At 36.3% G+C, this 72,089-nt stretch overlaps 3 protein-coding genes and 1 long non-coding RNA gene across 4 annotated transcripts; 3 read left to right on the top strand and 1 right to left on the bottom strand.

Moving 5' to 3' along the window:
* The first annotated feature begins 18,927 nt into the window (after positions 1 to 18,927).
* On the top strand, positions 18,928 to 22,689 carry LOC141591043 (GTP cyclohydrolase 1-like). Its single transcript, XM_074411507.1, has 2 exons — positions 18,928 to 19,280; positions 21,323 to 22,689. The coding sequence occupies exons 1-2, from the start codon at positions 19,088 to 19,090 to the stop codon at positions 22,474 to 22,476; spliced, it is 1,347 nt and encodes a 448-aa protein (XP_074267608.1). The 5' UTR covers positions 18,928 to 19,087; the 3' UTR covers positions 22,477 to 22,689.
* A 1,183-nt stretch (positions 22,690 to 23,872) lies between these two features.
* LOC141591044 (kihadalactone A synthase LFS-like) lies at positions 23,873 to 27,277 on the bottom strand. Its single transcript, XM_074411508.1, has 7 exons — positions 27,011 to 27,277; positions 26,780 to 26,883; positions 26,559 to 26,617; positions 26,164 to 26,220; positions 25,861 to 25,906; positions 25,669 to 25,748; positions 23,873 to 24,014 (listed from the first exon to the last, which is right to left on the bottom strand). Exons 1-7 carry the CDS (start codon positions 27,153 to 27,155, stop codon positions 23,939 to 23,941), a joined length of 567 nt encoding a protein of 188 aa, XP_074267609.1. The 5' UTR covers positions 27,156 to 27,277; the 3' UTR covers positions 23,873 to 23,938.
* A 16,726-nt stretch (positions 27,278 to 44,003) lies between these two features.
* On the top strand, positions 44,004 to 47,580 carry LOC141591046 (uncharacterized). The gene is made up of 3 exons (XR_012520613.1): positions 44,004 to 44,134; positions 47,332 to 47,402; positions 47,513 to 47,580. It is a non-coding gene; the product is annotated as an uncharacterized LOC141591046 (long non-coding RNA).
* LOC141593135 (putative methyltransferase At2g41040, chloroplastic) lies at positions 44,395 to 46,326 on the top strand. Its single transcript, XM_074414089.1, is given in 7 exon segments — positions 44,395 to 44,568; positions 44,895 to 44,975; positions 45,201 to 45,305; positions 45,399 to 45,592; positions 45,688 to 45,745; positions 45,747 to 45,803; positions 46,134 to 46,326. Coding segments are annotated over 7 exon segments (813 nt in total). The 3' UTR covers positions 46,278 to 46,326.
* Positions 47,581 to 72,089: the final 24,509 nt, after the last annotated feature.

Here is a 72,089-nt window from a genome sequence, read left to right on the forward strand (position 1 = left end):
ACCAAATCCTTTATCAGCTACCTGCAAAACTAAACACAAAAATATATCCAAATACCCAAAAAAAATGTTTCACGCAAAACATTGTCTTAGAAATGCCAAACAAAAACAGAAATGGTTTTAAGTATATAATTTATTACAAATTGCACGGGGTTGCAAACCCGGCTTAACGAATAACGAAATAAATCGCCTCTCCTCGAGGCTTTTGACTGAAAGCAGTTATTTCAGCCATCGACAGCTTCACTACCGTCCTCCATAGTATAGCAGCAGCAAGGCAGCGGCCTATCATAGCATCCATCACGACTCTATCAGCTCTTTGTCGTGCTTTCTTCCTAGGCGGGATAGAATCTTTCGATCTCTTTCCCGGGTCACAACTCGTTAGACCTGCATAAGAAGAAATATAGCGATTTTCCTCCAAATTGCTCCCGAGTCGGGGCGGAGGCGTCAATTCAAAGGCAGTATATGAATTGACGGAAGGATGAAAAGTAGTCGTACTAATGTCAACAAAAGGAGTGATACTACCTTTCATTGAAGCGGTATGGTCTTCGTTCACCTTCTCATCGCCAATCTGGACAGAGTCGGATGCTAACTCAATGCTGCCCGCAGCTATTGTGCTCGATCGAGCAACTAAATCACTCGATCAAGACTCTTCTTCACCAAATCCACTCGATCAAGCAATGGTAACAGCTCGATCGACCAAATTTTTCCCACCAGCAGTCGATCGAGAGCTTTGAGGAGCTCGATCGACCAGTTGTTCATCAAAATCAGTCGATCGAGAGCTTTGAGGAACTCGATCGACCAATTTTTCTGCTGGGATTTCCTTGTCAAATGTCGCAATAAAGTAATCGTCCTCGAAGTCCGAGTTGTACACATCAAAATCCGTCTCGACTGTTACCTGAGCGACCTGGTGCGTAAGACTTTCAATTGAGGCATTCCTCGATTGTTCTAGTTGTTGCGATTGAAGAGTGAGTGACGCTAATAGCGATTTCAACTCGTCAAACTCTTCATTGTTGACAGCGGGAGGGGTTGGTTGTTGCGGTGGTGAAAAAGAATAGGAGGGCTCTCGGAAGCCTCGTTGATTGTACGGATGCGGTGGTGCATAACTGCGAGGTGGGGACGAAACATAGTGACTTTGTTTATACTGTCGATAAGCATAAACTTGGTCACGATCTGCAAGGCAGTGAACTGCATCGTCTCCCACAGTACCGCATCTCTCACAAAATACCTCCTGAAGCATCGCCATAGGACCTATCAAACAACACTAGCAATGAAGATAAGAAATCTCAGAAATAAAATTCCCGAGACGGAGGAAATAAACGAAACAAAAAAAACAAATAGGACAATTGCCTCCCAAGAACGGCGCCAAAATTTGATACCGTCGTTTTAGTATCAAAAATAATATTTATAAAACCAAATTACTAAAAGGTAGTAATAAGGGTCGATCCGCAGGAAGGCAAGATATCTGTTTAACAGATTCGTTTATTAATGTCACAAATTGGGTTGATTCGATTTTAAAGTCTAAACTACAACAAGGTAAGGGATGAGAGAAAAGCAAGGGAAAGGGATAGCTAGGACAATCGGTTCACCGCGATTAATTAGTCTAGTAATCTAAGTTTAAGGTCAAGCAAATAGATCTAAGGGGTAACGAACGTCACCTTTCGGTCCTTAATTCGCCCTAAAGCACAAATAGCTTAGCTTTCGCCCTCACTACCACGCCATAATGTATCGCTACGAGTCTCACCCTTTCCAATCTTTCGATCTAGGTCGAGGTTTACTACGATTTATAATCTAATTGCGTCGACTCAAAAAGACTATAACAATTAATTGTAACGAAAACAACATGGATCATATGACTATATGAGCATTATCATAATAGATCGATTACTAATCTAACATAATTACGGATCCCCTAATATCCTAGCAAGAGAATTAGCAATGCATAATTAAAGAACAAAGCATAAAAGAAGGGGAAGAAAATACCGAAATGAATTAAGAATAGAATAGAGTTTCAAGATCCGGAACAAAATAAGGAAGAGGTGCCGAAACTGGAGAAGAGCTCCAGTCCCGTCTGATGTATCTCATGTGTTTGGCGTGCAAGCCTATTTATAACAAAATAATGACTTGCTAAACCTAAATAACAAAACAGACCAAGCCCGTCAAAGATTGTTGCTCGATCGAGCACTTAAGGCTCTCGATCGAGTGATATTCCTTAGCATTCCTCTCGATCGAGAACAATTCCTCTCGATCGGGGACTTCTTTTCCTTTAATCACTCGATCGAGAAGAAGTAGCTCTCGATCGAGCAAATGGGCTCTCGATCGAATAGAAATAGTTCTCGATCGAGCACTTCTCAGCGCGTAATTCCTGCTTTGCGCACCGAACTTCAAACAGCTGCTATTTCTTCGTTACTTGTCGGAAACAAGCGATTTTTGCGGCGTTGGAAAGCTAAGAGGATAAGATTTCATCTCCAACTGGAATCACCTGATTATCTTTTGTAGAACTCGAGATATGGCTCCTCAAAGTAGGCACTAGTAATTTGGAGTTCTTGTTTTGCTCGCCTAGCTTCTTTACTTCCGCGCGCATCTCAAATCAATAGTTCCCAAGCTCCAATTCAACTCATCTCCTAAATACATGCCTAGGGACATGTTTTAGGCTTGATTTACTCCTTTCTGGCTCATACCTGCAAATATGACAAGAGAACCCAAAGTAGACTATGGGGCATATTCGTAGCAAATTACTACTAAAATAGCATAGAAATGTGTGCTTAAATGGCCTATAAAGACTATGTAAAATGCACACATCATCAGACATACTTCCATCAGAGTTTTGCTAGCAATAGTTGCACATCAGGATTTAGAACTCGAACAGCTAGATGTGAAGACAGCTTTCCTACATAGAGAGTTGGAAGAAGAGATATACATGACTCAGCCAGACGGTTTCCAGATTCCGGGTAAAGAAGACTATGTTTGCAAGGTGAAGAAATCCTTATATGGGCTAAAACAGTCTCCGAGGCAGTGGTATAAAAGGTTTGACAGCTACATGTTGGAGATTGGCTACAATAGGAGTCCGTATGATTGTTGTGTTTATTACAACAAGCTGAAGAATGAGTCGTTCATTTATCTGATCCTATATGTAGACGATATGTTGATAGCTGTAGAGAGCAAGTCTGATGTTCAGAAATTGAAGGGTCTTCTCGGTCTTTGAATTTAAGATGAAAGATTTGGGTGCAAAGCAAGAAAAATTGGGAATGGAGATCTACGTGGGATAGGAGCAAGAAGAAGCTTTTCTTATCTCAGAAAGGCTATATTCAGAAGGTGCTAGCAAGGTTTGACATGTCTACTGCTAAATCCATAGATACTCCTAGTGCATCGAATGCACATCTGTCTGTTGCTTTCTCACCCAAGTCAGCTGAAGAAAGGGAGTACATGTCCCGAGTTCCATACTCTAGTGCACTGGGTAGTTTGATGTATGTTATGGTCCGCACTAGACCGATTTAGCTGATCGATCGTGTGGTGAGCCGGTTTATGGGTGATCCGGTAAAAGAGCATCGACAAGTTGTGAAGAGAATTTTTCGGTACCTTAAGGGTACATCTGATGTTAGTCTCATTTATGGAGGTGATAGAGAGTGCCTTGTGTCAGGGTACTCGGATTCTGATTATGCAGGAGATGTTGACAGCAGACGGTCAATGATCGGTTATGTTTTCACTCTTGGTGGTTGATCGTCAGTTGGAAGGCTACATTGCGACCTACAATTACTTTGTCTACTCGGCTGAAGCGAGTATATGGCGTTGACCGCATCCGCTAAAGAGGGAATCTGGTTAAAAGGATTGGTCGTCGTGATTTGGGTCTACATCAGAGCAAGCTATTGTATTCTCGTGATGTCTTAGTGCAATATCTTTGGCTAAAGATCAAGTCCATCATGAGAGAACTAAGCATATAGATGTGAGATATCACTTTACGAGAAATGAGAAGAGGATTAAGGTGAACAAAGTGGGTACCGCGATAACCCGGTGACATGTTCACTAAGCCAGTTCCGCATAGCAAGTACCAACATTGTTTGGACTTGCTAAATATCCGCAATCTGTAATTGCCCTCTTGGGGGCAATATCTGAGGGGGAAGAGCTTTCTAGTACATCTGACATTTATGGGAATGCATCTGGTACATCTGTCTGTTTGTGAGAGAATTCAAGTCAAGGTGGAGATTTGTTGGGTTTGTGCCTTGATTCTGTTATACGGTATCCGTATCTGTTATTGGGTTAGGTCTGTCTTGGGCCTTTATTAGGTCATTCTGTATTAGGTTTAGAGAGTATTATATAAACTCTCTAAGCCTCTACCTATGATTATACCGTCCGAATCAGTAATCGAAAACTCCTCACATATCAATAAAACTCTCTCCTTCCGCCCGTGGACGTAGCTAACACACCGTTAGTGAACCACGTAAATCTGTGCGTTTGTCTCTTTATTGTTCTTTTATCAGTTCTTTCTTGCTTCTGTTATAACATCCGATTATAAAAAGTTACTCCCTCCGTTTCATATTATATGACGTTTTTGTTTTTAGATGTTAGGCTTTGACTTTCATTTTTACAAAAATATATTAGTCTAAAAATTATAAAAATTATATCATAAAATTCCTTATGACAATACCTTTTCAAATGATTATACATTTCATTATGTTTACTCTTATATTTTGAATTTGTAGTTAAATGAAAAAATTACTTTCCTAAAAAATTACTCGTATTCAATTGACGTGTATTGTTTTTACTTGTAGTATTCTTATCACGACTATTATAGGTTACAATAAGTCTTGCTGAAGACGGGTCGGAGCAAGTGACGGATAATGCCACTCACAAAACGAATAGGGGGGACAAGGTGGGGGCACTCCCATGTGCTTCCCTCTCTCCTCTATATGGGTCATTTGTGAGGGAAAATGGTATCCGTCACTCCAAAGTGACGAATACGTGCCGTCACAAATGAGATTTTGTGTATAGGTTATTCATACAACTCACTCAATCACTCATACACCTATACCATTATTAAACTCCAACATTATTGGCATTCACGTGAATAACGTGTTATGTGTAGGTGTTGTTCAGTAAGCCAAATCAAGCATAGCCGATTTGCTGCAATCATACACTAATCTTTCGAATAAATAATTGAAAGAAGATAATGACGCTGTTTGGTAAACGGCATATTGACTAATTTTTAGCATATTTAAGGATTTTAGTATGTTTGACCAATCAATATGCTAATTTTAGTGTTTGGTATAACATATTTAAGGTCAATATGTTGTTTTACAATATGCTGCTTACCCTAGCATATTGGTTAACATATTGTAAAATAGGAAATTTTTCTCCATTTTACAAAGAAAACTAACAATCTACTAATCGTAATCTGCCAATTACCAAACACTCAAATTAATTTTGCTAGTTATAATATGCTAGTCAAACCTTCTGATAGAATCTATCATTTATAATCTGCTTTTGCAATCTGCTTATGCTGAAATTAATCCGATGTTTACCAAACAGAACCAATATTTTCTATATGCGTTTTGCATGGAAAGATCAAAGATGGAGTGGTTTCACGTGAATACGTGATCGACATGATCCGGGGTTAGTGGATTTTTGGGAAGAGAAAAATTGAAATCTTTGACTAAGTGATATTTTCGGGTTACTAACTTTGACTAAAATTGAATTTGTAGTTAAATGAAAGTTTTTTTTTTTTTTCTTGGTAGGTGGAGAAGAAACAAACTCTTTAATACGGACTAGTTTTGCGGGAATTAATTATGACTAAACCTGCTGAGGTGGTGTTTAGTTACCCCAAAAAGTCAAACTTGGGAAGGTCAAATCCATTAAATTGCTTTCAATACTCCAAAACAGATTGCTCCAACTGTTGGTAGGGGATACTCCTTGTCAATACCCAAACACAGATTGCTCCAATTATGACTAAACCTGCTAAGGTGGTGTTTAGCTTGCTTGACAAAAGTAAGATTTGCATACATCAATCCGTCTTACTTCAGACCGCCTTACTTCAAACCGTAAAAAGACCTCTCACAAGTGAGAAGCACATGGGTGGTGGGACACCCCCATGTGCTTTCCCACTCACACCCTAAATGAGTTTTTTGTGAGAGAAAATGATATCCGTCTGACAATTTCAGACGGATATGACGGTCTGAAATAAGAATTTGTGTTCATACATATACCTCATACGCTTAAGGTATGTGTTTTTCATACTCAAGAAGGAACACAAATTCTCATTGAAGACATGACATATCCGTCACAAGCTGAAGACGGATACCATTTTACCTCACAATGTACCCACTTTTTCTCTCTCTGCAACACTATTCATGTGGTCCCCTTTCTCCACTAACCCATTTTGTTACCATTTTATCTCACAAAATATCCGTCACAAATGGTAACCCGTCACAAGGGAGACCAATTGAAGAAGGAATTAGATATGAGATTGATACCATAGGTATCTAATTAAAGAAAAAAAGTGAAAAAACAAACATGGCATATAGAAATGCACAAATTCTTATTATAGACGGGAGATATCCGTCTATAGTTATAGATGGGCCAAATATCCATCAACTTTAAGCATAAGACAAGCAACAAGTTGCATGGTTGGGCCAAAAAATATCACCACTTTATACATATTTGACCCGTTTTTCACTTTAGACAGATATATCCGTCTATAGTGAGACTAAAACTTAATAATTTTCCTAAAGTACCCTTATATTTATACAGTTTTTCCACTAAATTCCTGATCACTTGAGTAATACTGTAGTATGACTAAGTTCTTGTATGCAAAATTGTCCCATTAATCAATCCTCATTCCCTAACTGCATCACGCGGCCACTGATAATTTGTCACAGAAATTATTATTGCGATCGTTCACACTAATATGAAACTCCACAACTTTGGCCTAATTGATAAACAATTACACATATTAATTTTATTAATTGATAAACCCTAATAATTTCAACATAATAACATATTAATACTCCTAATTACTTTACTAATTGGAAAATTATAATCCATTTTACAAGTTTTAGTAGCGATTAGATTCGATTTTAGGGAAAACGCACATGTAAAACATAATTTGTTTAGGTTAGTAAAAGGGTATGATATGAAAAGTTAATGAAAAAATGTAGTATGTGAAAGAGTAAAGTCCGTATGTAAAAAAGTAATTTCATATAAAATTTAGAGGGTAAATGTAGGTTGTCCGGGCGGGATCGGATAACAAAACTAGTATTATAAAGAAAGGGGAATTCTACATGTTACCTAAAGCTAGCCAGCTGGTAAAAATTGACCCGACCGAGGAACTACCGCCGCCCCCAAAACCCGACCCCATAGAACCCGAAATTTTGGTGAACCGAAATCGAACCCGACCTGAACGATAACGGCATTATTTTTTCTAACCCGACCCCGACCTGAATCAATCCGTAGTGTCCCGATATTGACTCAACTCTATTGATGACCCGTTAATGAACTAGCTTAATATTGATGTAAGTAAGACCAAAGTGAAATTTATCTTAATTGTTTTCACTTAAAACTACAATTAACAAAGGTAGACATTGTTAAAACATAAAATTACCCATCAAAAACTGAATAAATAAGATAAAATATATGCTGATAACTTGGCTCGGAGATGACCCGCTGATGACCCGAACCGACTTGCCACCCGCTGATGACCTGACCCGGAGATAAACCTTTCACTAACCTGACATAACCCGAACCCGATATGACACGACCCGCCCGATCCGTAACCCGATTGCCACATCTAATGTTACCCTTGTGGTTTTCCATATTGTATGGTGTATCTCTTTTTTTGAGCTAAAAATCTTTGACTGTCTATAATTCTAGGCTACGAATTCCAAAAAAGGTAATTTTTTTTAAACTAAAAATCTCATAAAAACGATCCATTTGAAAAAAACAAATTCGTTACTTTATGAACTTGTAGCCATAAGATATAGACGATCAAAGTTTATTTGGTTAAAAATATTTGACCGATCATAACTCTTGCAATAAAGTGGCAACAAGAATATCCCCCAAAAAAGGAGTAAGGATCCTCTCCATTTCTCAAAAAGAAATGGAAGTCCATTACTTTTCAACGGTCCGAATTAAAACTAGGCTCGATCGGATGGTTGTAGATTTATTTGGAAATAAAAAGGTAAATAAATAGTATTTGAAATATATAATCACAAATTCTCATTTGTGACGGGCATATCCGTCGCAAGCTTGCGACGGATCAAGTATTACCCATGTGGGGTAGATAAGACAAAAGCAAAATGCCTAGGGAATAACAATAAATTTTTCTTATCTATCCACATGAGTATTATTGACCCGTCGCAAGCTTGTGATGGATATATTCATCACAAGAGAGACTTGCTGATATATAATATAGTAATGTTTTACTAGAGAAAATAAAGAGAAATAAATGGAGAGGATCCATCTTCTGGAAAAAAAAAAAGTTAATAATGATTATCCTATGATTTTTCATTTTATGTACCAAAAAAATGATTGTTCATTTTGCATCATGTCACCCACCAGGACACCATTCATTGCGCTTCAACAATTTTGGGTACATTTTTTTCTCTCTATCATCTCCATTCTTTTTATTCATTTTCTTTTTAATACACTTAGGGGTCGTTTGATTGACACTTAGAAAACATAGGCATTGGAAAATCTCAAAACATGGGTTGTTTGATTGGCATAAATTTTGGAAAATGTAGGAATTAGAACTTCCCAGAAACTACCAATGCCTACATGATGTAAGAAGTTGCTTACCTACTCCCCCTTGGTCATTGAAAGTTCCTGTAGAATTTAATTCCTATATGAGCAACCAAACACTTTTCCGAAATTCACCCGAATTGGATGAGGGAACTTAATTCCCGTGAATTGTATTTTCCTAGGAAAATTAAGTTGCTTGATCAACCAAACAATGCAACCCCTTATATTTTACTCCCTCCGTCCCGATCAATTGTTAACCTTTGATTTTGTCACAAATACCAAGAAAAGAGGAGGGGGCCAATTACTAAATGACAAGTGGAACAAATTGAGGGTGAATGATCAAATTGTTTATCAAGCTCGTTCCTAAAATAGAAAAGACGACAATTGACTGAAACACCCAAAAATGAAAAAGGACAACAAATGACCAGGACAGAGGGAGTAATATATATTTCTCTTTCTATCTATTAAAACATTATTTTAAAAAACAATTACAACCATTAGAGCATCACCAGATTTAATCCGATAATTCATAAGAAATGTAAGTCCATTTTCTTTCTTCAGCTAATACAAACATTATTTTTTTGGACATGTATTACAATGTCCATAAAAAATTGTTTCATCTCTCAATCAATAGTTTTCATTTATTCGTGGGTTTAGTTTAATCGGTATATTAGGATATTAGGCCCATTAAAACCGGCTACCATTAGGGTTGGCCAAATTAGGGTTAAAGTTTCATTAAGATGAGAGGTATTATAAATACCCTCACCATAATCATGTAACTCATACCCTCACCATAACATGGACCTCACATGTGAGGGGGAGTGTCAAGATACAGTTCACCCATTATAAAGGCACATGTAAGTATCTCACATTGGAAAAAGAGGAGAGAGTTGTCTATAATATAAACCAAGGAGTTACTCCACCCATTGCCAATTGGTTTTGGGTGAAGGGAAATATCCGTAAAATTCCCTTAATTTTAAGGATTATAACGTAAATATAACATGTGATTTATGGTCATAAACAAAATACAATAGAAAACGATAAAGATTAAGAATCAACCTCGGGTCCTTTGATGCGGCGTAAAGAAAGTAAATCAACAGAGATTTCCTCCTAATCGTTGCACCCCCCAAGACCGTCCGAGACTATGCCCTTGTGCTAGAAATGCTCTCTAATTGACTTGCAATATCGAGAGAGCTATTGTGAGGTTATTCGATGTGAGATCTAGAGATTTCAGAGAAGAATGCTCCGAAACCCTAATTTCTGAGACAAATGAATTGCTTAGGTCAAAAGGAGAGAGGCTCTCTCCTTTTGTCTTGTTCGGCCAAACCGAGAGCCCAAGGGGAGGGAGTGGGCTTTCACTTCCTCCTTATTCTAACTCGTAGTTCAGCTCGAAATTACTAAAATGTATATGACGGGTTTTCAATTATAAATCGTCATCGGTTATCGGTTATTAACGTATCAACTAGTGACATGACTCAGTCGATATATTAATACATGTCCGGCAAAGACAATATTGTATAATTAAATAAATTCAATATACATTAATTAAATATAAATCGTTTATATTTAATTTACGAATTAACTGCTTAATTCGCCTTAGCCATTATTATTTAATCCGTATTAAATAAAATATCTCAACATCACATTTGACTAATTATTAGTCAAATAACTCGGACTAACTGCTTAGTCAATTATTGGCATCAACATGATTTGTATTTTCATATCGTCACATCTCTCAAACGTATCCTATAGGTGTGACTTTTAGGGACCAGTTGATCACCGCCATCTGTATGACAATAACGTCAAACTTATCTAGCAAGCCAACCGTTATTGATAAACGTGGACCAACTGATAATAATACAAAAGTATACCCTTTGATCCTTTTAGAGATTTGTAAGTCCTTGCACTAACCGTAAAGGACACCAGCCCCAACAAGCTCCCACTTGTCCGTACAAGTGTATGTGCAATGACGTTATCCGCACTAACCGGAGGACACGGCTCAACAAACTCCCACTTGTCCGTACAAGTGTATGTGCGATAACCGATTCTCATATTCATTTAAAATTTCTCCCACTCAATGTAAAACAATTTGCAGATCCGGATCCGCAAAGGTCGTATTTTACAATCGATCCGTATCTAGAGTGGTTTCCCCGACTAGAGAGTAACTCAACCGATAAAACGAATCCGTATCCGAGCATGGCCATGCATTTCGATTCTGACTCCTCGAGTGGCCCCGAGAAATATCGAGTACCGATAAAGGCTGAATATTTCCTTCAACTCGACTCCATCCGATCTAAGCACAGCATGAAATGACCTAGAAAAAAATCTACTTGGCCCCCTGTTACGGATGACCGTGAGAAAGAAACCAAAGTCACCCAAAATCTGCCTTAGTCTCAAGAGACAGTCGATAGTCAAAAGAATCGACTCTTAGGATCACCATGGAGGTCCTATCCACGACCGGGCACCGAATGTTATAAAACATTTAGGACTCCACGTCGATGTCACAATTGTGTCCTACGAGATATCCGTATAAATCGCCTCTGTGATTGGTCAGTCAACCTTTTGACTTATGGCTCGTTGAACCCACCATCAACCAACGTCACAAAATAATTACCTTGAGTTATCAGCTCACGTGGGCAATTAAGGACCAAAAATATAATGTTTGTTCAGTTCACTTTGTGGTGTTCAAAATTGTCGTACAAATCCACATGAAAAACAAAATATATAAATATCAAAACGATGATGTTGTATAGAGTACAAAAGAAAATGAATCTAATCCATAAAAGAGTACTACAACTTGGGAACACGTTTAATTCCCATGGAATTAACGTGCCCTTCATGCTTATCTTGTCGTAATGGTTTAGTGAGAGGATCTGCTATGTTATCATCTGTAGCAATCTTTTCTATCACTACTTCCTTTTGCTCCACGTAATCTCGGATTAGATGAGCTTTCCGTTGTACATGTCTAGACTTGTTGCTAGACTTAGGCTCCTTAGCTTGGATGGTTATCGGGTCATTCGAACTAGGCACTACGGATAGTCCATGTAAGAATTGACGCATCCATATCGCTTCCTTTGTAGCTTCAGACGCGGCATAGTACTCGGACTCAGTCGTAGAATCTGTTGTAACAGTTTTTTTGGAACTCTTCCAGTGATGCAGCGCCATTAAGAGTAAAAACGAATCCAGACCGAGATTTCGAGTCATCTCGATCCGTTTGGAAGCTAGCATCTGCAGAATCGGTTGCGCATAGCTTTTGTTCGCCTCCATAAGTCAATGCCCAATCTTTAGTCCTCCGTAGGTACTTAAGAATATTCTTGATGACCATCCAATGTGATTCACCTGGATGCGTTGGAATCGACTTGTCATACTCAATGCATATGCCACGTCCGGACGTGTGCATATCATGGCATACATGATTGATCCTATAGCCGAGGCATAAGGAATCCGTGTCATGCGCTCTTTCTCTTCCGGTGTCTCGTGTGCGAGACTTGCTCAAATGCACCCCTGGAGCCATAGGAAGAAACCCCTTTTTGGAGTTAGTCATCTTTGAATCTCTCTAGGATTTTGTCTATGTAAGACTCTGATCGAGAGATAACATCCGACGTGATCTATCTCGATAGATACGGATGCCCAGAATTCTTTGTGCCTCACCCAGATCTTTCATCTGGAAATGGTTTTTCAACCATACTTTCACCGAAGTTAAGAGAGGTATGTCATTCCCAATCAGGAGTATGTCGTCAACATACAATATTAGGAAGACAATCTTGCTCCCACTCGACTTGATATAAAGACATGGTTCCTCGACTGATCGAATGAATCCATTTTCTTTTATCACTTGGTCGAAGCGATGATTCCAACTCCGAGATGCTTGCTTAAGTCCATAAATGGAACGCTTAAGCTTGCACACTTTCTTAGGATGTTGTGGATCGATGAAACCTTCGGGCTGCACCATGTACAACTCATCCTCCAAAAAGTCGTTTAAGAAGGCGGTTTTCACGTCCATTTGCCAAATTTCATAGTCATGAAAAGCGGCGATCGCTAAGATAATCCGAATGGAACGCAAGATGACTACGGGTGCACAAATCTCATCGTAGTGCAAACCTGGCACTTGGGTGAAACCTTTAGCAACTAGTCGTGCTTTATAGATATCTTGTTGACCTTCCACAGAATGCTTTATCTTGTAAAGCCATTTGCATTGAAGGGGACGAACTTTAGCAGGTAAGTCAACAAGATCCCATACGTTGTTCTCATACATAGAGTCCATCTCGGATTGCATGGCCTCAAGCCATAGCTTTGAGTCAGAACTAGTCATGACACCTTTATAGGTTGCGGGTTCACTACTCGTTAAGAGTAGAATGTCGTCTATGTCATGTTCCTCGACCATACCAATGTATCTGTCCGGAGGAATAGAGACTCTTCCCGACCTCCTAGGTTCCTTAGGAATATTAACCGCAGCCGGGATTGAAGGAACTGGTTCATCCAATGGTTGCTCGGTACTTGGTTCTGGAATCTCCGACAGTTCGAAGGTTCTATCACTCTTTGCATTCTCGAGAAATTCCTTCTCTAAGAATGTCGCACTAGCCGCAACAAAAACACGTTGTTCGGTTGGCGAATAGAAGTAATGACCAAGTGTTCCTTTAGGATAACCTATAAAGTATGTCTTGACCGATCGCGGGCCGAGCTTATCCTCGTGTCTCCACTTGACATAAGCCTCGCAGCCCCAAACCCGTATAAAGGACAAGTTAGGGACCGTTCCCTTCCATAGTTCATATGGAGTCTTGTCAACACTTTAGACGGACTTCGGTTAAGTATTAGAGCGGTGACGAAGAAGAGCATAACCCCACAATGAGTCGGGCAACACGGTGTGACTCATCATGGATCGAACCATATCAAGTAGTGTTCGATTTCTCCGTTCGGACACACCATTCAACCGAGGTGTTCCGGTGGAGTTAAGCGTAGGGCAATCCCACAGTCCTTAAGGTGTTGATCAAACTCGTGAGAAAGATACTCGCCACCACGATCCGAACGCAGTGTTTTAATCTTTCTACCCAATAGGTTCCGTACCCTATTCTCGGTATTCTTTGAATTTCGAAAGGATTCACTTTTGTGCTTCATTAAGTAGACATAGCCATATCTACTTAAATCGTCCGTGAAAGTGATGAAATACCTATAGCCTTCTCGTGCGGTGATTGACATAGGCCCACATACATCCGTATGTATGAGTCCTAATAGGTCGCCAGCCGCGCATTCCAACACCTTTGAAGGAAATTCGAGTCATCTTACCGATGAGACATGATTCACACGTGCCAAATGATTGAAAATCAAAGGCCGAGATAGCTCCATTTTGGATGAGCTGTTTTACGCGTTTCTCATTAATGTGTCCCATACGGCAGTGCCATAGATACGTTTGATCTTTGTCACCAACCTTTAACTTTTTATTCATTACGTGTAATATTTCGGTGGTCTGATCTAAAACATAAATTCCGTTCATGGAGACCGCCTTGCCATAAATCATATCGTGTAATGAGAAAATGCAAGAATTATTCTCTATTACAAATGAAAAACCAAGTTTGTCAAGTGCGGAAACAGAAATAATGTTTTTAGAAAGACTGGTACATAATAGCGAGTTATATAAAGATAACTCAAATCCGCTAGGAAGTGGATCACATATGTTCCCCTCGAGACGGCAGCCACTCGTGCTCCATTCCCGACACGCAGGTCCACCTCACCCTTTACGAGGGGTTCGATGTTTCGGAGCCCCTGCACATGATTACACAGATGAGAACCACAACCAGTATCTAGTACCCAAGTTCCGTAACTTGCGTGGTTAATCTCAATCATATGAATAAAAGTAGAAGAAGAAGACATACCAACGGGTTTAACGCGACCGCCTTTATGTCCTCATGGTATACGGGACATGTACGCCTCCAATGCCTGGGTCTTATGGCAATGGTGACACTCCATGTTACCATCCTTGCTCTTTGTCGCGCCTGATGAGTTGCTCGACTCACCAGGCCCACTCTTACCTGAACCCGACTTCTTAAACTTCGCCTTACCTACCGCTAGGTCTCGCCTTAGCTTTGCCCTTACCCTTGCCCTTGTTTGACACAACGAGAACATCCTGTTTCATGCTCCCACCGAACTTCATGTCCTTCTGGCCCGCACGAGAAGGAGTGCGAGTTCATGGGGACTTTTCTTCAAATCATTCATATAGTAATTCGCTCTAAAGAGCGCAAAACCATCGTGGAGTGAATGAAGCATGCGGTCAATAACAATGTTCTCGCTGATCTTACAATCAAGCGTCTCCAGCTTCTCGACATTCTCAATCATGCTGAGAATGTGTGGGCTAACTGGTTGGCCCTTCTGGAGTCTCGCATCAAAGAAGCGAGTGGTATGCTCATAGGTCACGATTCTCGGTGCTTTCGAGAATTCCTTTGTGAGCGTGGTGAAAATCTTGTTTGCACCATGGGCTATGAAGCGTTTCTGCAAATTGGGTTCCATTGCAAAAATGAGTACGTTTTTAATCGCACCCGCTTCCAAACAGAAATCGTTAAACTTGGCGATCTCATTAGCTCTAGCCGTGGGACCTGGGTTTGGCGGGATGGGCTCTATTAGATATTTGAGCTTCCCGTCAGCGGCGGCAGCATTCCGTAATGCCGCCTCCCAGTCCGCGAAGTTTGATCCATCATTCTTCAGTCGAGTAGACTGATTCATCTGATTCATGAAGATCCGAAGCCAGGACTCACGGTCCAATGTGGCACTTGGCATTGGGTCGTTAGTAGGACCAGCTATTTCGTTATAACAGTTTAATTGATCGTGTTCTACACTGAAAAAGGAAGAAAAACAAAAACGAAATAAGCAACTCATCGAGGTGATTTAAGTCTATTTAAAATTCATTTTAACGTGTAGACTCATTGCACTTGCATAATTGATCTCCCTCAAGAATGATACAAGTGATCCCAAGACTCAATTTCCGTAAATTGATAAGCCAACTGTTTAGCTAATTCTTCCGTAAGAACTCTTGGTCGATAGATTTCCGTAAATCCTATCTATAGTCCACCATAATCACAGGATCGTACGAGTGACCATAGTGTTGAGATAAAATAGGTCAATCGGTTCCAACTTACCCGACGTAGAAGGGGTCATATTATGCCTACCGACGAAGAAGGGCTCATTGGAATTTGACCTACAAAGACCATTCTCAATTTTGGTTTATACGAGGAAGATCCCATCAACTTAATTTTAATTCATTTTAAGTGAACGAAAAACTAGCATTACGTGAATGAATTAATTTAGGTGATGGCTTAAAATCGTGTGACATATGAATGTCATAGAAAACTAACGCGTGACCTCTATATGAGTAAGTTTTCATGCAATTATTAGGTGGTTTGGTTTTAGGCGGAAAATGATGCATATTATCGTTACGAAAAATAAATAAATGAATGCAATACGTAAATAAAATTCCTAGTGTGGCCTATCCTAGTAAAAAGAACATAATACAACTTTGGAATCCACCGTTGGACCCGAAAAGCTTGTCTTGATGTTCCATCTTTGTCCATGCAATGAGTGAGCATCCGGTTCTCCATCTTTGGTCTTCTCAAAAATTACAATTTAAAATTTACAAATATAAACCTATTTACATTCTAAATACAAAAACTGTAATTACAAGTGAAAAATCCAAAACGGAGATACGAGATCTCAAAATACAACCAAGACCGTGTTCCATCATTACGGTAACACGTTCTACTAAGGCCACACTAAGTTACAACTATTTGTAAAAATGAATAAATACGTAATAAAAGGCATTCAAGGCATTCAACAAAAACGATAAACAAAATGCATCAACTAAAACAAATTTATTCGTGACATAATTCCGTAATTATGTTAAATTTATCCAAACCACCTTTTAACGATTAAAATTTATGTGATAAAACCGCTTCTATCGGTTTAATTTTAATCTAATACAATCCATTACTTTAAATACAATTTAAAATAACTATATGGTACGTGAGTGAACCGTTTCACTATCAAGCGAGTGTACAACATCCGTATGATGTACAATTTATGGCCAAAAGAGAATTTAAAACAAAAAGAGAAAAATTCAAAGCTGCCAAAACAAAATCCCTCGATCCAGGGACAAAAGTGCTCGATCGAGGAACAAAAAGGGCTCGATCGATCGAATCGCTAGTCGATCGAGAGGTATGCCAAACAGAAAGAACTCGATCGACAAACCGTGGTCGATCGAGGACTTTATCAAGATCGCTTTCGATCGAGTACGAGGACTACTCGATCGAACAAGTGGGGTTTTAAATGCAGGTCGATCGAGTAAAGCGGTGCTCGATCGAATGAAAACATCATCGAAAAGCTCTCGATCGACAAGGAAATGGCTCGATCGAGAGGAAAACATCTTTGAAACTTTAAACCCTCGTGAAAACAGATTTGTCGAAACAAAACCATTGCAAATTTGATCTAATTCGTATAAAATTAAATCAACAAATTTGACAAAACTTAACATATTGCTATAATCTCAGTATAAAATAACAATATGTAAAAATAAAACGAAATCAAGGTCAGACATGAACAAGCATGTCACGGTTTACAAAAACGAAACAGCCGTGTATACATGGCACGGTTTTCGAGACAAAAAACAAAATCGTTTCAAATCGATTTATGAAAAATCACAATGAAAATTTACGTGGCCTCGCTCTGATACCACTTAAAGGGAAATATCCGTAAAATTCCCTTAATTTTAAGGATTATAACGTAAATATAACATGTGATTTATGGTCATAAACGAAATACAATAGAAAACGATAAAGATTAAGAATCAACCTCGGGTCCTTTGATGCGCGGCGTAAAGAACAGAAATCAATAGAGATTTCCTCCTAATCGTTGCACCCAAGACCGTCTGAGACTATGCCCTTGTGCTAGAAATGCTCTCTAATTGACTTGCAATATCGAGAGAGCTATTGTGAGGTTATTCGATGTGAGATCTAGAGATTTCAGAGAAGAATGCTCCGAAACCCTAATTTCTGAGACAAATGAATTGCTTAGGTCAAAAGGAGAGAGGCTCTCTCCTTTTGTCTTGTTCGGCCAAACCGAGAGCCCAAGGGGAGGGAGTGGGCTTTCACTTCCTCCTTATTCTAACTCGTAGTTCAAATTTAAATTACTAAAATGTATATGACGGGTTTTCAATTATAAATCGTCATCGGTTATCGGTTATTAACGTATCAACTAGTGACATGACTCAGTCGATATATTAATACATGTCCGACAAAGACAATATTGTATAATTAAATAAATTCAATATACATTAATTAAATATAAATCGTTTATATTTAATTTACGAATTAATTGCTTAATTCGCCTTAGCCATTATTATTTAATCCGTATTAAATAAAATATCTCAACATCACATTTGACTAATTATTAGTCAAATAACTCTGATTAATCGCTTAGTCAATTATTGGCATCAACATGATCAGTATTTTCATACCGTCACATCTCTCAAACGTATCCTATAGGTGTGACTTTTAGGGACCAGTTGATCACCGCCATCTGTATGACAATAACGTCAAACTTATCTAGCAAGCCAACCGTTGTTGATAAACGTGGACCAACTGATAATAATACAAAAGTATACCCTTTGATCCTTTTAGAGATTTGTAAGTCCTTGCACTAACTGTAAAGGACACCAGCCCCAACATTGGGATGAAACTTCCTTGGACTTATAAGACGGACCCTCTCTCCTCCATGCGAGTGAGGCTCATGCTCGATAACGGAACTTATCATGGTATCAGAGCCCATGGTCGAAAAAACTAAAAACAAAGACCCGGACATTAAAAATAGAAAAAGAAAAACTAGGGTAGTAAAATTGCAGTTGGACAAAAGACTTAAAAAAAATCCAATCTGCCTAAACAGGGACCTCACATGTGAGGGGGAGTGTCACATGTGAGTATGTGAGTATCCCACATTGGAAAAAGAGGGGAGAGTTGTCTATAATATAAACCAAGGAGTTACTCCACCCATTGACAATTGGTTTTGGGATGGAACCTTCTTGGACTTATAAGTCGGACTCTCTCTCCTCCATGCGGGTTAGGTCCAGGACCGATAACGGAACTTATCACGCTAATATAACGATACGAGGCCAAGCCGAATGTTTTGAGATCCCTAATTTATATTCTTTTCTAAAGAAATTGGAGAAAGTAAGTCTCTTGTAAGTTGTAAGACTACCACAAATTAAAATCACGAAAAATAATTTCTAAAACGCTAAAACTAACAAAAAGAGAAATAAAAATATCTCATATATGAATTAGCGTACTATAAATAACAAGCTTGACTAGCACTTGAAACACAACATCAAATGGCGACTATGGAAAACTGCCATTGTGATGTTGAAATGGAGAATACAATCAAACTGGATTGTGGCTTAAAAAAGGAGGAAATAGAGGAGGCTGTTAGGGTTCTTTTGAAAGGTTTGGGTGAAGATATCGACCGTCAAGGCCTCGTCAAGACTCCTCATCGCGTTGCCAAGGCTCTTCTCGACGCAACTAGAGGTCATTTTCCTTTTTTTTCCATACTATGTATATATTGCTCACATGTATCACTAAACGGAGTACAAAGTACTTTATTAAGGCAAATTCTTGTTTAAGACTGATTTAAGTTAAGACGACACTCACAATCGATTTATATAATGTTAAAATTGAAAAGTGGTTGTGAGAGGTCTTAAGTACTCAAGACTGTCTAAGTTCATAAATTCAGCTGTTGATTCAACAGTAATGTTGGCTAACATGAATCAATCTCCGTTATCATCATGCCTTGAACGCAATGTCGCTTTAGATCTCTCTTCACCTAAGTCGGGAGCTCTTTCCTTCCATGATGGGTAGAAGGTAAATGCCTTTGTGTGTATTGGGTTTATGTTATATGCGGAGTAGATGATTTTGGTTTAGGATTTCTGGTGTAGATAATCAATAATAGTAAGCTCATATCCAAAATTTTTGAGAGTGATATTAGTATCCTACCCGATTGGATATCCAGTTTTTCGAGTTAGGAAACGAATCAAATATCAGATCGGGTTGGATAATAGGATACTTTACTTAGCAACCTTTTTCTGATACAAAGTGAGTATAATTAGACACTTTAGGCCTTGTTATTTTGGACTTAATTTCAGTTCTTATAAGTTTAATTCAGTTCAGTACAGTTAAATTACGAAGAGTTTTGTCAAAAGCTACCTTATATTTATGGTATTTTTGTAAAAACACTACCTTATATTATTTTTCTTGCTTTAGACTACCTTTGTTTTATCTTTTTTTTTGGGTAAAAAACCACCTATTCAAAGGATCCGGCAAGATTTGGTCAATTTAGCGACATTAACCTATCTCACATGACTCTTCTAACATCAAACAATAATGACCAATTGCGTCCAAACTCCATTTTAGCTTCAGATAAGCAAAATTTATGCTTTCGTATTTCAATAATAACCACGAACATCTACTAAAGTTAAGTGTAAGTACATCATGACTTCCCCAAATCGGGCCTCCGCAAGATTAAAGCATAAAAGAGTCATTTGATATAGGTTAAAGCCAAAAAACTGATCAAATCTGTCTATACTCTTAGTGTAGGTAGTTATTGTCTTATTGACCAAAAATAAAGAAAACAAAGGTAGTAGAAAACAAAAAAAAAAATAATATAAGATAATATTTTTACAAATACCCCTAAATATAAGGTAATTTTTAACCAAAAAACCTCAATTATAAATATAAAAAAATTCTTAATCTAGCGACTAAAATAAAGACCCAATGCTCAATCATGTCCCACCTTTATGTTGTATTGTTCTTGTAACCGCTACAAGAGAATGATGATTTAGCTACTAATTTAGAAACTGCCCAAAATTCAGTTGCTAAATATATAATTTAGCGACTAATGTTGAGACAAAAAATATATTAGTCTCTACTTTAGAGACTAAACTAAAATGGTAGCTAGTTATGTCTCTATTGTAGAGACTAAATAAAGAAGGTAGCAAATTTAGTATTTAATTTAAGTTTTTAAAATACGGATATTTGCCAGTAGCTAAGTACGTAGTTATTATAGAGACAAAACAAAGCGAGTAGCAAATTTAGTAGTTAATTTAAGTTTGCAGCTATATAATTAAGTTATGGAGACAAAACAAAGTGAGTAGCAAATTTAGTATCTAATTTAAGTTTTCAGGTACGGAAATACGTTGGTAGCTAAAGTTAATTTTCATTGTCATGTATTTTTTATATTTCATATAAAATGTATTCCAATGTGAAATGTACTTTTGAATTATTATTATTATAATCTATTTATATTATTATAACTATTTTGAAAAAAGTAATTTATAACTCATATACGGAACAATGACTTTTACTTTAAGTAAATATTCATCACCCAAATAGTCATTAATCCTTCTTTGCCTCAATGATTAGAATGTGACTTTGATCTCCATTATTATCGCAAAAGTAGCTATTTCACATTTAGTAGCTGATAATTAGTAGCCAATTTCGTAGCAAATTTAGCTACACGGTTTTTAGCTCGTACCATAAATACCAATAATAAAAATTACTCCGTACGTGTGTAGGTTATAAAGAGAACGTAGATGACATGGTCCAAGGAGCCCTATTCCCAGAAGCAGGACTCAATGACAATTATAAAGTGGGCCAAGCAGGAGGAGTTGGAGGTTTAGTCATAGTACGAGACCTTGACTTATTTTCACTTTGTGAGTCATGTCTTTTACCATTCCACGTCATATGCCACGTAGGCTATGTTCCGTCTGGTCAACGTGTTGTGGGCCTAAGTAAACTCTCTAGAGTTGCTAATATCTTTGCTAAACGTCTTCAACATCCTCAACGCCTTGCAAATGAAATTTGCACCAATTTACAACTTGCTATTAATCCATCTGGCGTTGCTGTTTTTCTTGAATGTTTTCATATTCATCCTCCCGTAACCGAGTCGTCGTGGTCCCTTGGTACGGCTTCTGACGGATTTGTTAAGGTACTTGTTTCCGCTGGATCAGGAGTTTTTGAGGATTGTAGTAATGATATTTGGAGCGAATTCTTCCGTTTAATGAAATATAAAGAGGGAATGGTCGATAAAATGACACGTGGTATGCGATGGTGTCCGTTAACCGGAGTTGAAACTGTGAAATGTGATATGGTACGTGCTGTCGATAAAATTATTAGATTGTTAGGTGAAGACCCGTCAAGGAAAGAGCTAGCTGCAACTCCCGGCCGATTTACAAAATGGTTAATGAACTTTGAGAATTGCGATATAAAAATGAAGCTAAACGGGTTCATTTCTAATAAGAATTCGGACATTATTGTGAAAACAAATGGTGTCGCGAAATACAACAAAAACAACACAATCCATTATGAGATGAACTTGCCATTTTTATCACAATGTGAGCATCACTTGCTTCCTTTTCATGGGGTAGTGCACATAGGGTACTTCATTGTTGAAGGAGGAAGTCCAATTAACAGGTCCGTTGTTCAGAAAATTGTGCATTTTTTCGGGTTTAAGCTTCAAGTGCAAGAAAGGTGCACTAAGCAAATTGCTGAAACAATTGCATCTTTGGCTGGTAAAGATGTAATAGTTGTGGTTGAAGCTAGTCATACATGTATGATTTCAAGAGGAATTGAGAAGTTTGGGAGTAGTACTGCTACTATTGCTGTTCTTGGTCGGTTTTCGACCGATAATGAAGCAAGAGCTTTGTTCTTGGAGAGCCTTCCAACTTAGAACACATTTTTCTGATTGAATAATACGGAGGCTTTAATCCAAGTGCTCGTCACAATGGTAGGTTACCTGAATAAGTCAACTGATGTTTGAGCAATCGTTGCCATCTTTTCTTTTTTTCTTTTTTCTTTTTCCTCCAAATGTCTGTATTGACTATTACAATGGTCATTACCTGAATAATATTTTGCTCTTAATTTTTAAAAATATTTATCATGATTATATTTTTGTATAACCATATCAATTGTTTTCATTAATTTGCTCAATATTTTTATATATAATCTTCGAATCCCATTATTGAAACTATCGAAAGAAGGAAAAAAAAAATGATAACTTAACAATTATATATAGGCTCGTGTTGACCTTGAATTCGGCTCGAGCTCGGGTTAAAGCTAGGGAGCATGGTAATGAGCTCATTTTTTACAAATTGAGCAAGGTAAAGCTCGAGCTCGGCTCAGCTCGTAATCATCCTTACTCAAAATCTTTGGTTTCTGGATGCTGAATCCAAGTGATTGCTAGAGTCATTCTAATATTAGAGTGGTTTTGGACGAATCCAATAGCTTCAATAATTTTACGTCAACATTGCTTTTATGCTCTTTTGATTCGAGTGTGAAGCAGATTCGAACGGTACAATCTTCTATAAAATTTGGTGACGACTTCTCTAAATCTTTATTTCGATTCGTGACCCTTACTTCGAGTCGTTATAGTCGGAAATCAAAACCAAGCCGACGTGGCGTGTCCACAATATATGATTTTTATGTTGGTTAATTTGTTCAATTGTCTTCTTACTTTATTATTAAAATTTTATGTATGTAAAATGGCTAAGAGAACCGTGAGTTATTTCCCACTGATGGTGACATTCATTTTTATTGAATGAACAAGTTGCAGATTTGTACTATAAGAAGTTTGAGATGAGTGAGCTAGTTAATGTTGATTAGTCGACAATTTATCCTTTTTCGTTTAACTTAAGGTCACTTCTTTTGGGTTTGTATTGTGTTTTGAAGGGAATGAGTTCCCTTTGTATTTACATTCACGTTTTCATTTGGTTGGTTTGAATTTCTAAACACGTTTTACCTTGGTTTTTATTTCAGTGACTCTGCGCTTTTCTTTTACCTAAAAAGTTTTAAAATGTTCATATTTTCAATGCATGTTGCTTGATTTATTTATTGTAAAATTGAGAATGTTTACATGTAAAATATTGTAATAATTATTTCTTTTTAAAAAAAATATTAATGAGAATAATAGAACGGAAAATTTGAGAACCTCGATGTCATAAGTTTCTCAAAAGGCACAACTGCTACCATTTTATTATTTTAAGGCATCTTTGATACTTAAAATGACAAGGAGTACACAAGATATGTTATTTAAATAAGTTAGGGTCGACCTTCTATGATTATAACGCCATAAAATAAACATAATTAATTTTACAGCTGCGAAAAATAAAAATAAAAAAATAAATAAACATAATTTAAGTAGCAGTAGCATTTGCAGGTAAAAGTCTGAAACGCTCTTCAAGGTAGTCAATAGCTCGAATTGGAGGAAATCTGCAATCAAAGATAGAATAGAGTTAGTAGTTTTGATGACCAAATTTTTAAGCAAGTCTTGTGACATTGACTCATAATAAACACAAATTCTTGTTTCAGACGGATACTTTTCGTCTTATTTTTCAAACCGACATATGTGACCATTTTATAGTTAAATGTAACCACAATGGTGTAGGTAGTGTTACAGCTTATGGTAACTGGTTTTTCAATAGTAGTCACATTTAACTGTAAAATGATTACAAAATCTCGTCTTATTATTTCAGACCAAAAAAACCCGTCTGAAGCAAGACGCACTACATAATAAATTACTATGAGACTAAAGGTAACTAAAAGTTGTAAAATAGTTAAAAAAAGATAGAAAACAAAGTAATACATGGTTTTTTAATAACTTATACCTTGAATAAATCACTTTTTTAAATCTTATACCTAAGATAACTTTCTTTAAAATTCTTATATCGAGAATAACATTTTCTTCCAAACTTGATACCAAATCTCAAAAGACGCTCTGAATTGACAATCTTATCCTTACTAATTACACATGATGTTCCTTTCCCCAGCTATTAACCCACACATCCACGCTTCCCACCACTAAAAACCATCAAATTAGTAAGGGCAAAATCGTCAATTTAAGGTTTTTTTTTTTTTTTTTTTAAGATTTGGTATCATGTTTGGAAGAAAATGTTATTTTAGGTATAAGATTTTAAAAAAAAAGTTATCTTAGGTATAAGATTTGAAAAAGCGAGTTATTCAAGGTATAAATTATTAAAAACTCTAGTCTCTAATATATATGAAATATAACAAGATTTATAGATACTACGAGTAATATTTTAAAAGGAGTACCAATTTAAAAGTGTCACAAGTATTATAAAAAAAACGATCTTACTATAATCTATAAGTTATTATTATTATAAGACCATCTTATACATTTTAGGATTTATTCATTGAAGAGTTACAAAGATCATCTTATATACAAAGATCATCTTATATATAAAGTTTTTAAGTTAAAGATCATCTTATACCCAGTAAGTGGATTATACATCCGATGTACTACCACCAGTTTATACTTTCTGAGCATTATAATAAAATTTTTGAGCTTTGTTTTAAAAATTATGAGTCTTATTATAAAGTTTCCGAGTTCATTTACTAAAACGTTAAGCTCAAAAAAATTACAATAAAACTCAAAAACATTACATATAATACTTGCATAAATTTGAGTTTTGATGGAAAAAAAATTAAAATCTAAATTATAAACTTTATTAAGCTCAAAAAATATACACATATGCTCAAAAACAAATAGAGTTTGAGGTAATAAGTTCATAAAAAATAGAAAAATACTCAAAAACAAGTAAAATCTGAGGTAATATATCCGATGTCACAAATTCTTGTTTCAGACGGACACTTTTGGTCTTATTTGTCAGACGGATAAAATGTTGCCATTTTTTAAGAAAATGTAACCAATTAATTCACAAAATGTTATGACTAGAGGTGTCATTTTTTACCCTGAAAATGATGTGAACAATAATGGTAACATGTTATCAAAAAATAACAACATTTTATTGTAAAATGATGATATGTTACCCGTCTTATTTCAGACCAAAAACAATGGTTTTAAGAAAAACGGATCAATCCAATGTATATTCCTTTTTCTCCTTACCTTGCGGGATTTGAGTCGCTGCAACAAGTTTCTAGGCACTGAACCACAAACTCTTCGGGAGGATCAATGAAGAATGGTGCCTATGTCATAAAAATGATTAAAATTAACATAAAAATGATTATAATGTTAATTTTTTATTTTTTATATTAAATATCAAAAGAGAAAAGATAAATACAAATAAGGAAATATTACAGAGTATCGTTCTTTCTCGTTTAGTTTCACTCTATGCAATGTTGATCTGTCAAAAGTTAAAATGTCATACATGATAAGTTAGAATAAAAACTAAAATGAAGACTATTAAGGCTGCCATATTTATATGAAGAATATAGAATATACAATCTCCATTTCATTTTTAATATCTTATTTTCTATTTTGGGAGGATTTAAGAAATTTGGGTAAAATTACAACTCTACCTTTTTAATCATGAAGAAGGGGGAATGTCATTTTTAAAAGTGGAATGAAGGAAGTATTGTTTAGTAATTTGGTGAAATTTACCTGAAGTTACCATTAGTCCACCTCTCCATCATGTCTCCAATGTTGACAATTAAGGCTCTGCGCGCGATTACATGTGAGAAGGTGAGAGTAACGTAGTATGGCCAAATTTTGTTTAAGACGGATATATCTATTTTATTGTTAAAATGAGTTAAATAATACTCATTTGTATTGATAAGACAAAAATTTGTTTCATCTATTTAAATAGTCTTGTGCTAAACCCGTTTTAGCTCTAAACAAATAATTTGTCTAAAGGGTGACTAATTAATGAATTGATTCCATTTTAAAAATTCAAGCAATGCAAAAGGTAAATTTATTTTGTTAGAAGAAAATAAAATAAGTGTAAACTATTGACTGAAATTCTGAGAAGTAGGGAGTAAATTAAGACTTGGACTCACCCCTCAATATGAGGAACATCCTCCCATATACGTGGTTCACGATCTCTTTCCCGGCAAATCTGAAACATCAACCCAACAAGTGAATGAGGAATAGGTAATATTTACTTTTTATTGGTTTTTACAAGGAATAATATTTTAAATTTTAATCCAATGGAGGGAGTACTTTTGATTGATCTTTACATGTACAACTATGTAACACAAATTCATTTAGGAGAACATGCCTGTAATCCAGGAACACCATCAGTTGCAAGGAGAGCCATCATCCCGAAATCTGAATGAGCTGAAGCACCTAATATGTCTTCATCATTTGACCCACCTAAGTCACCTGAATCAATGTTATGATAATGTTATATTTCTCAACTTATAATTGACCTTTAAGGAGCAAATATTTTTCTCGACGGAGAATTATGTCCAACAAATCCAAATGGGATGGAGAAAGTAATTAACGGGACCTGGGTAACGAAGAAGGGTAAGGAATCCCATGGGCGAGTCCATAAATCCGTTGTCCTTGAGAAACACGTCGTCCATGCCCAAGGCCAGAACAACCAACGAAAGCAAACTTCTTGCCGCTCTCCTTGAGATTTTAAGACACCACATTTTGGGTTACAAAGCTGTATATGAAGTAAGATGACTCCAAGATTTAAGATATATAGTCTGAAACTTACAAAGCTGTTCTATGATATGTTTCCATGGTAGACCTCCAATTTGGAAGTAGCTCTATTAACATAAATAAAACAAAATATATTAGACTTTAGAAACAATTTTGGCCTTGGACCAGGGACGGAACGAGTAATGAAATTACTAGATAATTTTTTTAAACTCAAAATGTACCTTACTATTGAGATGGTCAGATGGGATATTAACGATTTTAATTAATCATGCATAAAAAAAAAAAGATCAAGCATAACACACTTAAATACTTTATACCGGTGAAGATAAGTAAAAAAAAAAGTATCTTGACATTTAAATACTTTATATCTATAGTATAAAACTTTTTTATCAATCAAATACTTTTATACTATGATCGATCCCATGACATTTCGTTTGGTAGACAACAGATCTGCTACCTGCGTTATATTATTTTCCGTTGTTTAATTTTATTGCATTTAATAATATTTATCAATTCATCTAGGGCTATAACCCTAGTAAAATAAGGCTGGTTCCGTCTTGCCTTGGACCAAAATGAAATATTAACACTTTTATTCATTTGTGAAAATTATTTTAATAAAACGTAAAGAATCTCTTGAATCACAGGGAGTAACCATCAATGACAATGACTAGCTAGTACTATTAGTAAGTTTATAAAAGGGTCCAGCTCGTCCCTCCTCTGGGACGGTTCAGGGTAACTGACCCTGACCCACCACCGGGTCGGTCTATATTACCTTCAGAAGGCCATTGGTTCAGCTTGCCCACTTCAGAATCAAGTGGACCGATGTAGAAAGACTCCTTGGAATCACCTGCCAATATTTAGAGAACATTCATTTTTGAACGTCACATAATTAGCCAACATATACGGGGTAACATGTTCATTATTCATGTGTAAAAATGGAAAGTAATGAAGAGAGGAAGGCAAGCAAACCTTTAACTGTGGCTGAAGGGTCAAGTTTTTCAGTATAAAGTGCAGTATACCCTCTATTCTTGCCTTTCCTGTCCAATTTCATCTTGTCATCAAGTGGAAGTGAATAGAATTTTCGAGCTCCATCAAATAATTTATTCAGCATATCTTTGTCAATGCCATGGTTAACAATGTAGAAGAACCCTGTTTCAACACATGCCTACGACACACATTTCAAAAACAAAGTCGACCATTGTATTCTATTAGAAGAAAGGGAGGAATTCATAAAGGAAATCGTGTTATTGATAATAGTTCGTTCGTGTCTCAATACCATCGATAGCTATCGTATATATAGACTCGAAACTAAATCTAAGATCTCCTATTAACGATTATCCCAATTTGTCATATTCGTTACGTTTTTATTATTTCTGGGAGTTAAAGTTACTCCTATTCAAGTTAGTTATTGTCTTTTTCTCGTCGGGGTCAATTCAAATATAGAAAACTATTGACTGAAGTGGAGCTTATTTAGTTTATGCATACGATATTGTGTTAATTAGGATACACAAAGAAAGAAGAAAAAGAACGTATCCAAAAGGGTAGAATAATACACCTTGTGAATCAAAGCAGCGGTGGAAAGGCGGTCAGGGGCAGTTACGTCAATTATGGGAGGATTTATAATTTGAGTTTTTTGTTCCATCTTCTTCCTTTGTGTTTCACTTATCTTCACTTTGATGTCTTATATTTACACCTACAGTATGGACAGTCACAACTCACCAACATTATCTATCTATACAATATAATTAAAACAAATTTCCTCAAGTCACATGGACAGCGGACGAGATCCAAAATGTACAACTCTTCGTGTTCCTAATTTTTTAAAAAAATGCCATAGAAAATTCAATTAAGTCAGCAAACGAGATCAAGATTTCTGACTTCATGATCCGGGGGCAGGATCAGCCAAAGGCAAGGATCAATTATACAGCCTACCTCTTATGCCCAACTGATTTATGTCGGATTTATTAATTAATTACTTTTTTACTGAGAAATTAATTCTTCGTCAACACTTTCATCAATAGGTATATCTACTCCTTCATTACACTTTTATTATACATTTTTCCTTCAAATTTTATCACATAATTATTGTTCCCTTTTAAATTTTTTTTTGGTAACGAGGAACATCTCTCATTAGCAGCCTAGGGCGATACATCTTTGAGAGATCAATTCCGGAGAGATACGCGACAGCAGCACGATAAGCCGGCACTCTCTTTTAACAGACCCCAAAGGTCCCCGTGTAATAACCGCATACTGTCCATACAGAGAGTCAAACCCCGGAGCTCGCAACTTATGTCATTGCATGCTTTGAGGGTGACCCGCGCTCCACTGCACTCACAGCGCTTCGTAAATTTCGTGAGTAAAAACCTTAGTTATTCAATAGGACCTTAACTTTTCTTTTATTTAACGGTAAAGTTGGTAATTCAACACTTTTCCTTAAATTTTTCCAAAATAGAAAGGTAAAAATGGGATGGAGGGAGTATTTGATTTTTTTTTTTTATTAGATAATAAAACTAGATTGATCCTCTAAGGTAGGATCAACATATCTCATCCTTTTGAATGATAGGGGTAAGTTGAAGCCACCGACTTTCAAACCACTTTGAAAGAGTTGGACATGACTGTCCAATAAAAGCCATAAAGTCGTCAACTTTATTGGCTTCACAAAAGCAATGTTTAATTATCACTTCATCAAAGAACTGAAGATCTAATTTTACATCCTTGATAATACTAGAAATTTCCCAAGAAATTTTCCAACTACTACTGATTGAGTTGATAACACATAAATTATCACCTTTTACAATTAGCTTCGAGATTCCTAAGTATTTAGCTGCTAAAATGCCTTCTTTTAAAGCGAGAGTTTCAGCAACAAGAATACTATTAGATTCGCATTTTTTTGCTCCTAGCAAAACGACTTTACCATTATGATCCCTTATAGAATATCCTAGAGCAGCTTTATTACCATCTATTTTTGATTCGTCAAAATTTAGCTTTAGAAACCCATTTTTAGGTTTCTTCCACCAAATTTCTTCCTTACTAGTAGTATTTCTAACCGGCACGTCTTTATCAGGATTGTTAAGATCCTTATGTCTAGTCTCATTCCGAATCTTGATGTTATTATTACATAAAAGGATAAGTTTGTTGATATTAAAATTAACATCATTAAAAATAATGTCATTTCTATAGAACCATCCATTCCACCAAATAAATACAATCTTAATGAAATCGGCTTTTGGAATTTAAATTTTAAGATGATTAAGTTTCTCTGTAAAGTTCTGACTTGCAATATTATCGTATATTGCCAAAAAATTGTTAAAGCTACTGATATTCATGTCTTGGATGACTGATGCAATCAAGGAACACTTGAAAAAGAAATGATCTCTATTTTCAATTGGATGATTGCACAAAACACATTGAAGTGGGACAATTATATGATTTCTTAGAAGCCTACTTTTCGTAGGGAGACCATCTACACAAGTTTTCCAAAGAAAAAATTTCAATTTTGGAGAGACATTTAGTTTCCAAATCCAGTAAAATTCACATTTGTCAATATTTATATCGAACAAGCCTTGTGCTAACCATGTCGTTGTTTTGGTGATAACTCCAATTTACCCCTCATAAATCAATGCTTAAGACCACTTTTTGTCGCTCCTTAGCTAGCTCAGTATGTCGCTTTAACTGATTTTAGCTTAATCCGTGTCACTCCCACCATGCCTTGCACATATGGAGTTTTCGAGCCATGTTACTTGCTTTTGTTGACCTTCTTGTAGGTACCTTGCTCGAGAGCTCATGCGGGACGGAGTTGGAGCGGGATTTGCTTGAAGAAAGGAAGGAACAAGGAGGAATTACAGCCGAGGGAGCTAATCACACCCGACCGGGCATCTCTATACCCGACTAGGAACAACTATACCCGGCCAGGTATCTCTCACCCGTTTGGCGATTTTAGTGTTTTTAAGCTTACTTTAGCGTTTTACCTGACCGGGTGAAGTTTGGCCCGACCGGGTACAATTTACTCCCTCAGTAGCAGTTTTCGTCTTCTCTTGTATTTTCACCTACCTTTTTATACTTCATATAAATAGCTAATTTTCCAGAAAATTAGGGATCTAATTCTAACTTGTGAAGGAGATTTGTAAGGTTAAGAGAGGAAAACTCAAATCCTTTTGTAACTTGTTAATCATTCTTGATCAATCAAGATTATTGTTATTGTTCTTACTTTGTTCTTCATTATTATTTATCCATCCCATAGTTTGGTATTACTTCTTTCCTTTCTCTTTTTCTTCTTTGTTCATCAATTGATTTCATTGCTTTCTTTTAGATCTCATTTTGCAAGTAGTTGTTGGAATTTGTTGTTTGTTGCTAGTTTAGTCAAAATTTCTCTCTTGTTTGTTGTTTATGCTTTTAATTTTAGTCCTCCTTATAAAGCTTGTGCCTTTGATTTGATTTGATAAAATTTGTTCCTTTTTGAATTAATTCATCCTACTCTTAGTTTAATCATTAGACTTCCTTATTTCCTATAGTTATTGCATGTTTTATCGTAGAATTCATATTATCACCATGTTTATTGTCAAAGCATCCAACTTTATTAATTGTCTTGCCACAACAAACATGATTAGTAAGTAATCTATTTACTAGGGTGTGATTAGACCCCAACATGAGTTGTTCACCTATTTGATTTCACTTAGTTAGTTGTTAAAAGGGGATTTGTTGGGTTAACTTAGGGGATTGACTTGTTATTGCTCCATGGAGATTGTAGTTGACTTTAGACCCTTGACCGTCAATGGGAGTTGGCTAGGTTTGGAGTTGATGCGCTTTATGTAAAGTAGTTGCCTACTTGAGTTGAACCCGGGAGAGGGAACTTGAGAAGGGTACCTTTAGTTATTGGTTTGAAATCGACCCTTGGGAGAGGGAGTGGGATGACCAGGGATTATCGCGAGTCTAATGATTTGAGTCTTGGTGAGAGGTGAGCGGAAATAGGTTAATTTCGGTGAGCCTCGACCCTAGATTGGGATTTTGATCCATGGGCCCGGTAGGGAGTTGGATTTATAGTACTAGTGTCCTATTGTGAACCCGGGAGGGAGACAATAGGCGACCTAGATGCGTTCCTCCCGACATCTACCCTTTGACAACTAAATAACGGAATTGAATGGTGAATCACGAGTGTTGGTGGTTGAAGTCACGTCCTAGTCCTCTCATTTATCGATTAGAGCCATATTCAATCACTTGTTTCTCGATCTTACACTACTACAAATACAGGCAACTACAACGGCCCTTTAACAACGCTTATTCACGAAAATTATCATAAGACGTTGTAGAATGGATGGCGCGAATTTTACCAAACTTAATTACAACGGTTATGTGTTGTTAACCGTTGTTATGGTTTTAACAACAGGTCATACTTTCAAAACCGTTGTTAATATAAAAACTAATAACAACGGTTGAATCTGTAATATATTTTAACCGTTGTTAATAATTTGGCACAAAATTAGTGAAAAGTAATTACAACGGTTTTTTTAGAACCCGTTGTTATTAGGTTGTAACAACGGTAGTAGACTGAATAACCGTTGTTATTAATGTAATGCAAATCTTAAGAACAATAGATTGCTTTATTCTGCTATACGCTACAAAACACAAACACAAGCTAATACTGCTACTATACACAAATATCATCCTCCATTCCTCCCTGATCGTCTCTCTGTCTTCATCTCCGTCACTGTTGTCACCGTCTTCTCTCCCTCATCGTGTTTATCGATCAGGTATATATGTTTCTTAGCAACGCTTATAGATATAGGATTTTTTGGGTTATTATCTAATTTGTTGATAATTTAGCTTAATTGCTTTCCTGAATTTCGTTTATTTGTTTGCCTATTATTGGATTTTCTGAATTAGTTGCCTATATATTACGAATGTAGAAAAATGACTCGAACTTGGATGATTGATGCAAATATGAGTGACCGCAACTATAAGGATGGTTTAGCTGAATTTTATGAAGTCGTTTCGAACAATTTGAAAGGTTCTTCTCGTATTGCATGTCCTTGTGAAAGATGTGGTAATATTAGCTATATGGCTTTTCCGGACGTTAAAATACACCTAGAAAAGTGGAGATTTAGTCGATCCTATACACGTTTGATTTTTCATGGGGAGCCATTATTAGAGGACGAGAATAGCTCTGAAAAAGATGATGTTGAGGTACACGAAAGGCTAACTGATGATCCTGAGTTTGCCGAGTTTTTTGAGTTGGAAGAGTTGGAAGTAGAGAAGTTGAATGTTGGGTCTATAGATAATGAAGAGAATGATGATGAGTCGAATGCTTTTGAAGATGTAGGTGATGACACTATTAATTGGGATGACCTTAACACCATGTATGAGAAGTTGTGTGAGTCTGAAGCACCTCTGTATCCTGGTTGTAAGTTCACAAAAATATCGGCTGTGGTGAAGTTGTATAATATCAAGGGGGCAAATGGGGTGAGTGACACGTGTTTCACTAGTTTTTTAGCCTTGATAAAGGAGTTGCTTCCAGATGGTAATGTTCTACCTATTAAGACATATGAGGCAAAAAAACTAATAAGAGGAGTGGGTATGAAATATGAGAAAATACATGCATGTCCAAATGATTGCATATTGTATCGGAAATTATATCAAAACTTAACCAATTGCCCTAAATGTTTGGAGTGGCGTTATAAGGATAAGGAAGGGATCCCGGCTAAGGTGTTGTGGTATTTTCCATTGATACCAACAGTCATAAGGATTTATGCGAATCCCGATGATTCAAAAATGTTAACTTGGCATGAAACAGGAATAATAAATGATGGAAAGCTAAGACACCCGGCAGATGGTATGCAATGGAAATCGTTCGACGCTAAGTATCCCGAGTTCGGCAATGAACCTAGAAACTTACGTCTAGCGCTGTCCACTGATGGAATGAACCCACACGGAAACATGAGTAGCCAACATAGTACTTGGCCAGTAGTGTTGGCTATTTATAACTTACCTCCATATGTGTGCATAAAAAGAAAGTATTTGATGTTGTCGTTGTTAATTTCCGGCCCTAAACAACCTGGAAATGATATAGATGTCTATTTGGAACCTCTTCTAGATGATTTGCGAATGTTGCGGGATAGTGGGATAGAAGTATTTGATGCATATAAGAACGAAACTTTCAATTTGAGAGCGATGTTATTGTGTACTATATCTGACTATCCGGCTTATGGCGACCTTTATGGGCACATAGTTCATGGGAAAGAGGCTTGTCCATTGTGTGGGGAGGATATCGAGTCTGAATACTTGAAGTCTTCTCGTAAGTATGTGTATATGGGAAATAGGAGGTTCTTGTATCATGACCATTGTTATCGCAAGATGTAGAAAGCATTCAATGGAAGACAAGAACTTCGTCAACCTCCTAGAATTTTGAGTGGGCATGAAGTTTATCCGAAAGTAAAGCATATTGAGATAGATTATGGGAAGAAGAGCGGCTCTAAATTTTCTACTCGTGGGTAGATCCATATTTTTTTGATAAACTTCCATATTGGCCTGACCTGGAGGTCATGCATTGCCTCTATTTCATGCACATTGAGAAAAATGTCTGTGATAATATTATCAATACCCTTCTGAATGTTCCTGGTAAAACAAAGGATAACGCCGCTGCTAGGGAAGATATGAAAATAATGGGTATTAGGCTAGAGTTGGCACCACAGAAGAGAGGTAATCATACATTTTTACCGCCAGCAGCTTATACCCTTTCACGGAATGAGAAAAAAGAGTTCTATGCATGCTTGAATGGAATTAAAGTGCCCCGTGGTTATTCGTCGAACATCAAAAGTCTAGTGTCGATGCAAGACCTAAAACTCACCGGGTTAAAGTCACATGATTGTCACACTTTGATGCAACAATTACTACCTGTGGCTATTCGTTCCATTTTACTTGAAAAGGTAAGATATGCTATAACTAGATTCTATCTCTTCTTCCAGTCCATATGCAAGAAAGTCATCGATCTCGATGACGTGGATTCATTGCAGGACCTCGTTGTAACCTCTCTTTGTCAGTTGGAAATGTATTTTCCACCCTCTTTCTTCACTATCATGATTCATCTGACCATTCACTTGGTTAGGGAGATTTTGTACCTTGGGCCCGTGTACTTGAGATACCAGTATCCTTTCGAAAGATTGATGAAAGTCTATAAGGACTATACATCTAATCGGTATCGCCCGGAAGGTTGTATTGCTGAAAGCGCTATTTTAGACGAAGCTCTTTCATATTGTTACGCCCATCTCTCCCCTGAGGAGTTAATTGGCGTTCCTAAGAATCGTCATAGTGACTGGATGACCGGAAAAGGTATTAGGGGCCGGGTTGAAAAAATTGTGACACGTGAAATGTTGCATTTAGCACATACGTATGTGCTAAACAACGAAGATGAAGTGCAACCTTATATTCAACAACACAAATATGAGCTCAAATATGATCACCTAAAAAAGACCGAGAAGGGGATTGCAAACGAGCATACGAAGACGTTTGCAGAGTGGTTTAGAAATATTGTCTTAGAGTGTACGAATCAAACTGGTGATGACATCTCTCCTAGGTTACTACGTCTTGGTTTAGGTCCAAATGCCAGGGTCACCTTTTACAGCAGTTTTGTCATTAATGGATATACTTTTTACACCCGCGAGCAAGATGAGTTGAGCACAATGCAAAATAGTGGTGTGAGTTCTGAATTTGAGGCAATGCACTTTACTACTTCAAAAGATAAAAAGCCTATTTGGGGAAAAAGCCTTTATTATGGTGTTATTCAAGAAATATTGGTACTAGATTACATTGATTTCACAATGCCTTTGTTTCGATGTAACTGGGTTGATAACAACATCCATTGTGTCCGAAAGGATAAGATGGGATTTACGTTGGTCAATCTGGGTAAGGTTGGCAATAATAAGGATGATCCTTTCATAATGGCATCCCAAGCTAAACAAGTGTTCTATGTCACCGATCCTATGGATAAGAAGTGGTCTGTTGTACTGTCTATAAGGAGTAGAAGGAGTAGTCCATCCGATAATGGTGATGATGATCAGGATGTCGTTTTTGAGCGAATGAATCACTCTACCACTGTATCTTATTTCGACGATGTTGACACTGATCATGAGGACACTGAAAGCATCTATATGCGTGATGACCATGGTGAAGGTATTTGGGTTAACGAAGAAACTATGATATCCAAGAAACGTCTCCGATCCTGAGATGGTTCATAATGTAAGTTATTACTTCCTCCGTTCTCATATGATCTACCCACTGTAACTTATAATGAAATAGTAGCTTTTATTTTTATTTTTATTTTTTAAATAAATAAATATATATATACCTTCCTTTTAGTTTTTTTTTTTAAATACCTATCTCCACTTAACATATTAGTAGAAGGAACTGCATATTTAATACAAACGTACTGGAAATCTTACAAAATCACAGGGTTACACATTATCTTTATTTAAGTAGCCTTTTCATACAGGCCCACGACACTGCTTATGATAGGCGGATACAGACACACACAGTTTGACACTCAACAATTAACACATGATGTTGCTTGGAAGTTTCAGCCACAGACACGGACACATTTTTTAGGGGTTTTAGGGGTACATTGCTTGGAAAACAGCCACAACCTGGTTGTAGGCATCGACGCTTTCTCACCTGGCCGACTGCTGCCCATCAATGATGGTCGCATCGGCACTTGGACATAGTCCACGGTATTCTTCAGAAGCTCAGCATCCGAGTCTGTGGCTACCTAGAGGTATGGTTCGAGTGTTGACCTATTCGGAGCATTCCAGTCGTTCCTGCCATGGCCTCTGAGTTGAAACATCATGTCAAGCTTAAATGCTGTTTCTGCATGTGCAGGTGATGTTCCAAACTGAATGAGTAGACTCTCTTTGAATCCCCATGGCCCCCATTGTGGCTTAACTTTGCTGACCGAGTATCCCAGCTCAATAAACTTATTACTCAAAGGATTAAAGCTCTTGGCAGCAAATTTTCCATTGTCTATATCTATGTGGCCTGGGGCATTCATTAGGACACAGTAATATGGACGACCAACATTTTGAGTCATTTTCAGACAAGTAATTTGATGGTTTAATTTATTTGTGAGTTGTGGGGAGCTAATGGGATGCCTCTTTTCTTAATTTATAGCAAGTTTGAGATGTGTTGTATGTCTTTAGCTTTTGGTAGCTTTAAAAAGCCAATAGAACCAATGGTCATTGTTAAATAAAGATTCCCAAATTTGCATGGCATGGTAAATCCTATAGATATGCAGTATGCATGCATGCTGGTGTTGTCTTACTTTTTTGATCTTATTATTAGATGTGGATGCTGTTGTTGAAATTCTTTGAATAATGTTGCAAAGATATAGTGCTTTTCACATAGTTAAAGATGTATGTATTATTACAGTTTGGACTGTAATGGAATTACAGTAATTTAAAAAAAAAAAGGTTCAACAATAACAACAGTTATATTTAAATTACCCGTTGTTAATACTTTCAACAACGGTTATATTTACATCACCCGTTGTTATTACTATCAACAACGGTTATAGTTACATTACACGTTGTTATTACTTTCAACAACGGGTGTAGTACCCCTACCCGTTGTCATTGATTTTTTAGACATATTTCATTTTGGCGCAAATTTGGTGAAAATATATTACAACGGGTATATTTTAACCGTTGTAATAAAGTTATGACAACAGTTGACTTTTATTGACCCGTTGTTATTAACATATAACAACGGTTTTGTTTTGAGGACCCGTTGTCAATAGTTTGTCTTAATAAAAAACTAATTTACAAACACATACAGCATACAACATACCACACAAACACACACAACACCAGTTCAACCGTTGGTATCCTGAGTTTATTATTCTCTCTCTCCCGCTTTCTACATTCTCGTTGCCTATTGTCGCCTTGATTTTCGACGCCCAGATTCCGTTGCCTTCCCTTATCATCCTGCTCGTTCTCTTTATCATCATCATCATCATCATCATCATCATCATCATCATCATCATCATCATCATCATCATCAGGTATGTTCACCTTAATTTTGTGTTTCGTCATTAAAGTTTTAAGATGATCATCTTTTTTCATTTTCATGCATCTATTTGTTTTTCGTCTTCTTTGTTATCTTTATCATCCCGCATCATCTACTTCACTCCTCTTATTAGGGTTTAGGATTTTAGAAGCTCAAACTGTTGTTTTAAATTTTCATTCCTCTTTAGGGTTTTAGATAATACTCTGCATGACGTTGTTAAGTTGTTCATTTACTATTTCATTCATATTTGGGTTTTAGGATTATCATCGGTGAAAAAAAGAAAAGAAGTCAAAAGAATAATAAGCGTGGGGATGATAATAAGCCTGGTGAGAGGGGTGCTACGAAGTGCCCGCAAGCCCTTGCAGCTATAGCCGCTAAAGAGCCGCTTAAAATAACATGGAGCTCGAAGGGTTTCCCTACTGGTCCAAATGCGGGGTTTTTATCCAGTTGGATTGGATGTTGCACAAGACAGTTTGTGCCTATCCATTTAGATGATGTTAGAAATTTGAATCCAAAATTGGCGGAGTTATACTTGGCTCGTATAAAGCAAGCCTTTGATATTGCCGATGAATGCCATGATAAGTATTTAATGCAGAAGGCAGGGGGTGTCCACAGGCAGTGGAAGTGTGACGTTGCTAGGGATTGGTTGTATGTGGATAAAGCAACGGGGGAGATGCGTAAGAGCCCACCGGCAGACAAGTGTCCCACCATCAGTCAGGAACAATGGGATCTTTTCAAAGCGATGAGAACTAGTGAGAAATTTCAGGTTCAATATCCTCGCCTTTTAACGATTTACCTATCATTTTTTTATATAATTTGAAGAAGAAGTGAAGATGATGGAGGATGTCATTGAAGGGGGTAATAAGGTACAACAGATTGGTCAAGAGGCCGAGAACACTACTACCTTGGCAATACATGAGAAGGAAGTATCGGTCAACGAGATTCAGAAAGATCGGGTACCTAATGCTTCTGAAGTTGTAACAACTAAAGCCGATCAGGTACTTAATACTTCCTTATTTTTCTTTTATTTTTTTTGGGTAAGATCAGGGGGTGTGTTCCCTGCCAGCTCTAATGCTATAACTTCTGACATCGTGCCATTGGTTAATTTTATTAGGTAAATAATGGGTCTGAAAAGGAGATGCAACTTGAGAAGACGGCTGATGAAAAACAGCATACATCCCCTTCAAGTCAGTTCACTGTTTTCAGTAAGGTATTCAAGTCAGTTCACTGTTTTCATTCCTCTTTAGGGTTTTAGATAATACTCTGCATGACGTTGTTAAGTTGTTCATTTACTATTTCATTCATATTTGGGTTTTAGGATTATCATCGGTGAAAAACGGAAAAGAAGTCAAAAGAATAATAAGCGTGGGGATGATAATAAGCCTGGTGAGAGGGGTGCTACGAAGTGCCCGCAAGCCCTTGCAGCTATAGCCGCTAAAGAGCCGCTTAAAATAACATGGAGCTCGAAGGGTTTCCCTACCGGTCCAAATGCGGGTTTTTTTATCCAGTTGGATTGGATGTTGCACAAGACAGTTTGTGCCTATCCATTTAGATGATGTTAGAAATTTGAATCCAAAATTGGCGGAGTTATACTTGGCTCGTATAAAGGAAGCCTTTGATATTGCCGATGAATGCCATGATAAGTATTTAATGCAGAAGGCAGGGGGTGTCCACAGGCAGTAGAAGTGTGACGTTGCTAGGGATTGGTTGTATATGGATAAGGCAACGGGGGAGATGCGTAAGAGCCCACCAGCAGACAAGTGTCCCACCATCAGTCAGGAACAATGGGATCTTTTCAAAGCGATGAGAACTAGTGAGAAGTTTCAGGTTAAATATCCTCGCCTTTTAACGATTTACCTATCATTTTTTTAATTAATGCGTTCTTTATATAATCTTTTTATTATCTCATCTACTTGCACTTTTATATAATTTGAAGGTCGTTAGCAGAAGAAATCGTGCTAACATTTCATGCTAGAAGGGGAAATGGTATGGTTCTCGAGGCGGTTACAGATTGATAAAGGAAAACCTCGTAAGTAGCATGCATTCCCCTATGAGATTTGATTTTTTTAATCACATTTGGACTTACTACACATTTAATTTACATGTATAACTGTTACCATGTTAATGTGTAGGTGGCAAAGGGAGTGACCGACTTGGATCGGCATGTAACTTATAAAGAAAGGCACACGCCTAAAGGATCCCGGTCACGTGACAAATATGATGAGGAAGTGTTGGCCAACATAGTAAGCATTATTTTACTAAGACGAGTTCATTAATAACTTTATTATTTTAGTCACAAATATAATTTGAAGTTTATTTAATATATTACAGGACAAGGTATTGAAGGAGGTAGAAGAAGGGAAATTCACTCCCAATGGTCGTGAAGACGTTCTTGCTAGAGCGATCGGCCGACCCGAACATCTAGGTCGATTGAGGGGTGTCCCGTTACAGGTTGGAGTAACGAAATATTATGGGACAACTACCCCGAAAAAGAAGAAAAGGAAGACTAAGGCTGAGAAGGCTGACATGGTACCATTTATTCTATTATTTTCATTTAAGTTCAATTCACATGTTATTGTTGGGATAAAAATTGCTAAAACATTACATTCTTGGCACGCAGCTTCAGTTAATGACATTCGTACTACTAAAGATGAATGCTGGAGGAAAGCTTTCCGAAGAAAAAATGAAGATGATGGAGGATGTCATTAAAGGGGGTAATAAGGTACAACAGATTGGTCAAGAGGCCGAGAACACTACTACCTTGGCAATACATGAGAAGGAAGTATCGGTCAACGAGATTCAGAAAGATCAGGTACCTAATGCTTCTGAAGTTGTAACAACTAAAGCCGATCAGGTACCTAATACTTCCTTATTTTTCTTTTCTTTTTTTTTGGGTAAGATCGGGGGTGTGTTCTGCCGGCTCTAATGCTATAACTTCCGACATCGTGCCATTGGTTAATTTTATTAGGTAAATAATGGGTCCGAAAAGGAGATGCAACTTGAGAAGAAGGTCGATGGAAAACAAAGATACATCCCCTTCAAGTCGTTCTTGTTTTCGTTAGAAGGTATGCATGAAATGTTTAATTAGTTGAATTTATATGAATTCTATTAAATTTTGTGATATAATAATGTATGTGTATTCTTCAGGCCGTAAACAGGAGGCCAGTTATTCTTGTTGACCCTAAATTCGAGAAACCAATTGTGCGTGTTGGCGGGGCTCTCGTAAAAGTGCCCACCAAATCAGCAGCGGAAACTGTAGTGGTTGTTCATGGCGAAAAACTTTTGCCGAATCATAGAAAAGTGGAGATAACTGAAGTCTTTCCAGGCCATGAAAACTTTCAACTGCCCGTCCCAGTTCGTGACGACATTACCATTCTGGGAGATGCGGTTGGAAATTTCATCCAATGGCCTGAATCTCACATCTTCCTGGCTCGTTCGTCTCCGCCTCAACCGAAAGCAGTTGGGGTTAGAAAAAATACCTTTATTTGTTAAATTTTTAATTGTTGAATGTTTTTATATGTTAAATTTATATGTTATTTTTTTTTTTGTATGGAACAAAAAAGCCGGCTAAGGCGGATAAGCCTAAGTCCACAGACATGCCAACTACCTCATCGAGACAACAACTTGATGAGGTATTTAATTAACTTCTCCATTTTTCGAAAACCTCCCTTTATTTATATTTTTTCTGTATTTCTAAAAAGCATGAAATTTTTTTGTAGGGAACAAAAAAGCCGGATAAGGCGGATAAGCCTAAGTCCCCGGACATGCCAACTACCTCGTCCAGACAACAACTTGATGAGGTATTTAATTAACTTCTCCATTTTCTGAAAAACCTCCCTTTATTTATATTTTTTCTGTATTTCTAAAAAGCATGAAAATTTTGTGTAGGGGACAAAAAAGACGGATAAGCCTAAGTCCCCAGTCATACCTGCTACTACTACCTCATCATTGAAAGAGCAGGTTGATGAGGTATTTAGTTAAGTACTCTTTATTTTTATTACTCCAACTAGCTAGTTAGGATATGTTACCTTTGGATTTTTTATTATTTTAATTATCTACATGTGTAGGCTGGTGGTAGTAGCACAAAATCAAAGAATCATTATTTCCCCGAACTGAAAGATGTTAAGAGTTTAAACTCCACAAAATATTTTGGGAAGGATTACATGCTAAAAGTAAGAACGGTGACGATGAGGTAACTGCATGAGGAGGCTTGCAATCACATAGAAAATGAGCAATTGATAATTATTCCGCTCGAGGAGCATATTATAGGGGTTGAGCGCGAAGCAATTATGTCATGGGATATGCTAGCCATTTGGGCTGGCCTAGACGAGATTGATGTCCAACACCTATTTGTTTGTATGAAGTAAGTTTCTTAATAAATAATTTCATATTCTAATATTCTGACTACTAGATATATAGTGTTTTAAATACCGGAATTAATACCGTAATAATGTAGGATATTGAAATTGAGAGTGATCGCCGAGAACAAGATTCCATGTGATCAATACGGATTCTTGTGCCCCTATGTTTTATCTATGTTTATCGCGATTTTTTCGTTCGAAGATCGGGTAGATTATATTGCTCAGCAATTGGCGACAACCAAGAAGCTGGTTTTTGCCCCTTATAATGAAAACGGGTAATAAACAAATTAATATTACGTTTGCCCCTACAATTGTATTTTTATAACTAATATATGTACTTGTTAATAATGATGATGTCTCTTGATGTAGGACTCATTGGGTGCTAGCAGCCATCATGCCGACGAAGAAGAAAGTTTTTTGGTTGGACTCTATACATAATCCACCAAGCGAGACTTTTAAGCGCTTGATTATTAAGTAAGTTTATAATACTGATTTATTTATAATAACATTTCCAATTTTTATTTATAGCAAAAAACTCATTTGAGTTTCTGTGCCTTTTTTTTTTTTTTTTTTTTTTTTTTTTTTTTTTTTTTTAAAAAAAAGGGCCTTTGTGAAGAAAAGAGCTAACGAGCAGGATCAACCCACGAAAGATTCTGATGAGGGCCCTACTTTTATTACGATAACAGGGGTACGTGCTTAAATACAATACCTTAAGTGCAAAAATCTGTGTTTAATACTAATACAATACCTAAAGTTCAAGATTCTGATGTGAGCCTTCTCTCGTCTGTTTGTTTTTATGTAATAATAGGTCCCTCGCCAGCCAGATAGCATACAATGTGGATACTATGTTTGTCGATTCATGTTGGAGATTATTATGCGAAGATATATCCTTATTCCAGAAAAGGTTAGTAATTTAATAATGTGTTTATTACTTTTTTTAAATTAGAGCTGATGTTGTCTTGCTTGCTGCTATACCATAATGTTGCTATGCTGAATGATGTATGTTGTTACAATAATGTCTTGTCTTTGTTTTTTCCGCAGTATGTAATCAACGCGTCACAAGAACTTCAGCAGTACAAATGGCAACATATAGAAGAGGTAAGGGACATGTTGGGCAAATACGTCTTAGAACATAGCAATGCTGAAGGCTAAATGCATGATACTCAGAGCTTAGATCAGCTTATTAGTAGATTTTTTGTTGAAGTTAGGGAATGATTAGTTCATGTAAATTTAACTCCTTGTAAGTATATATATATATATATATATATATATATATATATATATATATATATATATATATATATATATATATATATATATATATATATATATAGGGTCGGGGTCAGTGCGAACTAAAGTACGGTGCGTAACTGCATTTAACCGACCTATTAAAGTCATTCTCAAACGCTCTTTTTATTTTCTGCCAAACTAAAACAATTCAACACCAAACCACCACAAACACTCTACTTCCATCGCCTCTCACACTTCCACCGTCGGCCGCCATGTCCACCGCCGCTTCTACCACCCAAGAACAGATTTCAGTCTATTATAGAAGAAAGGTGAGCTTCAATTCTTATTTTAATCTCTGAAAATTGATATTTAGGTATGAATTCTAATTAAAAATTAGGTTTATAAAAATTGATCATTATAAATTTTATTTTTTTAATCGTTTTTGAGTTATAATTTGGCCTGATCGTGGCCTTGGAGATGTATGTTGTGGTGTATTGTGGTGACGGGTGATGTCCCCGTCATGTCCGAGGTGGTCGTTTATGTCACCGAGTGATGTCGCCGATGTGGGTTCAAGTGGTTGTCGGGGCTGATGGCGGGGTCGGGGCTTGTTGTGGGGTTAGTCCAGGGAAGTAGGTATGGCGGTGGTAGTGTTGGTGGTTGTGATGGCCAGTTTGGTGGTCGTAGTTTATCTTTTGATCGTGGATACACGAAATACCAGTCCGGATACACGTGGTATTACTACTGGATACACAAATCGATTTGTGTATATAGTAGTAATACCATGTGTATCTTTTAAGCAATAGATAATCAAAAGTTTAGTCTTAGTAAGCTATCAGTGTAATCATGCATGCAAATGACATAACAAATTATGCACGCACAAGGAATCCTTGTTTATCCGGAAAAACAAAGAACACACCTTGTCTACACCTTGTCGATACTTCAAAGGTGACATTATTCTCTTTCAGTATGAGATTTGTATAATTGAAAAGGAGAAGGCTAAGAATCAAATCCAAACCACAGACCGTTGAAGGAACCACGTTTTACCCGGGATATAAGAATACGACATCGTTTGGACTTTTGGTGTTTAAGGTACAGAATTTGGTTATACTTGGAAGTGATGGGAAGACGGATTATCAGAATCAGAAGAGTGAAGTAGTGTATGAGATGCAGGTGAAGGCGTGAAGCTACACTTAAGGGTTAGATTTAAAGTGGGTTTGTTTAAGACTGTTACTTGGAAGCCTAAGGTTAAGTGTGATTTGAAGGTGCCTTTGAATAATACTAAATCTACCCAGAAATTTGAGGATACCAAGTGTGACTATTATTATTGATTTTTTAAAGTATGTGGGTTGATTTTGTCTTTTGATGGATTATTAATTGTTTTTTTTTAATTATTAATATGGTATTTGTGGACAAAACAGAAGTCCAGTTGTGTCTTTTTTGTATGAACGTGGATGGCGACAAAATTTTAATAGAAGTGGTTTTCCAGGGCCGGAAGAAGAGGTTAGGCCTTGTTCCTTCTGTGGATCAGTACATTAATTACGTCAGAGTTAATGGTGTATTGATGGACCTACTGATTTGATTTCTGAAATGCAGTTTAAAATGGCTCAGGAGTACTTCAAACCAGCTGAAGGAGGCTTGCTAGTAGATGTCAGTTGCGGAAGTGGGCTATTCTCACGTAAATTAGCCATGTGTGGTAGCTATTCTGGAGTTATTGCTCTTGATTTCTCTGAAAATATGCTTCGCCAATGTTACGGTTTCACCAAAAAGGAAGAACCCTCTTTGTCAAAGTAAAGTTCATAATCTCTATCTAGGGTGTTGCTGTCAGTATTATTTTTCAATGTCGTCGTGGTTGTGCTTATTGATGGTTAACTATAATATGCAGCAAACTTGCTCTTGTGAGGGCAGATGTTGCTAGACTTCCCTTTCCGTCCGCTTGATTGATGCGATTCATCATTTGGGTGCTTTGCATTGCATTGCTGGCCATCTCCTTCAAATGCTGTAAGATTTCTATTCCGCAGTTTTGGTGTTTCATTTCCAATCCATCTTGTAAGAGATGACCTACATTTGCAAACATGATAACTTTACTAGACTAGATCCCCTGCATCGCATGCACGATTTATTTTACTAGGGAACTACCTACCTACCTAACTAATATATAACCCTTGGAAAACCCAAATCGAGTCCTCTTTTTTTGGTTCAGACGCGGGCCCTTGTCAATTAACCCACCAAACAGGAGGGCCAGCCCTGATCATTGTACATTAGCATTGATAGTTCCACTTAAAGCGATGTTTGCTGCAAGTTATAGCTTCATTTGTACTTGTACAACAGATTGCTGAAATTACCCGTGTACTGCGAAGCGGAGGTGTATTCGTCGGCACCACTTTTCTCAGATACACAACATCTACACCACCAATAATCAAGCTTTTTAGACAGGTAGTAACTTCTTGCCGCCTATATTATAAGTTTGTGTAGCTATTTTGTGTTGTTTTCCGATTTCATTCCGACATCATTGTGCAAACATCATCTTAGTTGAGATTTAAAGATCATAATGGTCCAGCTAGTATTTAAAGTGGTCTTTAAATGCCATCTTATTCTTTCACACGAAAATGTCCCGTCTTAAGGGAGACTTACTCGAAAAATGTGGGTTTGATGAATTGGGTTAGGTTTTAGGTTGTTTGATTGTGTTTATACAGTTAATTTGATGCTTAATTTGCGGAAAATGTGGGTTTCTTCTTGCTGTTCTGGCTTAATTTGGTTGTCAGATCATTGTGCTGGGTTTACAATTGTGGAGTTTGTGGAATTTATCTGCATGATTAATTCACGTTTGAAAATTTGGGTGCTACTAAAGGCTATTATATACCCCTCATTTCAACTTTGCTACATGATTATATACCCCTCATTTCAACTTCAATTTGAAATAACTTAAAATTGCCGCTGACCTGAAACAACTTCAACTTTGCTACATGATTATATACCCCTCATTTCAACTTTGCTACATGATTATCAAAAACAACTTTGCTACATGATTATATACCCCTCTTCACCAACTTGTAAAATCATTGACATCTTCTTCATTAATCACAATAATATCTACATTCTCCGTTGACCTGAATTGCAATTATACCAATAACAACAAGAAAAGGAAGAAGAAGAACTAATATTGTTACGCCGGAAAATTAGTTTTCCGGCCATGGGAGGTTATAATGTTGTTGTAGTGGGTTTTGTTTTACTTCAGCTTTCGGCTTTTATATTAGCTCAGAATTCTACTGCTAAGTCTCCTAAATGGCAAACTCTCGATGGTGAGTTTTTGATTTCTCTCCTTGTTTCTTTCGGTTACTTCCTCTGTTCCATTTGATTGTATACGTTTTTTAACATTCCTCGCATATTTTGAAAAACGATACTAATAACAAAATTATTAGTACAATGGTTGATGGATGGACGACAGTTACTACTGGCATAGTACCAAGTTAATACAGACTGGTATCCTGTATCCTGTATTAAAGCCTGAGCATTGCATTATATGCAGGTGGCTATGGTACACTGGAGGAACTACTAGAAGTTATAACATGGGCTCAACTTGGCATTCATGACAAGCCGGTAATTATCTGAACTATGTCATTGATTTCTTTGCTCTGTGTTGTAAATTAAGTGAAGTGCAGCACATTTGATGACTAATTGGTGGCAAAATACTGCAATATAATGTGCAGGTGGGTCTGCTTAATGTGGATGGCTACTATAACTCTCTGCTGTCTTTCATCGATCAAGCTGTTGAAGAAGGGTTCGTCAGTCCTAGTGCGCGCCATATCATACTATCCGCTCCAACTGCCGGAGAATTGGTCAAGAAATTGGAGGTAATAAGACCAAAAACCAGTATCATTTCAAGCTGATGATTATATACCCCTCATTTCAACTTTGCTTGACATATATTAAAGGCTATTAGCTCAATTGGGAGAGCGATGTACAAATTTTGTACAAAGGCATGGGTTCGAGTCCCATATAGCCTAGTTAACTAAAGAATTGGTGACTAATACATGTCAAAACACAAGCAATGTAGTAGTATAAAGGATGAGCCAAGTCTACTCGACGGTGCGCAACTAAGGATGCGAAGACCATAATCAACTTTAAGCAATGACGTGCATGAGCCAATATCATGTGCATTGTATGTAGTGTGCAAAGGTTCTTAAATTTATGTCTTTACCTTCATAGATACACTCATTTACTTTACTAGATACACTCTTTTACCTTGTTAGATACACATCTCCGCCAAGTCAGATATACTTCTTTAGATTGCTAGATACATGTTTTTACCTTGCTAGATACACTATTTTACCTTGTTAGATACACATCTCCGCCAAGTCAGGTACAATTCTCTAGATTGCTAGATACATGTCTTTACCTTGCTAAATACACTCTTTTACCTTGTTAGATACACATCTCCGCCAAGTCAGATACACTTCTTTAAATTGCTAGATACACAAGTTAGTACTTCCATATACACATGATATAACTACTAGATACACATGTATCCCGTAGTAATACCATGTGTATCCGGGCCGATATTATGTGTATCTAGGTGCTATTTTGTGTATTCACCTCCGCCACCACCACCACTGCCCTACCACCGCCACAATACTAACCTCCCTGGACAGCCCAATCCACCGCCACCACTGGCCCCACCACCACCGCCACTACTACCACTACCTAGAGAATGGTAAAAGAACTGAAGAAAACAAATTGAAACAAACTGAGAACAGTAAAAGAACTGAAGAAAAAATAAAGGCAACTCTTTTGCAAATAGCAAGAACAGAAGTGATAATCAATCAGATCAATAATTGAGTACATTTACGCCTTCCTTGATTGAGCTTAGGACAAAATAATACAAGTAACAAAATTTACACATACTGTTTATATATACTAACCATATATACTATCAAAGCACCATACTGAGGTCGTCCATTGGAATATCCAGACAACCAGTAAAATCACAAGCTGGCAAATCTTTGAACCAATCGTTTAGATCATCAGGCGCGCCGTTCTCATTTTGTGCAATTGAATCAAAATCAATAGCCTCCTCAGAGTTAATAAAAGTATCTTTTGAATCATTAAAAGATGATGGCAGCCACACATTCCCATCCCTCTCGTTTCCAGGAACTTGCTACTGAATTGAACTAGATAATAACCGAGTGGCAGAAGATTTTTGCTTTGTTTTAGCTTTTGGTTTCTCTTCAATCTTCAAGCCCCCAACTAACTGGTTTTTACGCATGCTATCAGTCATTAGAGCCCCCTTCTTGTTATCTCTATGGCTCTCATTTGACTTACCCTTTGCTCCTTCAATAAGAGAGCCACCATGAGTTGTTGCAACATCAAAGGCAGATAAACTCTGTGTATGTGTATCCATAGCAGTATACTCGTGTACCTAAGGGTACTACTCTGTGTATCCACAAACCACCACCCACTAATAGCACACCACCACAGTCTCAACCCACGCCAGAGACATCGCCGCAACTCTGTACGGCACCGACGTCAATAGAGAACATCATCAAACATACTTGAACTTGTATAAAAAAAAATGTAATGAATGTATTATAGACTACACACATACTTGAACTTGTGTCAATCCATGATGAAAATTCAACTAATGTTTTCGATTGAGTGCACACTAAAGACGCGCACAAGCTTAATATTTTTTTTGAATGACATAATGAAAATATAGACAAATTTAGTTAATTGAGTGAGATTACTAATCATGTTTAGTGCTCTAGGCTACTGTCGGAGTTGATGACTTCAAAACTCCTTAAAGCGGGAAAATTGATGGCTGTGTCAAGCTCTTATTTACGACGAGGCTGAATTGTATCAATCTATGACGAGGCTGAATTGTATCGAATCTAGCAAAGTAGGGGGCAATTGATGTATACTACTCGTACTACATTTAAATTGAATGCATCAATTATCAGCTAGGACAATTGATAAATCTAAGTAGTTCAAACATTGCACAAAATAAACTCTCACAGCTTCAAAGAGAACGGGCCGACAGTTATTTCCCACGCGACCACCACACCTATGCTGCCCAGACAACCACTCTAGATACACATGTTAGTATCTCAGTTACACATATCAATACGACCGGATACACAAATCGATTTCTGTATCTAGAGTCTTCATGTGTGTATCTAGGAGTATTTGATATGTGTATCTTGGGTCATATGTTGAGCATCCGCCACCAAACTGGATTACCACCACTACCACCATCATTGTCACGCCAACGAGATTACCGGAAATTCAGACGTCGCCGTCGATACCACAAGTCGACAACCACCACGAAATCGCCAAATGCAACACCACAACCACCACGGTCCCCTCACTAACACCACACCCAACAAAACCCACCATCTTCATCAATCACTAGACCACTCCATGCCGCCGACGGAGCTCCGACGACAACCGCAACCATCTCCACCCTACCCTATGCTAGAAGCTTACTTTATTGACATGATCTTTTTTAATATTTGATGGGAATCATAGATCTACTAACATAGGAATAGAATTTAAAAAATAATAATCTCAGAATATATGACGAGATGTGGACTGACGGTGAGGTGGTGCCGAATTTCCGAAAATACTGCGGTGGTGGAAGGTGAAGGTTTCAGAGGAGGGAGAAAAGGGGAAGTTGAAGAAGCTTTATTTGTAAACAACCGCAAAATAGTCTGAAGTAAGACAGGGGTAAGGTAAAAGGTAGTTAGTGTCGGAGCTCCGATGTCTGCTCCGGTGCCGGCGTCAGTTGATTGGGAGTGAGACTTGAGAGCAGTGTTTGGTTGGGTTATAGATGAGTTAGTCGTGGAAACTTGGAGTTTCTTTTGACCATTGATTTGTGTGGTATGTCTTTTAATCTAATGGCCCATATTAAGTTCGTAAGTTCGCACCGAACTATAAGTTCGTACAGGATCCTATTTCTATATATATATATATATGATGCTGCTGATGTGCTTGAATTGAATCTATTGAGTTCTGATGAACCCAGCTGTGATTTATGGTCGGTTGATATATGGTCTTTCTTTGATTTATGCGAGGTTTTGAATGGCATGAAACAAATTTAATTTTTAAAAACATTAGGAGTTCGTAATAAAAACGGTTACTAAAACAAAAACCGTTGTAAATACCTTTCACAAATACCCGCCATAATATTCAACAACAGGTTTTAAAATAAGAACCGTTGTAAATACCTTTCACAAATACCCGCGCATAATATTCAACAACAGGTTTTAAACGAAGAACCGTTGTTACTACCAATTTCAACAACGGGTTTTTAGCGTATACCCGTTGTTAAAAGTCTTCACAATTTTGGTGGGAAAGTTATAACGACGGTTATTCATATGATAAACGTTGTTATATTATTCCCACCATATTTTTGAAACACTTTCCACAACGGCTTACACACAACAATAACGGCTTTTAACCGTGGTGAATATTTTCGACAACGGTTTAAGTAAATAACCTAACCGTTGTAAATACCTTTTATAATGGCCGCTTTAACAACGTCCGCTTTTTGTTTTTACAACGGTTTTTACCCGTTGTTATAGCCTGTATCTGTAGTAGTGTTAGCATTACTTAGTTTATTTACTACATGTTATTCAACTTAGTTGTTAGATAATACCCCAAACTTGCTCTTATTAGACTTAGCTAAACTATTGGACGGAACGATTAGTAGTTTCATTTTGCTCCTCGTGTTCGACCCTTACTAGTGCAACGATACGTGCACTTGCGAAGTTAAGACTAATACCATCATTTGGTCGAGAAATTTCCATCCACAGACAACCCCCAAAGAAGGGTATCTAGAATATCATTGTGCAGCAATGGAATATTAACTATCTGGTTAACAATATCATTATTTACTATATCTGATAACTTACTGACATCCCATTGTTTATCATGGGTTATGAAATATCTAACCAAAAGATTTAAATCAAGGTTAATATGACCATCTATTTTTCTAGTAAGAGGATAAGAGAAAACTCAATTGTCAGTCCAAAATTTGATATTGCTACCATTACCTACCTGCCATCTCAACCCCTTTCTAAACATGTCCCGAATACTCATGAAATTACGCCATTGCCAGGAGCAAACTGAATTAGGCTTATGTTCAAAAAATGAACAATTTCTCAAATATTTCTTAGTTACCACTTTGACCCATATATTATCCTTTTCCACAAGAATTTTCCATAAAAGTTTCTTTTGGAGGGCTTTATTAGCTACTTCAGAGGATTTTATTCCTAATCCACTAAGAGACTTTCGTAAAAAAGAAACTTTATGCCAACCAATTAAATTAGGAGAACGATGTGAAAGATTTTTGTTCCATAAAAAATCTCTATCAAAGATAACTAACTATTAACAAAGAGTTAGAGGAAGTACTTATTAGTTATTTTTATAGAGGAAGAAATTTAGATGTATAAATTCATTTACAAAGTGGAAGATGAGACAATAATGTTGGAATATATGTCCTCCGACAATAATGCGATCACAATTGTCGATCATATTGATCACATATTTAAAACTCATTACAAGAATACGAAAGGGATGATACATTACATATATAGTCAATTGGTCCACACATATCGGTAATGATTGGCTGGCTAGAGTTTGACATTACTGTCGTGCGACGGTGGTGATCAGTTGATCCCTTGAGGTCACACCTAAAGGACGATTCCCTTAATTGAAAAGGTTAATTAATTGTATGTCGATACAGATTAGTTAATTCCTTAAAATTGAACAAATTATCATCATAAGAGAGAAAATGACATCTTATTATAATGTGATTAAATAAGATTTTATTTAGTAATTTAAGAAGTTATATTACTAAAATTAATCGGTGTTTGCGAAACACGCGAGATGAGAATGATAAGTTAGTCATAATTACAAGATGTTGTGAATTATACTAACTAGTATTTAAATGACCATTTTATGTGAAAGTAATTTTGAATTACTAGTCAATTTGTTAAATGTGATTTATTTAATTTGTAAATAATATTTAATTTGTTAAATATGCATTTTAAATTAAAACATGACATAAGACATGTCACATGTCACATGACATACAATTGTACAATTGACAAAAATAAAATGGACTCCATATTATACATATAAACCGAAATTTGGTGGACAATGTGAGAAGTTTTGTCTTTTTCCATTTGTCTTATTCATTTGTCTATGACACTTGATAGTGACTTGACCATGCAAAAGACTTACACATTTGTCTTGTGAAGACAAAAAGGAAAAAGAAAAATAGTCCATATACTCCATAGACCCACCGGTTTTTGGGCATGATTTTAGAGAGTTTTTCCTCTAAAAATTTATCATTCTCTTATGTTTTCATAAAAACCTACCTTCTCTCTCTTGTTCTTCATAAAATTCATTTTTTATGAATCTAATTTGTCCAAATCAAATACTAATAATACTAGTAGTAGTATATGAGTATCAGTAACCGATTTTAAGGTAAACCACATTACAAATATCTAGTACATGTTAGTTTGTGGGATTGGGGGATAGTCTTGGGTGCTACTTATTGGAGGACTTCTATTTTGAAGTCATGAATGTTCATCCATTATTGGAAAGCTCAAGAACTAACAAGAAGGAGATCTTGTTGGTGCCCATAAGACCGAAATTATCATAGTAAAGGTTGATGATTTCTTCTCTTTTAATTTAAGTTTGCATGCATAAGATTTGTAATTATTTTATGACTAAATAATTTCTCACATATATGAATATGTTAAATAATGAGATATAGATTTCTAACAAGCGGTATCATGAGCCTTAGGTTGTTTGCATGCAAATCGGTTATAGTTTTTCCGAGTTATACGATTAACATATAAAACTTATAAATTTGTGTTTATTATGATATATCACGAAATCAATTTTGCATGTTAAAGTTTCTGATCCTAAAATGTATTTAGGATATTTTGGTTAATTTATGGATTTTTATTGTTCATTTTATATAATAATGGCATTAAAAATGTGATTTTATGATAAAAATGTCATTTTCGGACTAAAATTAGCTAAACTTCGAATGTTTCAGTGGTTTTTGGATATGTTTTCACATATATTATTTTTAGATGGCCTGTAAATTTTCATAATTTTTGGAGTTCTTATGCTCGAAATATGGATTTTTCATGATAAAAATCAAATTTAAATGAAAAATGGGTTAATATGAGATAAATTTCGAATCTGGTAATAGAAATTTAGTATATTGTCATATGAAATTTTATAAGATGTGTGTAAAATAATAGGCTATAATGAAGTCTTTATGCATGATTTATGAATTTTTGATGAAAAATAGCATAAATAGTGACTTTAATTAGTGAATAATTGCTAAAACATACTTCATGACTAAGGAAAAATATCACATGTTGCATTTTATTACCTATTTCATATCTAAAATTGAAAAGTTGATAAATATAATTTTTCTCATATTTTATGATTATAATTGATAAATCCGATAAACCGCAACATTGTTTTTTCCGATAAATTTCGAAATTGTTAACCTAAGTTTTGAACATTATGAGTGTCATGGTATTTTTCCAGAATGTTCATGAGTTTAAATTTCAAATTTCAAATTTATTTCAAATTTTTATGATTTATTTGAAGTTTATGACATAATTTTGTAATTTTGAGTCCATTTATGAACAATTTTAAGAAATATAAGTTAATTATTGTCAATATGTTAGTGAAGACTAATTTTGAGTCCTAAGTTTGTTAGGGTAATTAACTTGTACATAAATATGAATTTATGTAATTATTGTGATTTTAAAAGGTTAAATCACGCAAATCCGTAAAAACCGATAAATATACGATATTGGCTCATTAAAGGCGATTTAGCATAAAATTGGGCATGTTCATACATATTATAATGCTGCATTTTATTTATGATTGCCATAATTTTATTTTATGTAATTTTTGAATTATGTAATTTTACTTAGTATGACCTTAGTTTTTAATTGGTATTACCCGAAATGTATGGGCGTATCACCGTTTTATAATTTAATAGATTTATTTTATTTTTAATTACAATTGTATAATAGGAAATTATGTAATTTGCTATGTAATTTATTTATTTCGGAGTTCCTTGAAGACGGTGTCACTCAAGGAAGACGATACATAAAGACGGTGTTACCTCGAGATGCGTGCCAAAACCGAAGTTCAAGGGACCAATGGAGTTGGTTTTCGAATATGTAATAGTTAATTAGATTTTCTATTTTAGGAAGGCCATACTAGGATTTATTTTTATGCTTTGCATTTTATTTATATGTCGCATGCATCGCTAAATCGCCATAACTAAAACATGCATTGTCATTTTTAAATCGAGTTTATCGACCATGTCAATTACAATTATCGTAGTTCACCGCTTTAGTTCACTTAAAACGTGATAGATAATAAATTGACATGACCTCTCGCTAAAATAAACAATTGAGACTTAGCCTTACCAAAAAGTAGAAACCATGAAAACCTATTTCGTGAGGGAGTGCACTCGGCCACACCGGGGTACAAACCTTGTTACGTAGGGAAAGTGGGTGATAAATGTCTATCCACCGAATTCATGTTGATGAGGGTTTCATCGGCCACACCGTCCCCAAGTTAATGTGGGTTTGGATCATGGACACATTTATTCGAAATTTGGATTGAACTCAACAAAAGTTTTTGATAAGGGTTTCATCGGCCACACCGTGCCCTTGTCGGATGTGTTTTGGGCTAAAGATAAATGTTAATGTAATTTTATCGACCAAGAGTTCTAAAAGTAGAATCGATTAAAGCGTTAATCCACCAAGTTATATTGATAAGGGTTTCATCGGCCACACCGTGCCCAAGTTAATATGAATTTGGATTATGGAATCATTTATCATAGTTGGGTAGAGGTCACTATGTAAATGCTATACTTGTTTACAAGTATTAATAAAACGATAAATGTTAAAGTTTTCCACTATTCCGTTATCATATTGTTCTAATTCTTTACCACAATTTATATACGATAATCATTTCGATTTTGATTCAATTCTCCATTAAAACATCGTAACTAAAGACAACTATGAATTTTCTTCTAAAACCTCGAATTATCCATTGGAAGGATCTCTTGTGAAAAGTATAGATTAAAGTTATTCATTATCAAACAGGTTTTTGATTCTTGACTAACACATCTACTTACAATGGATTGTTTCTCACATGCTTAATTGAGTTAAGAACCTTGAAACGATAAATTGTTTCGGTAATTGGATTTGTCAGAAATCGTAATTGACCAAAATATCACAACCACTTCAATGAAAGTTTTAAGACTAAAACGATTGAATTGAAGAGTAGTCTTCATAAAATTCAACTTTGCTTTTCTAAGTAAAAATTCTTTGAATTTAGTGGGAGCATTCTCTAAAACCGTTAAGAAAAGGGCGAGGTTCAAGAAGTAAAAATTAGAATGGAATTGATACAAAGGTAATGTTAAAAGTAAAGTTATTGAGAATAACAATACTAAACCTATCAATCCCGACCGATAAAGTTTTCATTGTCTTAAATGTTGGATACTAGAAAGGAAACTACCCCAAATTGTTAAAGAATAAGCAAGTTAGTTGTGGGACATCTAATAAGACTTAGTTCTTTATTTATTTAATTGACATAAGTTTTGCTAGTACCATTTCGTCAATATTAGAAACCGATGGTGGTTTTCATCATTGTATGCCATACATAGGATGATTAGAATATGACGACTAGCAACAATGATGTTGAGAGATAGAATCATTGTGTACTCAATCTAGTTTTTGGGTTTGGAGTTGTACTTAATTGTGACTATTAAGTACATAAACTCTAAATAAGAATATAAACTTGTTAAGATACAAAAGAGGTTTCACTTTTGTGACCCTATACACCATGATTTGATGTATGGCTAGCCCATTATCAAGGTGATTATATTCTAAACCAAACTAGAATGATATATCATAAAGATGATGCAAGACTCAAATTGGTAACCCAAGATTAAACCTTAGATTCTGGAATGATGAACGCAAAGAGTTATCGAGTACTCTTAAAACCATTAGATTTTATGGTATATGCGTATCTTATATTCAAAGCAAGATGCCTCATCCCTTTTTGGTTGAAAAGGAGATCGAGGTTGTAAATCATTAATCCAAAATAGGTTGATCATTTTCTTTTACCAACGATTTAAGTTGACGCTAATATGTTCACTTAATAAGGTAAATAGAGAAATCTTTGAAGAAGTTCAAAGATTTCCAGGAATCACGATTTAGTCGTGATGGGATTATCTAAGTGAAGACTTTGATATAAACCAAAGGAAATGTGATATAGTATCACAAGTTAATCTCTCTAAGCACGCATTATGGGATAATGTGTGGTTGTATAAAGAAATCAAACGCTATTCAATAGGGTTTGGACTTTAATCAAGTTACCTTGAGTTACTTGATCTAATTTTGGGGATTTTATCATTTTGTCTAAGTTGTTTTTCCCACTAAATCTAAACGATTCATATGAGATATGAAATGGTAGGGTACCGTGCTTGTAAGTTCTCACAAGAAACAAATGCTCATTTTCCCTTACGATAATCACGAGTACAACGAGTTTGTGGCTCGTGAAGCTGTCTTTCTAGAATACAAGTTTATTTCTAGAAGACAGAGTGGGAGAAATTATTCAAAGAGCAAAGAGCCACAAAGAATGTTATGTCACAAGAAATTGGTCTTTCTTGGCTACATGAGACGTTTTGTGTAAGACGTTGTTTCTTCAAAACCTAGGAGGTTAAAGTCATCACTTGTTGAAGATGATGAATTAGTGTTACTTTTAAGAAAGTAAAGAGCACAAAGTAAAGAGCTTGCAACTTACAAAGAAATTGTTTGATTCAAGTTGATTACTTCAGGAAAGTAATGAATATATGACTTACATGAGAGTGTTTAAGTCACAACTCAATACAAGGGTTAGAGCCATGAAAATCCGAAAAAAATTCCGAGTGGAATTGTTGGATATCAAAGAGAGATATCAAAGCTTGATTAGTTGCAAAGTGTTTTGCACTATTCGGATCTTCTTAGGGATTGTACGTCATTGTGATGATATACATATAACGAGTGAATCTAAAACCGACTTCTTCAATTAGAAGGAATGTATTCAATACATGTCATGAGTTCTATAGATTCTTACAGTCCTAAGATAATGTGCAACTTAAGAGATTGTCTTAAGTAGGACATCAATGAGTTGGAATCAATGTTTTAATCATTTTATAAAACCCTTCTCGATAAGTCGAGAAGTTGTGTTTATACATGAAATTTAGTGGGAGTTACAGAAATTTTAATTAGTCTAATATGTGGATGACATATTGATCATTGGGAATGATTTAAGACTTGGAGATATATATAATACATCTTTAATATCCAGATTTATGGAGATAAATCCACATGATATTAGCGTCAAATAAGAAGTCTTATGTTGATAAGATTCATGACTAGTTCAATCAAGTTGAACATATTTGATTGATTCCATTTGCTTCCGCTGCCGAATCAATTAAATAGGAAATGATGTATAACACTTCATATACTTTGAGTATGATGAATTGTTTCAAATCAAATTCAAGTAATAGTTACCAAGTAGCCATATAGATTAATCTTAAGTGCTTGAAGAAGAATTAAGGATGGAAGGCAAAGTGTTTTTGATGCAATTTTCTGTACACAAATGACAATTGACAATTGAGATTGCGCATGGTTTCAGACAAAGCCATAATCAAAACACTTTAGGATGGTTAAGATACCATTGTGGCTATGTTATTTAAGAAATAGATTTTCTAGAATCGTTCTAGGCAATAAAGAACAATGAGAAATATTTACAACGAAAATTGAGTACACTTGCAATCATGTGATATGCAAGAAGGATGAGTCCCGCACACTGTGAAAATAGTGGGAGCTATTCTAAGACTAGAGGGCCTATGTCTTGATTGGATCTCGACACGTACTCAGAAAGTTTTGTAATGCAAATGTATACATTACAAAGGAAAACGAGTATGTAGTAAGGTTGAGTAAGGTACAAGAAGTTGATAAAACCTACTAACCAAAGCCTTCTCATGGGCTTAACATGATGAGTCATGTCATATGTCATTTCAATTGAATTGAGATGAACAACTACATATAAGATGAAAATGGATTATAAAAATATGAAGTAGTAATCAGGTATTGACTATTCATATGAAATAATCACATTTGTCGTTCGAGTTTTTAAATCTGAAAATTCCTTTATACCTTGTTACATCCAAACGGGTTGTAGAGACAATTGAACCCCGTTAAAGTGAACTCGGATTAACATAGTATTCGCCCATAGTCATTTATATGAGGTGACGTCTTGAAGTGACTAGAGTGTGATGCGATTGATGGCAAGTTCAGTGCCATACAGTCATGTGAGATGACTAGTCGATCACATAGGCAGACTGTTAGGAACACTTTGTCGGGCAGTGACCGCTTATAGAGTTCTGGCAAATTTATATAGCCTGGTCGTGGCGAGAGCTACTATATTATTCTAATGAGTCGATTCTTTTGACTAAAGACTATTCGCCTAAGGTGGCACAGTTTCAGATTAACTTTGATTTGTGTTACTACGACCTTCGTAAATGGGGTCAAATAGGCATATTTTGGGTTATGATGGCTGTGGCTAGTCGAATGGAATAGTGAGATAGGAATTGTCCACCCCTTTGTCAGGGTTAAAACAATATCTCAGGGCCACTCGAGGAGTAATGAACTGGAAATGCGTGGCCACGCTCGGAAGGTTTCTATGGTAGAAAATTCCGGTCAATCAGTTATTCTCCAGATCAAGGAAACCACTCTCGATATGATCACTTGCAAGTACGACCCGAAAGACACCTTGCATTGAGTGGGAGATAGTAATAGGACAAGAGAATTGGTGATGCACACTTGTCGAGGACAAGTGGGAGATTGTTGGAATATATGTCCTCCGACAATAATGCGATCACAATTGTCGATCATATTGATCACATATTTAAAACTCATTACAAGAATACGAAAGGGATGATACATTACATATATAGTCAATTGGTCCACACATATCGGTAATGATTGGCTGGCTAGAGTTTGACATTACTGTCGTGCGACGGTGGTGATCAGTTGATCCCTTGAGGTCACACCTAAAGGACGATTCCCTTAATTGAAAAGGTTAATTAATTATATGTCGATACAGATTAGTTAATTCCTTAAAATTGAACAAATTATCATCATAAGAGAGAAAATGACATCTTATTATAATGTGATTAAATAAGATTTTATTTAGTAATTTAAGAAGTTATATTACTAAAATTAATCGGTGTTTGCGAAACACGCGAGATGAGAATGATAAGTTAGTCATAATTACAAGATGTTGTGAATTATACTAACTAGTATTTAAATGACCATTTTATGTGAAAGTAATTTTGAATTACTAGTCAATTTGTTAAATGTGATTTATTTAATTTGTAAATGATATTTAATTTGTTAAATATGCATTTTAAATTAAAACATGACATAAGACATGTCACATGTCACATGACATACAATTGTACAATTGTCAAAAATAAAATGGACTCCATATTATACATATAAACCGAAATTTGGTGGACAATGTGAGAAGTTTTGTCTTTTTCCATTTGTCTTATTCATTTGTCTATGACACTTGATAGTGACTTGACCATGCAAAAGACTTACACATTTGTCTTGTGAAGACAAAAAGGAAAAAGAAAAATAGTCCATATACTCCATAGACCCACCGGTTTTTGGGCATGATTTTAGAGAGTTTTTCCTCTAAAAATTTATCATTCTCTTATGTTTTCATAAAAACCTACCTTCTCTCTCTTGTTCTTCATAAAATTCATTTTTTATGAATCTAATTTGTACAAATCAAATACTAATAATACTAGTAGTAGTATATGAGTATTAGTAACCGATTTTAAGGTAAACCACATTACAAATATCTAGTACATGTTAGTTTGTGGGATTGAGGGATAGTCTTGGGTGCTACTTATTGGAGGGCTTCTATTTTGAAGTCATGAATGTTCATCCATTATTGGAAAGCTCAAGAACTAACAAGAAGGAGATCTTGTTGGTGCCCATAAGACCGAAATTATCATAGTAAAGGTTGATGATTTCTTCTCTTTTAATTTAAGTTTGCATGCATAAGATTTGTAATTATTTTATGACTAAATAATTTCTCACATATATGAATATGTTAAATAATGAGATATAGATTTCTAACAAATAAAAGTATCAAGTAGCAAAGGGTTCTTTTATTACTCCCTCTGTCTCGGTCATTTGTTGTCCTTTTCCATTTTGGGTGTCTCAGTTAGTTGTTGTCCTTTTTATTTTAGGATTACATTTGGAGAGCAATTTGATCATTCACATTCAATTTGGTCCACTTGTCGTCTTGTAATTGACCCCCTCCTCTTTCCTTGGTCTTTGTGCCAAAACCAAAGGACAACAAATGACCGGGACAGAGGGAGTACATGTTTTATTCTTTATATGACCAATACTATGGAACAGAGTATGAAATATAGTTGTGTGGTCAAGACCTCTTTAATAGTAGTCAATCCGGGTTCGAGTATAAGCTATTAATTGACAATGGTATTGAGATGCTTCCATATAGCGGAGTTAACGACAACCTTGGGGAGCTTTGCCCTAAATAATCAAATGCCTCATCCGTCCAGGGCAAACTCGGTCCAGCACGCGTAGTGAACACCCTTACTTGATCTTTGTGCCAAAATCAAGGTAAATAAAATGACTGGGACGGAGGGAGTATATATCTTTCTTACTCACTAAGTAAAAGTATTAATCCTACCGTTAAATGAGAACTCTACAATAGTGAACAACTATTGTCATAAGAGTATAGATGTAATACCTGCCCTGTCTAAGGACCCTTTGACCGACCGTTTGACCAGAGAAGACCCGTAGGAGGGGATAAGAGAGAGGATAAAGGACCTACGTATTTGTTTACTCGACCTAGTAGAGGCTACTCGGCCGAGTAGTGGTAACACTCGACCGAGTATGGCTTACTTGGCCAAGTATAAAGGTACTCAAACGAGTATCATGACTGTTGACGCGATATTATAAAACGCGAGATTGTAAACCTTATTTCATTTTTCAACGGTTCCTTATCTTTCTAACCCTAATCTCTCTCTCCTACCTATCAGTCACCTCTCTATACACTCTCATCTAGCTTAAAACTAACCTAAGAAGGGGGAATGGTTCATGCTTGGAGTCTTCAAGTCGGGATGTCATCGTTGCCGACATCGGTTCGCGTCACAAGGTAAGTCGTTTCGTTGTTTTCTTTCAGTAGGTTTGGGGTAGTCTAGTAATAGGATATGGTTACTACTTGTAAGATTCGCCTTGGAGTCTTGCCTGGCTAGTTGTTGGATGCACTTAGATGGATTAACGATAAGGTAGGGTTTCCTTACTCGGTCTACTGTTTAATTGATTTAAGATATGTGTTGTAATTGTTTGTACGATTGGTATTGTGATTGATTGCTGTTGCTGGGTTGGAGTGTGGTGTTGGTGTTGAGATTATTGATGATGTTCCCGAGGTGCGTTCTCGGTTGAGTGGAGTCACCTGCGGAAGTGGCTTCACGCCCCAGTTTCGCCCTTTGTGGAAGCCGCCACAAGAGGGGATGTGCACATTAATGAACATAGTTATCGCTTGTTGATGAGCGGGGCTTAGGTGGGTACGACTGCGGTCCCCTACTGGCAGGGCTACACACTTTAGTGTGTAGTCGGTTACGTGATGAGATTGGGAGTTGGAGGTGGATGGTGAACAACTGCTTATCTTTATTGCACTTGTCTTATTTTGTACTGACCCCGTGTTGTGTTTTTAAAACTGTGGTGATCCAGTCGGGGATGGTGAGCAGTTGGTTTAGCAGGTACAGCTAGTCTTGATGCTTGCGGGGTTTGGAAGGGACTTGAGTCATCACGCTACCAAAGTAGATGTCGTCGTCACTCACATTTAGTAGTTCTTGTGTTTGTTTATGTTGTATTTTAATCACGTTGTGCTACGATGTAAAGTATTAAGCTATTTAATAAATTTTCTACTATTGTTTATTTGATCTACTCACCTCGGGAAACCGAGATGGTAGTATGGACAAGGGAATTTACATCTACTTTATGTTTATTATTTCATATTAAACACTTTTGATTTTGAAAGAGTCGCCACTAAATTTTTAAATGGAATTTAGAAACCAAATTGTAGAGATTTTAAGTTCTTGTGAGATTACGTGTTGGGAAGTTTATTTTAATTTCATTAATTAACACCCAACCCCGCCCGTAACTATAACGGTCTCTACTAAATAAAACGATGGCTATTTTGGGTATGTATCTCATGCGAGTATGCAATCATTGTTTTAAACCTTAACATGTGAATTTCATTCTATGTAGATTTGATGCATTTAACTCGTCAAATTATTTTAGCATATGAAGTTCATTTAGCTATTCTAGCCAGAAACAAACAAAGAGGGGAAGGAAAGAGATATTCTTACTCTTTAGCATAAGATAGATTAACAAACATGTGAATTAATTAAATAAAACATGATAAAATAATCAAATTAACATGCTTTAATAATCAAAGACATAAACTTTAACAAATTAAGACAAGTGTAGTTCATAAATTCAATCATCATGCTCAAATCAAACTAATTTAAACAAGATAAAATCAATTAAATCAATCAAACATGTTAAATTCATCATGCGATAAACATAGAATAATTCTTATCCTAATAGAAGACAAATCCAACATACAAAGGCTATCCATTGGCACATCCATATTACTAATCCCGTTCTAATCTCCTTCATTCAACAACAAGAAGATACAATAAACATCGTTTATTAAAACAAATTAGTTGGTTTAGTTCTGTCCGAATCTGAATACGAGGATATGTAAATGAGAAGGGGAAACGACCGACCAATCTAGCGGCTTTCTTTCCCCAACTCAAGTCAACGCGGGTATTCAAATTAGCACTTTAACTCATACTCGTATCTATACTAATTCTTTCAAAATTAACAATTTATACGATAATAATACGATGTAATAAAAATAATTAAAAGACGGAATAAAAAGGGAGAAGGGAGAGATTTTTATGCACCCTCAACCTACATGTATCGTTGACACCGTCTTGGGTCATAATCGATCGTAGATTTTATCTCGAGGGGCCGTCGTCGACGAAGCAACAAAGCAACAACATGTTTTTTGGTAAACCTGGACAACAACTTTCAAACTGTAATTTCTCACTCGTTTCTCAATGAAAATTAGATTTGAAAGATGTTTTGAAAACTAGAAAGAGAGTATCACAGAGATCGTAAAACAAAACAAGCTCGTTCTGAGGTGTTGGTCACGAAAAATGAGCACAAACAGAACTGGACAGACAGGAAAAGCCGCGAAAACAGAGTGTATGACACTCTATTTTTCGAGGGGATTCGTGTACTCTCAAGGTCAATTTGGCTCGTGAATCTTTGTCTAAGGTGTAGGTTGATGTTATATGGTTAATTAGGAGAAATAAACTCGAGTTTTAATGGAGGTTTGATGGTTAAACGAAGGGTTGAAAGGAGGACACACAAACTGATTGTCAGTTTTGTATGTCGGTTTTGTCGAGGGTTTTGAGAGGAAACTAGGGTTCGTTTATGGAGGTTGAGGCTTGTTAATGGCAGTAAGATATGTGGAAAGCTTAAAGAATCGAATGTATGGCAAGCGGGGGGGGGGGGGTATTTATAAGGAGTTAGAGTAGGGTTTAAGAGAGGAGAAGCATACGGGTCTCCGTTTGCATACACTACTACATTTAGATTCTATAGCAACACTTTGCTATTGTTGCATAATGTCATATAAATGTTGCAATAGAGTTTATGCAACACTTAATCAAGTGCTACATCAGGTCTTGTTGCATTAGGTCATTGCAACGCTTAATGCAACACTTTTTAATCTGAAGCAACACTTTTGAAAAGTGTTGCATTGGTCATGTTTATGCAACGCTTTTTCAATTGCAAAGGCAACATTTTTTATCTTCTAATGCAACCTTTCTTATGTAAAAAAAGCAACACTTCCTGAACTAATGCAATACTTTTCATGTTGATAAGCAACACTTATATCAAATTAATGCAACATTTTTATTTTGGAAACACAACACTCGTTACGTCCCAAAACAACACTTATAATAAACAAATGCAACACTAATTTATTCAAAAACAACACTTAATAAAGTGCAACGACATAAGGACTTGTAAGGCACGCAACAATTGTAATTCTCTCTAATTGTGCATTCAATTGATTGAGTCTCAAAAATATGTCAATTACATTTCAAAAAAGGATCAAAAGTAGAACTTCGATCGCAAATGTTCAATTATTTAACTAAAACAAATATAACAAATGTTTAAATAGAACAAATAATAATTCTTAACGACTATTTGAAAGCTACTCAGTACTAATTATAAGTCTTCATTCTTGTATTGTGAGCATATATATGTTGCCAGCCGGACAAAAAATCAACCCGTCGTCATTGTTAATACCTCAAATGCAACCTGTAACATAAAAAATAGAACATTATTAGATTTGAGGATTCAAAGGCTCAATAGGCATAGATGATACGTTACACTTAATTATCACGAAATAATAAATAATGCATTAAAGAACAACTAATTAACAAGGATGTGCAGAAAATAGAGTACGTGATTGTACACAAGGTGTAGCCTATGTGAAACGTTTGAGTTTGATCTGCAAAGGTAGGCATGTCCAGCCATAATAATCACACCAAAGACTCAGAGACCCTCTGTTCTCGATAGCCAGGCCATTTTTCTACCTTCACAGGATAAGCATAGCATACTAACCTGCCTTACTCTAATAATTCTGCATCATAAGTTCCAATCATAGCAGCCCTATTGACTACTCTATCTACCTACAGAATTTACTCTAACTACCTACTCTGCCTCATGCTACTAATAAGGTTTATCAATGGTCTGAATGGTTCAGAGGTACACAAGCATGCACCAGCATAGGTGACCTGGTACAACAGTCACTACTACAGATACAGGCTATAACAACGGTCAAAAACCGTTGTTATATAAAAAAGCGGACGTTGTTAAAGCGTCCGTTGTAGAAGGTTTTAACAACGGTTGGTTTACTTAAGGAAATCGTTGTTAAAACTATTAACCACGGTTTTATGTATAAAAACCCGTTGTGGAAAGTGTGACTCAATTTTGGGGGGAAAGTTATAACAACGGGTTGTAATATACAAAACCGTTGTTATCACTAAAGACAACGGGTTGTTTTAAAATAACCGTTGTTGTTTGTTCTTAAAAAATAAAAAAAAAATAAATTAAATATTACTAGATGCATGCATAATTACTACTGTTAGAATTCCAATGCATGCATTATTACCGACATTCACTTTGTACATATGAACGGATAATATGGAATGAGAAGGGTTAGTAATAGGATTTGAAGCAGCATTATTGAGAGAGATGATGATGATTATGGCACAACTTCCTAACATATATATTAATTAAAAAGCAATTAACTCAACCCACACATTGCTTAGTATAAATACATTGCATATCTCAACTAACATTTCCATTATCTCATATATTCATCTCCAAACTCTAATCGTTAAAACAAACTCTACTTAATCTTTCAAATCAAACTCAAAAACTCTAAGAAAATGAATGATTTCATCCTAAAGACTCTTACCATGATCGAGAACAACAACAACTTCATCCTCCGGTTCCTCCATATTGAGGAAAGTTTCAGGAGCTACCTTGCGGAAGCTCGATCCGCACTGAAGCACGCCAAAGAAGATGGCTTGACGGAGCAAAGAAAGCAGCGATTGCGGCTATATGACGATATAGCAAGCTCGAACGGAACCTCCAAATAGCCAAGGAGGAGAGGATGGATACGATAGAGCACAATAAGATCCTCCATGAAAATATAAGAATTGCATTTTTACATATGTAATTTTTTTTTAATTTATGTATTTATAAATATATATATATATATATTAATTATGTTTATCTTACTTCTTCATCTTGCTTCTTCATTGTTTTAGTAACTAATTATGCGAACAATACTTAAACAAATAACATAATGGTCGATAAAAACACATATATGCAAAAGAAATAAATAGAAAAAGAAAATAATGACGATGACAGTGACGGCGAGATTTACCTGATAAATACAGAACGTAATAGACGATGAAATCACAATGACGGCGAGAAGATAAAGCGACGATGAGAAAGAGAGAAATAGAGAAAGAGAGAAAGAGAGTGTGTATGTGTTTTGTGTTTGTTTGTCTGCTGTGTTTGTGTTTGTGTATTAAGGGTTGTGTTTTGTGGCTGCAGCAGACTTCTGTTTGTGTGGTTTATAGTATGGAAGGTATTGACAACGGTTATTAAACAACAACCGTTGTGAAATATGTTTTAACAACGGTTGTAAAAAACACCCGTTGTCAAATATGTTTTAACAACGGGTTTCAAAAGTAACCGTTGTGATTACTTTTCACTAACTTTGCGCCAATTTTGCGCCAAATTATTAACAACGGTTCCGCATGTGTGACCCGTTGTTAAAAATAATAACAACGGTTTTTATAACCATACCCGTTGTAATTGATTTTAGTAAAATTCGCGCCATACATTCTACAACGTCTATTGTGATTTTCGTGAATAATCGTTGTTAAAGGGGCGTTGTAGTTGCCTAAATTTGTAGTAGTGAGTGCCTAGAATGGGTGGTTTAGTTGTGTTAAAAATCAGTTTATGGGATGACAATATGCACTAGAAGCTCTGAATATGAATGACAAATGACAAACTGATCAAGTATGACATAGATATTGAGGATAGATGCTACTTTTGTGGGCAAGCTGAGGAATGTATATATCACAAACATTCATTTTCTACAATTATGGGGTCTCTTATAGGAAGCATAAGCGGGACATAACTCATCAGTCATCAGGCATGGATAAACAAAAGGGTACACTACATATCCTACACTATATCATATTCATAGCAAATGAGTAATGTTTGTAATAAATATTTATGAGAAGATTGATACATCCTAATGAAAGATGAAATTGATGAGATGGGTCACCTAAAGTAGGATGCAGAAGAGTTAGCAGCAGCAGAAGCAGTTGACGGCGTAAGGCAAAATCGATTAAACCTTAAACCATAAAATCGATGAAATAAAGTCTGTGACTAACCTCGTGACAAGGAGTTGACGGCGGCTTGAGTAATTGGATTTCACGGTGGTCGACGGCGGCTGAAGTAATTGGATTTCACGGTGGTCTCAAAAATATATGTCAATTACATATCAAAAAGGATGAAAATTAGTAGATCTTCTCGCAAATGTTTAAATAGAACTAATGATTAACGATTATTATAAATAAAAGCAAGTCTTCATCCGTAAAAAAAAAAATGTTTGCCAGCGTGCCCTCGCTTAAGGAATTCACTCCGCCTGCCAGTAAGACAGCTAGCCGCCCCTTATTTCTTCTACAGGTACATGATTTGCAGGAGCTAATAGGTGCTAAGAACAGGCCAAGAGAGGGTTTTCTTCCGTCAACAAAGGAAACAACAGGATACCTGGTAGGCAATGACAGTGATCAACTAACACAAAGAATCAGAGATTGAAAAAATTAAACCTGTGCAATTAAACGACTAAGAGAATTTTGATCAACTAACACAAGCAAGGAAGAAGTCAATTTCTGGTTGCTCATAATATGCAGAAATCTGATCTAACTTTAGAGGAGCACAACTGGAGTTTCACTTATCCAAATATTGAGTTCCTTATATGTATAGAATCTTTAAATAGTCTACTTTCACGTGAAATTGGAATCAACAAGAAAAAGCAAGCAGAATTCTCACAATACGAGTTCAAAGACTGGCGGGGTTTGATGCAATTGAAGACTACCGCCAGAATGACTGATGAAAGAATGGAACCTGTTTAAATGGCTCGATTAGGTTCTTTAAGATATCTTTGTTATTCATGTGATCAACATGATAGGACTGCAGTGCAGAAGTTTTAGCCAAATTAAATTACTAAATGAAAGAATGGAACAAAAGGAATCTATTCATGTGATTTGAATAACAAATAAGTTCAAACACAAATCATATGAATTACCAGAAATACGATTACTTATAGATGCTGCAACTAATAAGTAAATTCCCAGATGATGAATCCAAAAGAAACACACAGTTTGGCAGTTTGACTACAAATGCAATTATCACTTAGTTGGCATTACATCTTAAACTATACTATTAAAATGAACATTACTTGTATATGAAGCAATTAATCACATTTTGCAGCCCTGTTCGTAGTAACACAAAACCGACAACTAATTGTTATACTTATTTTGTACGGGATTTTGATATACTACCTAATACTCTAATAGGTAGACATGCACCATTCATCTATGTTCAAAGGAGTAAAGACCTATTCATAACAATGAACTTGTAAGCTTTAATTTACTCACCGCCTTTAATTTGAACGAATTAATGTATTAATGACCGAATAATAATGAGGTAGTTACGATTACTTACCGTAACTGGTTATCCCATTCCTAATAGCCTAATACTGCACAAAACTGTTCTGACCAAAGTGAATCAGATGACCTCTCGATGCAACCAAATGTTCCTAATATGGTATCCTGCCTTGTAGGAGTGCATCCAATAAGTTAAATCAAATATTAAGAATCACCATTATAACCCTTCTAATATCGATTATGTCATGTGCTTTCTTTTATCTTTTTCCAAATTAGGAAAATGTTATCATTGACATGCTATCAAAAGATCAAGATCTAGCTGCTATCCAGCAGCACTTTGGGGGGGTTTTTTAGGGTTTGTATGAGGGTTTTTCTTGGTGGTAAAGGCATGAGAATATAGTAGGGATACTAGGGTATGTTAGGGCATTGATGGGCACGGGTTTTCTAATAGTTTGGAGCGGGTTTGGGGGTTGGAAAGTCGGGTTTGGTACTGTCCAAAACAGAGTAGCGCGGGTATTGTTTGGTCTGTTTTGGTCATGGTTTAGAGTTAGGTTAAGGATAGGACTTGGGTGGGTTTATGGAGGTTCGAACATGGGTTGGAGGAGAGGAAGTTGGGTCGAAAGTGCGACGAAAATCGAGCCCAAATCAAGCATAAAACGAGCTCACAAATCGTGTGATTAAAACGAGTTTTCAACTTCCGAAATCGATTTTTCAAATCAAATACGATATTAAAATAAATGATTTTTCAAATCAAATACACTCATAAAATGATTTTCGAGAAAATAAATTCAAAATAAAAGAATTAAAACTTTTAATTTAAGCATCAATTAAATTAAAAAAGAATTAAAACGTTTAAATTAAATATCATTAATAAAACGCTTCATCGACGACGCCCATTCTACATCGTAAAACGAACCCAAATAATGACAATGCCAACTATCTAGTGAATACATGTCGTCCTATCATCATCGGGTGTTTGTCGGGTTTTCTATAAATTTCAATATCGATGGATACGGGTACCTACAGAGCCCCCACTTTGTCTGAGGCTTGGACAGGGCGAAAGTCAAAGTATACCCCAGGTCCCTCTCGACCTGAGGATTCCGTGGGTCGTTTATAGTCCATTAGACTTGCGTATATAAGCTCGCCAGCCATAAGAAGAGATCATACCTGAAGCTTCGCTGGGGATTAATCATCGGTGGTCATCGACCCATTGAAAAAGTGGTGAGTTGAGCCTTATCCTTATGCGCCTACGTATCCGTTGTGACAGAATCAAACCCATATCGTAGTTCGACAGTGCTGGCATGCATTCTGCTAATCTATGCCCAGAATGGAATGGGGTTTTCCAAATGAGGTTACCATTCCTTCAAAACTTTGCTTTCAGCTGTGGAGTTCCTCCACTTTGTATTGAATTGGATCGATTTGAATTTGATTTGATTTGGATTGTGGATGTCATCCGTTGATTTTGATAATGCTCTCTGAAGCCAACGACTTCAGAGCCCCCAGTTGCAATGGGTTTAAAGGCGAAGCCTTTAGAGTGTTGAAGCATTTCCTGTTATATTCGAAACTGGAAATCAAATACAACAATAATCATATTATCGTATAAGCACACATTTAGATCATCGATCTTTGAAAGTTGAAACATTTTGATAAATTGAGTTATCGACCCGAAGCTTGGATTTGAAACAACCATTGTTGAAATGGGCCTTAGGCCTGGATTTTGAAAAATATTTTCATGCTGCATTGTATTGCTATTTGGATCATCGATCCTTGAAAAAGGATTTGAAAATGGGCCATCGACCTGGATAAGCATTTTGAAATTGGATTTGAAAATGGGTCATCGACCCGGATAAACAATTTGAAAATGGACTTGAAAATGGGCCATCTACCCGGATAAGCATTTTGGAAATGGAAATGATCATCGATCTTTGAAAAAGGTTTTTGAAATCCCGATTTTCTAAGGGGAACGGATAGGGTAGGATCGATTTGCATTTTGAAATGCGACAAAAGGGTGAGACTCGTGACTGACGAGGGCGTAGCCCGCTACCTTCGAACAAAAATGAAAATAAAAAGCCGTAAGTGTGTACGGTTTTTAACTCAAACATTTTGACTTGATAAGGGTAGAAATATAAATTAGCCATTCCGACTTTCGAAATGTGACAACAAAAATCCGCGCAAAGGATGCAGAAGGACAAAAATCCGGTTGAAGGGTGCCGCGGCCTCCCCTTTGACCGAAAGCATGGTGGCCAATCCTTGTTTAGGCAGGTTTTCCTATTTCCCTTAGGTTTCCTGAATTCTCTCAGTTTCCATATTTCTTCAGGTTTCCTTATTCTCCAGGTTTCCTTATTCTTCATGTTTCCTTATTTCTTAAGGTTTCCTTATTTTAGTCCCTTTGTTTTTCTAGGTTTAATTTCCTTATTTTAGTCCCCTTATTTTCTATATAAAGAGACTAAGGCATGAGGAGAAATCACAAATCTAATTCTTTCTTTCTCACATCCTTCTTCAAAACTCTTCTAGTTATGAACCCTTTAATTGGAATGATGAAAGGTTGTGCCCAAGAATTCAAAAGGCGAGAAACTCAAGCATTTCTTGACTCGGGTATTCAACAAATACCTGTCCTCCCCGAGAAGTATCATGTGAGGCGTTGTATCAGTTGGCCTCTGAGGTGCAAATTGAATAGGTCGTCTGATTATTGGCATGAAGTGCTGACTACTGGTGTAAGGTCCCATGTTCGGTGGGTCTTACCCGGGCTGGCTATAGACTCTTTCACAGGCCTTTCTGATGTTGATAAGACA

Source organism: Silene latifolia, chromosome 7 (assembly GCF_048544455.1).
Source record: "Silene latifolia isolate original U9 population chromosome 7, ASM4854445v1, whole genome shotgun sequence".
Lineage (NCBI taxonomy): Eukaryota > Viridiplantae > Streptophyta > Magnoliopsida > Caryophyllales > Caryophyllaceae > Silene > Silene latifolia.

What these genes read in the sequence shown, in the direction of transcription:
- LOC141591043 (XM_074411507.1), top strand. Translation starts at nt 19,088, where the DNA reads ATGGCGACTATGGAAAACTGCCATTGTGATGTTGAAATGGAGAATACA. An exon ending in TCTTCTCGACGCAACTAGAG is followed by an intron (nt 19,281 to 21,322) that starts GTCATTTTCCTT and finishes GTACGTGTGTAG; the next exon opens with GTTATAAAGAGAACGTAGAT.
- LOC141591044 (XM_074411508.1), bottom strand. Translation starts at nt 27,155, where the DNA reads ATGTGGTGTCTTAAAATCTCAAGGAGAGCGGCAAGAAGTTTGCTTTCG. An exon ending in TGGACTAATGGTAACTTCAG is followed by an intron (nt 25,907 to 26,163) that starts GTAAATTTCACC and finishes AACTTTTGACAG; the next exon opens with ATCAACATTGCATAGAGTGA. An exon ending in ACGAGAAAGAACGATACTCT is followed by an intron (nt 25,749 to 25,860) that starts GTAATATTTCCT and finishes TTTATGACATAG; the next exon opens with GCACCATTCTTCATTGATCC.